This window comes from Pristiophorus japonicus, chromosome 6, assembly GCF_044704955.1.
Source record: "Pristiophorus japonicus isolate sPriJap1 chromosome 6, sPriJap1.hap1, whole genome shotgun sequence".
Classification (NCBI taxonomy): Eukaryota; Metazoa; Chordata; class Chondrichthyes; family Pristiophoridae; genus Pristiophorus; species Pristiophorus japonicus.
In genome coordinates, this window is record NC_091982.1 from 128,221,727 (window position 1) to 128,293,815 (window position 72,089).

Genomic DNA, 72,089 nt, shown 5'->3' on the forward strand with positions numbered 1-72,089 from the left:
CCTCTATATAATAACACCCAGTGTCACATCACACAGCCTTCATATAACACACAGTGTCACATCACACAGTCTCTATATAATAACACCCAGTGTCACATCACACAGCCTCTATATAATAACACCCAGTGTCACATCACACAGCCTTCATATAACACACAGTGTCACATCACACAGCCTCGATATAATAACAACCAGTGTCACATCACACAGCCTCAATACAATAACAACCAGTGTCACATCAAACGGACTCTATACAATAACACCCAGTGTCACATCACACAGCCTCTATATAACACCCAGTATCAAGTCAGACAGACTCCTTATAACACCCAGGGTCACATCACACAGCCTCTATATAACACCAAGTGTCACTTCACACAGCCTCTATATAATAACACCCTGTGTCACATCACGCAGCCTCTATATAACACCCAGTGTCACATCACACAGCCTCTATATAACCCCCGCTGTCACATCAAACAGCCTCGAAATAACACCTAGTGTTACATCACACAGCCTCTATATAATAACACCCAGTGTCACAAACACAGACTCTATATTGTAACACCCAGTGTCACATCACACAGACTCTAGATAAGACCCTGTTTCACATCTAACAGCTTCTACATAACACTCAATGTCACTTCACACAGCCTCTATATAACACCCAGTTTCACATCACGCAGCCTCTATATAACACCCAGTGTCACATCACACAGCCTCTATATAACCCCCGCTGTCACATCACACAGCCTCGAGACAAGACCCTGTTTCATATCAAACAGCCTCGAAATAACACCCAGTGTCGCATCACACAACCTCTATATAACACCCAATGTCACATCACACAGCCTCTATATAATAACACCCAGTGCCACATCACACAGCCTCTATACAATAAAATCGAGTGTCACATCACACATACTCGAAATAACACGCAGTGTCACATCACAAGGCCTCTGTACCATTATACCCAGTGCCAAATCACAGAGCCTCAATACAAAAACACCCAGTGTCACATCAAACAGCCTCCATCCAATAACACCCAGTGTCACATCACACAGCCTCTATATAACACCCAGTGTCAAGTCAGACAGACTCTATATAACACCCAGTGTCACATCACACAGCCTCTATATAATAACACCCATTGTCACATCACGCAGCCTCGAAATAATAACACCCAGTGTCACAGCCCACAGCCACTATATAACACCCAGTTTCACATCACACAGCATCTATATAACACCCAGTGTCACATCACACATCCTCTATATAACAACCAGTCACACAAAACACAGCCGCAATATAATAACACCCAGTGTCACATCACACAGACTCTAGATAAGACCCTGTTTCACATCTAGCAGCCTCTACATAACACCCAGTGTCACATCACACAACCTCTATATAACACCCAATGTCACATCACACAGCCTCTATATAATAACAGCCAGGGTCACATCACAGAGCCTCCAAACATTAACACCCAGTATCACATCACACAGCCTCTGTGTAACACACAGTGTCACATCACACAGCCTCTATATAATAACACCCAGTGCCACATCACACAGCCGCGATACAATAAAATCCAGTGTCACATCTCACATGCTCTATATAACACCCAGTGTCACATCACACAGCCTCGATATCACACCCAGTGTCACATCATACAGCCTCTATATAACAGCCAGTGTCACATCACACAGCCTCTATATAATCACACCCAGTGTCACATCACACAGCCTCTATACTGTAACACCCAGTGTCACATCACACAGACTATGTATAACACGCTGTGTCACATCACACAGCCTCTATTTAACACTCAGTGTCACATCACACAGCCTCTAAATAACACCCAGTGTCACATCACGAAGCCTCTATATAACAATTCGTTTCACATCACGCAGCCTCTATATAACACCCAGTGTCACATCACACAACCTCTATATAAATCCCCTGTCACATCACACAGCCTCTAGATAAGACACTGTTTCACATCTAACAGCCTCTATAGAACACTCAATGTCACGTCACACAGCCTCTATATAATAACACCCAGTGTCACATCACACAGCCTCTATATAATAACACGCAGTGTTACTTCACACAGCCTCTGTATAACACGCAGTGTCACATCACACAGCCTCTATTTAACACTCAGTGTCACATCACACAGCCTCTATATAATAACACCCAGTGTCACATCACACAGCCTCTACATAATAACACCCAGCGTTACGTCACAAAGCATCTAAATAATAACATGCAGTGTTACATCACACAGCCTCTGTATTACACGCAGTGTGACATCACACAGCCTCTATTTAATACTCAGTTTCACATCACACTGCCTCTATATAATAACACCCAGTGTCACATCACACAGCCTCTGTATAATAACACCCATTATTACATCACACAGCCTCTATATGATAACACCCAGTGTCACAGCACACAACCTCTATATAACACCCAGTTTCACATCACACAGCCTCTATATAACACCCAGTGTCACATCACACATCCTCTAGTAAACAACCAGTCACACAACACAGAACCGCAATATAATAACACCCAGTGTCTCACCACACAACCTCAATATAATAACACCAAGTGTCACATCCCAAAGCCTCTATTTCACACTCCGTGTCACATCACACAGTCTCTATATAACAACACGCAGTGTCACATCACACAGCCTCAATATAATAACACCCAGTATCACAACACACAGTCTCTATATTATAACACACATTGTCACATCACACAGCCTCTATATAATAACACCCAGCTTCATGTCACACAGCTTCTATATAACACCCAGTGTCACATCACAAAGCCTCTATTTAATACTCAGTTTCACATCACACAGCCTCAATACAATAACAACCAGTGTCACATCACACAGCCTCGATATAACACCAAGTATCAAGTCAGACAGACTCCATATAACATCCAGGGTCACATCACACAGCCTCTATTTAATACTCAGTTTCACATCATACAGCCTCTATATAATAAAACCCAGTGTCACATCACACAGCCTCTGTATAATAACACCCACTGTCACATCACACAGCCTCTGTATAATAACACCCATTGTTACATCACGCAGCCTCTATATAATAACACTCAGTGTCACAGCACACAGCCTCAATATAACACCCAGTGTCACATCACACATCCTCTAAATAACAACCAGTCACACAACACAGAACCACAATATAATAACACCCAGTGTCTCACCACACAACCTCTATATAATAACACCAAGTATCACATCAAATAGCCTCTATTTCACACTCAGTGTCACATCACACAGTCTCTATGTAATAACACGCAGTGTCACATCACACAGCCTCAATATAATAACACCCAGTATCACAACACACAGCCTCTATATGATAAAACCCAGTGTCACATCACACAGCCTCTATATAACACTCAATGTCACATCACAAAGCCTCTATATAACACCCAGTTTTACATCACTCAGACTCTATATAGCACCCAGTTTCACATCACACAGTCTCTATATTATAACACACATTGTCACATCACACAGCCTCTGTATAATAACACCCAGCATCACGTCACACAGCTTCTATATAACACCCATTGTCACATCACGCAGCTTCTATATAATAACAACCAGCGTCACATCACATACCCTGTATATAACACCCAGTGTCAAATCTCACAGCCTCAATGTAACATCCAGTGTCACATCACACAGCCTCTATTTAATACTCAGTTTCACATCACACAGCCTCTCTATAATAAAACCCAGTGTCACATCACACAGCCTCTATATAATAACACCCAGTGTCACAGCACACAGCCTCTATATAACACCCAGTTTCACATCACACAGCATCTATATAACACCCAGTGTCACATCACACATCCTATATATAACAACCAGTCACACAAAACACAGCCGCAATATAATAACACCCAGTGTCACATTACACAGCCTCTATATAATACCCAGTAGAATATCACACAGCCTCTATTTAACACTCAGTGTCACATCACACAGTCTCTATATAATAACACCCAGTGTCACATCACACAGCCTCTATATAATAACACCCAGTGTCACATCACACAGCCTTCATATAACACACAGTGTCACATCACACAGTCTCTATATAATAACACCCAGTGTCACATCACACAGCCTCTATATAATAACACCCAGTGTCACATCACACAGCCTTCATATAACACACAGTGTCACATCACACAGCCTCGATATAATAACAACCAGTGTCACATCACACAGCCTCAATACAATAACAACCAGTGTCACATCAAACGGACTCTATACAATAACACCCAGTGTCACATCACACAGCCTCTATATAACACCCAGTATCAAGTCAGACAGACTCCTTATAACACCCAGGGTCACATCACACAGCCTCTATATAACACCAAGTGTCACTTCACACAGCCTCTATATAATAACACCCAGTGTCACATCACGCAGCCTCTGTATAACACCCAGTGTCACATCACACAGCCTCCATATAATAACACCCAGTGTCACAAACACAGACTCTATATTGTAACACCCAGTGTCACATCACACAGACTCTAGATAAGACCCTGTTTCACATCTAACAGCTTCTACATAACACTCAATGTCACATCACACAGCCTCTATATAACACCCAGTTTCACATCACGCAGCCTCTATATAACACCCAGTGTCACATCACACAGCCTCTATATAACCCCCGCTGTCACATCACACAGCCTCGAGACAAGACCCTGTTTCACATCAAACAGCCTTGAAATAACACCCAGTGTCGCATCACACAACCTCTATATAACACCCAATGTCACATCACACAGCCTCTATATAATAACACCCAGTGCCACATCACACAGCCTCTATACAATAAAATCGAGTGTCACATCACACATACTCTATATAACACGCAGTGTCACATCACAAGGCGTCTGTACCATTATACCCAGTGCCAAATCACAGAGCCTCAATACAAAAACACCCAGTGTCACATCAAACAGCCTCCATCCAATAACACCCAGTGTCACATCACACAGCCTCTATATAACACCCAGTATCAAGTCAGACAGACTATATATAACACCCAGGGTCACATCACACAGCCTCTACAAAATAACGCCCAGTGTCACATCACACAGCCTCTATATAACACCAAAGTGTCACATCACACAGCCTCTATACAATTATACCCAATGCCACATCACACAGCCTCGAAACAATAACACCCAGTGTCACATCACACAGCCTTTATATAACACCCAGTATCAAGTCAGACAGACTCTGTATAACACCCAGTGTCACATCACACAGCCTATATATAACACCCAGTGTCACATCACACAGACTCTCTATAACACACAGTGACACATCACACAGCTTGAGTACAATAACACCCAGTGTCACATCACACAGCCTCTATATAACACCCAGTATCAAGTCAGACAGACTCTATATAACACCCAGGGTAACATCACACAGCCTCTATATAAAACCCAGTGTCACATCACACAACCTCTATATAACACCCAGTCTCACATCAAACAGCCTCCATCCAATAATACCCAGTGTCACATCACACAGCCTCGATATAACAGACAGTATCAAGTTAGACAGACTCTATATAACACCCAGGGTCACATCACAAAGCCTCGAAATAACACCCAGTGTCAAATCACACAACCTCTATATAACACCCAGTGTCAGATCACACAGACTCGATCTCATAACAGCCAGTGTCACATCACAGAGCCTCCATACAGTAACAGCCAGTGTCACATCACACAGCCTCTGTACTACACACTGTGTCACATCACACAGCCTCTACATAATAAAACCCAGTGTCACATCACACAGCCTCTATATAATAACACCCAGTGCCACATCACACAGCCTCTATACAATAAAATCCAGTGTCCCATCACACATACTCCATACAACACCCAGTGTCACACCACACAGCCACTGTACAATTATACCCAGTGCCACATCACACAGCTTGAGTACAATAACACCCAGTGTCACATCACACAGCCTCTATATAACACCCAGTGTCACATCACACAGCGTCAATACAACACCCAGTGTCACATCATACAGCCTCTATACAACACCCAGTGTCACATCACACAGCGTCTATATAACACCAAAGTGTCACATCACACAGCCTCTATACAATTATACCCAATGCCACATCACACAGCCTCGAAACAATAATACCCAATGTCACATCACACAGCCTTTATATAACACCCAGTATCAAGTCAGACAGACTCTGTATAACACCCAGTGTCACATCACACAGCCTAAATATAACACCCAGTGTCACATCACACAGACTCTCTATAACACACAGTGACACATCACACAGCTTGAGTACAATAACACCCAGTGTCACATCACACAGCCTCTATATAACACCCAGTATCAAGTCAGACAGACTCTATATAACACCCAGGGTAACATCACACAGCCTCTAGACAACACCCAGTGTCACATCACACAGCCTCTACATAATAACGCCCAGTGTCACATCACACAGCCTCTATAAAGCCCCCCCGTGTCACATCACACAGCCTCGAGATAAGACCCTGTTTCACATCTAACAGCCTCTATATAACACTCAATGTCACATCACACAGCCTCTATATAAGACCCAGTTTCACATCATGCAGCCTCTATATAGCACACAGTGTCACATCACACAGACTCCATATAACACCCAGTGTCACATCACACAGCCTCTAGCTAAGACCCTGTTTCAATTATAACAGCCTCTATATAACACTCAATGTCACATCACACAGCCTCTATATAAGACCCACTTTCACATCACGCAGCCTCTATATAGCACCCAGTGTCACATCACACAGCCTCTACACACTGATACCCAGTGCCACATCACACAGCCTCTATACAATAAAATTCAGTGTCACATCACACATACTCTATATAACACCCAGTGTCACATCACACAGCCTCTGTACAATTATACCCAGTGCCACATCACAGAGCCTCAATACAAAAACATCCAGTGTCACATCAAACAGCCTCCATCCAATAACACCCAGTGTCACATCACACAGCCTCTATATAACACCCAGTATCAAGTCAGACAGACTCTATATAACACCCAGGGTCACATCACACAGCCTCGAAATAACACCCAGTGTCACATCATACAGCCTCTATTTAACACCCAGTGTCACATCACACAGCCTCTATATAATAACACTCAGTGTCACATCACACAGCCTTTATATAACACCCAGTATCAAGTCAGACAGACTCTATATAACACCCAGTGTCACATCACACAGCCTCTATATAAAACCCAGTGTCACAGCCTCTGTACAGTCACACCAGTGTCACATCACACAACCTCTATATGACACCCAGTATCACATCACACAGCCTCTATATCACACCCAGTGTCACATCACACAGCCTCTATACAGTAACACCAGGTGTCACATCACACGGCCTCCATATATCACACAGTGTCAGATCACACAGGCTCTATACAATAACACCCAGTGTCACATCACACAGTCTCTATATAACACCCAGTGTCACATCACACAGCCTCCATATCACACCCAGTTTCACATCACACAGCCTCTATATAACACCCAGTGTCACATCACACAGCCTCTACATAACACCCAGTGTCACATCACACAGCCTCTACAAAATAACACCCAGTGACACCTCACACAACCTCGAAATAATACCAAATTTCATATCACACAGCCTCGATATAACACCGAGTGTCACATCACACAGCCTCAATATAACAGCCAGTGTCACATCACACAGCCTCAATATAATAACACCCAGTGTCACATCACACAGACTCTGTATAACACGCTGTGTCACATCACACAGCCTCTATTTAACACTCAGTGTCACATCACACAGCCTCTATAAAATAACACCCAGTGTCACATCACACAGCCTCTATATAACACCCAGTACCAAGTTTGACAGACTCTATATAACACCCAGTGTCACATCACACAGCCTCTAAATAACACCCAGTGTCACATCACACAGCCTCTAGATAAGACCCTGTTTCACATCTAACAGCCTCTACATAACACTCAATGTCACATCACACAGCTTCTCCATAACACCCAGTTTCACATCACGCAGCCTCTATTTTACACCCAGTATCACATCACACAGCCTCTATAAAGCCCCCCCGTGTCACATCACACAGCCTCTATATAACACCCAGTATCAAGTCAGACAGACTCTATATAACACCCAGGGTCACATCACACAGCCTTGAAATAACACCCAGTGTCACATCATACAGCTTCTATATAACACCCAGTATCAAGTCAGACAGACTCTATATAACACCCAGGGTCACATCACACAGCCTCGATATAACACCCAGTGTCACATCACACAGACTCTGTACAACACGCTGTGTCACATCACACATCCTCTATTTAACACTCAGTGTCACATCACACAGCCTCCATATAATAACACCCAGTGTCACATCACAAAGCGTCTGTATAACAACACCCAGTGTCACATCACACAGCCTCTATATAACATGCAGTGTCACATCATGCATCCTCAATATAATAACAGCCAGTTTCACATCACACAGCCTCTATTTAACACCAGTCACACCAGTGTCACATCACACAACCTCTATATGACACCCAGTATCACATCACACAGCCTCTATATCACACCCAGTGTCACATCACACAGCCTCTATACAGTAACACCAGGTGTCACATCACACGGCCTCCATATATCACACAGTGTCAGATCACACAGGCTCTATACAATAACACCCAGTGTCACATCACACAGTCTCTATATAACACCCAGTGTCACATCACACAGCCTCCATATCACACCCAGTTTCACATCACACAGCCTCTATATAACACCCAGTGTCACATCACACAGCCTCTACATAACACCCAGTGTCACATCACACAGCCTCTACAAAATAACACCCAGTGACACCTCACACAACCTCGAAATAATACCAAATTTCATATCACACAGCCTCGATATAACACCGAGTGTCACATCACACAGCCTCAATATAACAGCCAGTGTCACATCACACAGCCTCAATATAATAACACCCAGTGTCACATCACACAGACTCTGTATAACACGCTGTGTCACATCACACAGCCTCTATTTAACACTCAGTGTCACATCACACAGCCTCTAAATAACACCCAGTGTCACATCACACAGCCTCTAGATAAGACCCTGTTTCACATCACACAGCCTCTACATAACACTCAATGTCACATCACACAGCTTCTCCATAACACCCAGTTTCACATCACGCAGCCTCTATTTTACACCCAGTATCACATCACACAGCCTCTATAAAGCCCCCCCGTGTCACATCACACAGCCTCTACATAACACCCAGTATCAAGTCAGACAGACTCTATATAACACCCAGGGTCACATCACACAGCCTTGAAATAACACCCAGTGTCACATCATACAGCTTCTATATAACACCCAGTATCAAGTCAGACAGACTCTATATAACACCCAGGGTCACATCACACAGCCTCGATATAACACCCAGTGTCACATCACACAGACTCTGTACAACACGCTGTGTCACATCACACATCCTCTATTTAACACTCAGTGTCACATCACACAGCCTCTATAAAATAACACCCAGTGTCACATCACACAGCCTCTATATAACACCCAGTATCAAGTTTGACAGACTCTATATAACACCCAGGGTCACATCACACAGCCTCTATATAACACCCAGTGTCACATCACACAGCGTCAATACAACACCCAGTGTCACATCATACAGCCTCTATACAACACCCAGTGTCACATCACACAGCGTCTATATAACACCAAAGTGTCACATCACACAGCCTCTATACAATTATACCCAATGCCACATCACACAGCCTCGAAACAATAATACCCAATGTCACATCACACAGCCTTTATATAACACCCAGTATCAAGTCAGACAGACTCTGTATAACACCCAGTGTCACATCACACAGCCTATATATAAAACCCAGTGTCACATCACACAGACTCTCTATAACACACAGTGACACATCACACAGCTTGAGTACAATAACACCCAGTGTCACATCACACAGCCTCTATATAACACCCAGTATCAAGTCAGACAGACTCTATATAACACCCAGGGTAACATCACACAGCCTCTAGACAACACCCAGTGTCACATCACACAGCCTCTACATAATAACGCCCAGTGTCACATCACACAGCCTCTATAAAGCCCCCCCGTGTCACATCACACAGCCTCGAGATAAGACCCTGTTTCACATCTAACAGCCTCTATATAACACTCAATGTCACATCACACAGCCTCTATATAAGACCCAGTTTCACATCATGCAGCCTCTATATAGCACACAGTGTCACATCACACAGACTCCATATAACACCCAGTGTCACATCACACAGCCTCTAGCTAAGACCCTGTTTCAATTATAACAGCCTCTATATAACACTCAATGTCACATCACACAGCCTCTATATAAGACCCACTTTCACATCACGCAGCCTCTATATAGCACCCAGTGTCACATCACACAGCCTCTACACACTGATACCCAGTGCCACATCACACAGCCTCTATACAATAAAATTCAGTGTCACATCACACATACTCTATATAACACCCAGTGTCACATCACACAGCCTCTGTACAATTATACCCAGTGCCACATCACAGAGCCTCAATACAAAAACATCCAGTGTCACATCAAACAGCCTCCATCCAATAACACCCAGTGTCACATCACACAGCCTCTATATAACACCCAGTATCAAGTCAGACAGACTCTATATAACACCCAGGGTCACATCACACAGCCTCGAAATAACACCCAGTGTCACATCATACAGCCTCTATTTAACACCCAGTGTCACATCACACAGCCTCTATATAATAACACTCAGTGTCACATCACACAGCCTTTATATAACACCCAGTATCAAGTCAGACAGACTCTATATAACACCCAGTGTCACATCACACAGCCTCTATATAAAACCCAGTGTCACAGCCTCTGTACAGTCACACCAGTGTCACATCACACAACCTCTATATGACACCCAGTATCACATCACACAGCCTCTATATCACACCCAGTGTCACATCACACAGCCTCTATACAGTAACACCAGGTGTCACATCACACGGCCTCCATATATCACACAGTGTCAGATCACACAGGCTCTATACAATAACACCCAGTGTCACATCACACAGTCTCTATATAACACCCAGTGTCACATCACACAGCCTCCATATCACACCCAGTTTCACATCACACAGCCTCTATATAACACCCAGTGTCACATCACACAGCCTCTACATAACACCCAGTGTCACATCACACAGCCTCTACAAAATAACACCCAGTGACACCTCACACAACCTCGAAATAATACCAAATTTCATATCACACAGCCTCGATATAACACCGAGTGTCACATCACACAGCCTCAATATAACAGCCAGTGTCACATCACACAGCCTCAATATAATAACACCCAGTGTCACATCACACAGACTCTGTATAACACGCTGTGTCACATCACACAGCCTCTATTTAACACTCAGTGTCACATCACACAGCCTCTATAAAATAACACCCAGTGTCACATCACACAGCCTCTATATAACACCCAGTACCAAGTTTGACAGACTCTATATAACACCCAGTGTCACATCACACAGCCTCTAAATAACACCCAGTGTCACATCACACAGCCTCTAGATAAGACCCTGTTTCACATCTAACAGCCTCTACATAACACTCAATGTCACATCACACAGCTTCTCCATAACACCCAGTTTCACATCACGCAGCCTCTATTTTACACCCAGTATCACATCACACAGCCTCTATAAAGCCCCCCCGTGTCACATCACACAGCCTCTATATAACACCCAGTATCAAGTCAGACAGACTCTATATAACACCCAGGGTCACATCACACAGCCTTGAAATAACACCCAGTGTCACATCATACAGCTTCTATATAACACCCAGTATCAAGTCAGACAGACTCTATATAACACCCAGGGTCACATCACACAGCCTCGATATAACACCCAGTGTCACATCACACAGACTCTGTACAACACGCTGTGTCACATCACACATCCTCTATTTAACACTCAGTGTCACATCACACAGCCTCCATATAATAACACCCAGTGTCACATCACAAAGCGTCTGTATAACAACACCCAGTGTCACATCACACAGCCTCTATATAACATGCAGTGTCACATCATGCATCCTCAATATAATAACAGCCAGTTTCACATCACACAGCCTCTATTTAACACCAGTCACACCAGTGTCACATCACACAACCTCTATATGACACCCAGTATCACATCACACAGCCTCTATATCACACCCAGTGTCACATCACACAGCCTCTATACAGTAACACCAGGTGTCACATCACACGGCCTCCATATATCACACAGTGTCAGATCACACAGGCTCTATACAATAACACCCAGTGTCACATCACACAGTCTCTATATAACACCCAGTGTCACATCACACAGCCTCCATATCACACCCAGTTTCACATCACACAGCCTCTATATAACACCCAGTGTCACATCACACAGCCTCTACATAACACCCAGTGTCACATCACACAGCCTCTACAAAATAACACCCAGTGACACCTCACACAACCTCGAAATAATACCAAATTTCATATCACACAGCCTCGATATAACACCGAGTGTCACATCACACAGCCTCAATATAACAGCCAGTGTCACATCACACAGCCTCAATATAATAACACCCAGTGTCACATCACACAGACTCTGTATAACACGCTGTGTCACATCACACAGCCTCTATTTAACACTCAGTGTCACATCACACAGCCTCTAAATAACACCCAGTGTCACATCACACAGCCTCTAGATAAGACCCTGTTTCACATCACACAGCCTCTACATAACACTCAATGTCACATCACACAGCTTCTCCATAACACCCAGTTTCACATCACGCAGCGTCTATTTTACACCCAGTATCACATCACACAGCCTCTATAAAGCCCCCCCGTGTCACATCACACAGCCTCTACATAACACCCAGTATCAAGTCAGACAGACTCTATATAACACCCAGGGTCACATCACACAGCCTTGAAATAACACCCAGTGTCACATCATACAGCTTCTATATAACACCCAGTATCAAGTCAGACAGACTCTATATAACACCCAGGGTCACATCACACAGCCTCGATATAACACCCAGTGTCACATCACACAGACTCTGTACAACACGCTGTGTCACATCACACATCCTCTATTTAACACTCAGTGTCACATCACACAGCCTCTATAAAATAACACCCAGTGTCACATCACACAGCCTCTATATAACACCCAGTATCAAGTTTGACAGACTCTATATAACACCCAGGGTCACATCACACAGCCTCTATATAACACCCAGTGTCACATCACACAGCGTCAATACAACACCCAGTGTCAAATCACACAGCCTCGATATAATAACACCCAGTGTCACATCACACAGCCTCTATATAACACCCAGTATCAAGTTTGACAGACTCTATATAACACCCAGTGTCACATCACACAGCGTCAATACAACACCCAGTGTCAAATCACACAGCCTCGATATAATAACACCCAGTATCAAGTCAGACAGACTCAATATAACACCCAGGGTCACATCAAACAGCCTCTGTACAACACCCAGTGTCACATCACACAGCCTCTACATAATAACGCCCAGTGTCACATCACACAGACTCCATATAACACCCAGTGTCACATCACACAGCCTCTAGCTAAGACCCTGTTTCAATTATAACAGCCTCTATATAACACTCAATGTCACATCACACAGCCTCTATATAAGACCCACTTTCACATCACGCAGCCTCTATATAGCACCCAGTGTCACATCACACAGCCTCTACACACTGATACCCAGTGCCACATCACACAGCCTCTATACAATAAAATTCAGTGTCACATCACACATACTCTATATAACACCCAGTGTCACATCACACAGCCTCTGTACAATTATACCCAGTGCCACATCACAGAGCCTCAATACAAAAACATCCAGTGTCACATCAAACAGCCTCCATCCAATAACACCCAGTGTCACATCACACAGCCTCTATATAACACCCAGTATCAAGTCAGACAGACTCTATATAACACCCAGGGTCACATCACACAGCCTCGAAATAACACCCAGTGTCACATCATACAGCCTCTATTTAACACCCAGTGTCACATCACACAGCCTCTATATAATAACACTCAGTGTCACATCACACAGCCTTTATATAACACCCAGTATCAAGTCAGACAGACTCTATATAACACCCAGTGTCACATCACACAGCCTCTATATAAAACCCAGTGTCACAGCCTCTGTACAGTCACACCAGTGTCACATCACACAACCTCTATATGACACCCAGTATCACATCACACAGCCTCTATATCACACCCAGTGTCACATCACACAGCCTCTATACAGTAACACCAGGTGTCACATCACACGGCCTCCATATATCACACAGTGTCAGATCACACAGGCTCTATACAATAACACCCAGTGTCACATCACACAGTCTCTATATAACACCCAGTGTCACATCACACAGCCTCCATATCACACCCAGTTTCACATCACACAGCCTCTATATAACACCCAGTGTCACATCACACAGCCTCTACATAACACCCAGTGTCACATCACACAGCCTCTACAAAATAACACCCAGTGACACCTCACACAACCTCGAAATAATACCAAATTTCATATCACACAGCCTCGATATAACACCGAGTGTCACATCACACAGCCTCAATATAACAGCCAGTGTCACATCACACAGCCTCAATATAATAACACCCAGTGTCACATCACACAGACTCTGTATAACACGCTGTGTCACATCACACAGCCTCTATTTAACACTCAGTGTCACATCACACAGCCTCTATAAAATAACACCCAGTGTCACATCACACAGCCTCTATATAACACCCAGTATCAAGTTTGACAGACTCTATATAACACCCAGTGTCACATCACACAGCCTCTAAATAACACCCAGTGTCACATCACACAGCCTCTAGATAAGACCCTGTTTCACATCTAACAGCCTCTACATAACACTCAATGTCACATCACACAGCTTCTCCATAACACCCAGTTTCACATCACGCAGCCTCTATTTTACACCCAGTATCACATCACACAGCCTCTATAAAGCCCCCCCGTGTCACATCACACAGCCTCTATATAACACCCAGTATCAAGTCAGACAGACTCTATATAACACCCAGGGTCACATCACACAGCCTTGAAATAACACCCAGTGTCACATCATACAGCTTCTATATAACACCCAGTATCAAGTCAGACAGACTCTATATAACACCCAGGGTCACATCACACAGCCTCGATATAACACCCAGTGTCACATCACACAGACTCTGTACAACACGCTGTGTCACATCACACATCCTCTATTTAACACTCAGTGTCACATCACACAGCCTCCATATAATAACACCCAGTGTCACATCACAAAGCGTCTGTATAACAACACCCAGTGTCACATCACACAGCCTCTATATAACATGCAGTGTCACATCATGCATCCTCAATATAATAACAGCCAGTTTCACATCACACAGCCTCTATTTAACACCAGTCACACCAGTGTCACATCACACAACCTCTACATGACACCCAGTATCACATCACACAGCCTCTATATCACACCCAGTGTCACATCACACAGCCTCTATACAGTAACACCAGGTGTCACATCACACGGCCTCCATATATCACACAGTGTCAGATCACACAGGCTCTATACAATAACACCCAGTGTCACATCACACAGTCTCTATATAACACCCAGTGTCACATCACACAGCCTCCATATCACACCCAGTTTCACATCACACAGCCTCTATATAACACCCAGTGTCACATCACACAGCCTCTACATAACACCCAGTGTCACATCACACAGCCTCTACAAAATAACACCCAGTGACACCTCACACAACCTCGAAATAATACCAAATTTCATATCACACAGCCTCGATATAACACCGAGTGTCACATCACACAGCCTCAATATAACAGCCAGTGTCACATCACACAGCCTCAATATAATAACACCCAGTGTCACATCACACAGACTCTGTATAACACGCTGTGTCACATCACACAGCCTCTATTTAACACTCAGTGTCACATCACACAGCCTCTAAATAACACCCAGTGTCACATCACACAGCCTCTAGATAAGACCCTGTTTCACATCTAACAGCCTCTACATAACACTCAATGTCACATCACACAGCTTCTCCATAACACCCAGTTTCACATCACGCAGCCTCTATTTTACACCCAGTATCACATCACACAGCCTCTATAAAGCCCCCCCGTGTCACATCACACAGCCTCTACATAACACCCAGTATCAAGTCAGACAGACTCTATATAACACCCAGGGTCACATCACACAGCCTTGAAATAACACCCAGTGTCACATCATACAGCTTCTATATAACACCCAGTATCAAGTCAGACAGACTCTATATAACACCCAGGGTCACATCACACAGCCTCGATATAACACCCAGTGTCACATCACACAGACTCTGTACAACACGCTGTGTCACATCACACATCCTCTATTTAACACTCAGTGTCACATCACACAGCCTCTATAAAATAACACCCAGTGTCACATCACACAGCCTCTATATAACACCCAGTATCAAGTTTGACAGACTCTATATAACACCCAGGGTCACATCACACAGCCTCTATATAACACCCAGTGTCACATCACACAGCGTCAATACAACACCCAGTGTCAAATCACACAGCCTCGATATAATAACACCCAGTGTCACATCACACAGCCTCTATATAACACCCAGTATCAAGTTTGACAGACTCTATATAACACCCAGTGTCACATCACACAGCGTCAATACAACACCCAGTGTCAAATCACACAGCCTCGATATAATAACACCCAGTATCAAGTCAGACAGACTCAATATAACACCCAGGGTCACATCAAACAGCCTCTGTACAACACCCAGTGTCACATCACACAGCCTCTACATAATAACGCCCAGTGTCACATCACACAGCCTCTATATGACACCCAGTGTCACATCACACAGCCTCTATACAATAACACCAGGTGTCACATCACACGGCCTCCATATATCACACAGTGTCACATCACACAGCCTCTATATAATAACACCCAGTGTCACATCTCACAGCCTCTATATAACACCCCGTGTCACATCACACAGCCTCTAGATAAGACCCTGTTTCACATCTAACAGCCTCTATATAACACTCAATGTCACATCACACAGCCTCTATATAAGACCCATTTCACATCATGCAGCCTCTATATAGCACCCAGTGTCACATCACACAGCCTCTACACACTTATACCCAGTGCCACATCACACAGCCTCTATACAATAAAATCCAGTGTCACATCACACATACTCTATATAACACCCAGTGTCACATCACACAGCCTCTGTACAATTATACCCAGTGCCACATCACAGAGCCTCAATACAAAAACATCCAGTGTCACATCAAACAGCCTCCATCCAATAACACCCAGTGTCACATCACACAGCCTCGAGATAACAGGCAGTATCAAGTCAGACAGACTCAAAATAACACCCAGGGTCACATCACACAGCCTCGAAATAACACCCATTTTCACATCATACAGCCTCTATATAACACCCAGTGTCAGATCACACAGCCTCTGTACAATTATACCCAGTGACACATCACACAGCTTGAGTAAAATAACGCCCAGTGTCACATCACACAGCCTTAATATAACACCCAGTATCAAGTCAGACAGACTCTATATAACACCCAGGGTCACATCACACAGCCTCTATACAACACCCAGTGTCACATCACACAGCCTCTACATAATAACGCCCAGTGTCACATCACACAGCCTCTATACAATTATACCCAATGCCACATCACACAGCCTCGAAACAATAACACCCAGTGTCACATCACACAGCCTCTATATAAAACCCAGTGTCACATCACACAACCTCTATATAACACCCAGTCTCACATCAAACAGCCTCCATCCGATAACACCCAGTGTCACATCACACAGCCTCCATCCAATAACACCCAGTGTCACATCACACAGCCTCGATATAACAGGCAGTATCAAGTCAGACAGACTCTATATAACACCCAGAGTCACATACACAGCCTCTATATAACACCCAGTGTCACATCACACAGCCTCGATATAATAACACCCAGTGTCACATCACACAGCCTCTATATAACACCCAGTGTCACATCACACAGCCTCTATATAACACCCAGTGTCAGATCACACAGCCTCTATATAATAACAGCCAATGTCACATCTCAGAGCCTCCATACAGTAACACCCAGTGTCACATCACACAGCCTCTATATAACACCCAGTGTCAGATCACACAGCCTCTATATAATAACAGCCAATGTCACATCTCAGAGCCCCCATACAGTAACAGCCAGTGTCACATCACACAGCCTCTATATAACAGGCAGTATCAAGTCAGACAGACTCCATATAACACCCAGGGCACATCACACAGCCTCTATATAACACCCAGTGTCACATCATACAGCCTCTATATAACACCCAGTGTCACATCACACAGCCTCTATATAATAACACCCAGTGTCACATCACACAGCCTCTATACTGTAACACCCAGTGTCACATCACACAGACTCTGTATAACACGCTGTGTCACATCACACATCCTCTATTTAACACCCAGTGTCACATCTCACAGCCTCGATATAACACCCAGTGTCACATCACACAGCCTCTATATAACAGGCAGTATCAAGTCAGACAGACTCCATATAACACCCAGGGCACATCACACAGCCTCTATATAACACCCAGTGTCACATCATACAGCCTCTATATAACACCCAGTGTCACATCACACAGCCTCTATATAATAACACCCAGTGTCACATCACACAGCCTCTATACTGTAACACCCAGTGTCACATCACACAGACTCTGTATAACACGCTGTGTCACATCACACATCCTCTATTTAACACCCAGTGTCACATCTCACAGCCTCGATATAACACCCAGTGTCACATCACACAGCCTGCAAATAACACCCAGTGTCACATCACACAGCCTCTAGATAAGACTCTGTTTCACATCTAACAGCCTCTACATAACACTCAATGTCACATCACACAGCCTCTGCATAACACCCAGTTTCACATCTAACAGCCTCTATATAACACCCAGTGTCACATCACACAGCCTCGATAAAGCCGCCCCGTGTCACATCACACAGCCTCTAGATACGACCCTGTTTCACAACTAACAGCCTCTACATAACACTCAATATCACATCACACAGCATCGACATAACACCCAGTTTCACATCACGCAGCCTCTATATAACACCCAGTGTCACATCACACAGCCTCTCGAAAGCCCCCCCACCGTGTCACATCACACAGCCTCTAGATAAGACCTTGTTTCACATCTAACAGCCTCTACATAACACTCAATGTCACATCACACAGCCTCTGCATAACACCCAGTTTCACATCTAACAGCCTCTATATAACACCCAGTGTCACATCACACAGCCTCGATAAAGCCGCCCCGTGTCACATCACACAGCCTCTAGATACGACCCTGTTTCACAACTAACAGCCTCTACATAACACTCAATATCACATCACACAGCATCGACATAACACCCAGTTTCACATCACGCAGCATCTATATCGCACCCAGGGTCACATCACACAGCCTCGAAATAACACCCAGTGTCACATCACACAATCTCTATATAACACCCAGTGTCAGATCACACAGCCTCTATATAATAACACCCAGTGCCACATCACACATCCTCTATACAATAAAATCCAGTGTCACATCACACATACTCTATATAACACCCAGTGTCACATCACACAGCCTCTGTACAATTATACCCAGTGCCATATCACAGAACCTCAATATAAAAACACCCAGTGTCACATCAAACAGCCTCCATCCAATAACACCCAGTGTCACATCACACAGCCTCTATATAACAGGCAGTATCAAGTCAGACAGACTCTATATAACACCCAGGGTCACATCACACAGCCTCTATATAACACCCAGGGTCACATCACACAGCCTCTATATAACACCCAGGGTCACATCACACAGCCCCTATATAACACCCAGGGTCACATCACACAACCTCTATATAACACCCAGTGTCACATCACACAGCCTCTATATAATAACACACAGTGTCACATCACACAGCCTCTATATAACACCCAGTTTCACATCACACAGCCTCTATATAACACACAGTATCAAGTCAGACAGACTCTTATATAACACCCAGTGTCACATCATACAGCCTCTATATAACACCCAGTGTCACATCAAACGACCTCTATATAACACCCAGTATCACATCACACAGCCTCTAGATACGACCCTCTTTCACATCTAACAGCCTCTATATAACACTCAATGTCACAGCACACAGCCTCTATATAATAACACACAGTGTCACATCACACAGCCTCTAGATAAGACCCTGTTTCACATCGAACAGCCTCTATATAACATACAATGTCACATCACGCACACTCTATATAACACCCAGTGTCACATCACACAGCCTCTGTACAATTATACCCAGTGCCACATCACAGAGCCTCAATATAAAAACACCCAGTGTCACATCAAACAGCCTCCATCCAATAACACCCAGTGTCACATCACACAGCCTCTGTGCAATTATACCCAGTGCCACATCACAGAGCCTCAATATAAAAACACCCAGTGTCACATCAAACAGCCTCCATCCAATAACACCCAGTGTCACATCACACAGCCTCGATATAACAGGCAGTATCAAGTCAGACAGACTCTATATAACACCCAGGGTCACATCACACAGCCTCTATACAACACCCAGTGTCACATCACACAGCTTGAGTACAATAACACCCAGTGTCACATCACACAGCCTCTATATAACACACAGTATCAAATCAGACAGACTCTATATAACACCCAGGGTCACATCACACAGCCTCTATACAACACCCAGTGTCACATCACACAGCCTCTAAAAATAACGCCCAGTGTCACATCACACAGACTCTATATAACACCCAGAGTCACATCAAACAGCCTCCATACAGTAACAGCCAGTTTCACATCACACAGCCTCTGTATTACACACTGTGTCACATCACACAGCCTATATTTAACACCCAGTGTCACATCACACAGCCTCTATATAAAAACACCCAGTGTCACATCACACATACTCTATATAACATCCAGTGCCACATCACACAGCCTCTACACAATAACAATCAGTGTCACATCAAACAGATTGTATACAATAACACCCAGTGTCACATCACACAGCCTCTATATAAAAACCTGTATCAAGTCAGACAGACTCTATATAACACCCAGGGTCACATCACACAGCCTCGAAATAACACCCAGTGTCACATCACACAACCTCTATATAACACCCAGTGTCACATCACACAGCCTCTATATAATAACAGCCAGTGTCACATCACAGAACCTCCATACAGTAACCCCAGTGTCACATCACACAGCCTCTGTATTACACCCAGTGTCACATCACACAGCCTTGATATAATAACACCCAGTGCCACATCACACAGCCTCTCTACAGTAAAATCGGGTGTCACATCTCACATACTCTAAAAAGCACCCACTGTCACATCACACAGCCTCTGTACAATTATACCCAGTGCCACATCACAGAGCCTCAATACAAAAACACCCAGTGTCACATCACACATACTCTATATAACACCCAGTGTCACATCACACAGCCTCTGTACCATTATACCCAGTGCCAAATCACAGAGCCTCAATACAAAAACACCCAGTGTCACATCACACATACTCTATATAACACCCAGTATCACATCACACAGCCTCTGTACCATTATACCCAGTGCCAAATCACAGAGCCTCAATACAAAAACACCCAGTGTCACATCAAACAGCCTCCATCCAATAACACCCAGTGTCACAACACACAGTCTCTATATAACACCCAGTATCAGGTCAGACAGACTCTATATAACACCCAGGGTCACATCACACAGCCTCGAAATAACACCCAGTGTCACATCACACAGCCTCGATATAATAACACCCAGTGTCACATCACCAAGCCTCTATACAGGAACACCCAGTGTCACATCACACAGCCTCTGTATAACACCCAGTGTCACATCACACAGCCTCTAGATAACACCCAGTTTCACATCACACAGCCTCGATATAATAACACCCAGTGTCACATCACACAGCCTCTATATAACACCCAGTTTCACAGCACACAGCCTCTACATAACACCCAGTGTCACATCGCACAGCCTCGATATAATAACACCCAGCGACACGACACACAGACTCTATATAATAACACCCAGAGTCACGCTACACAGACTTTATATAACACGCAGTGTCACATCATACAGCCTCTATATAATAACACCCAGTGTCACATCACACAGCCTCAATACAATAACAGTGTCACATCAAACAACCTCAATACAATAACACCCAGTTTCACATCACACAGCCTCTATATAACACCCAGTATCAAGTCACACAGCCTCTATATAATAATACACAGTGTTACTTCACACAGCCTCTGTATAACACTCAGTGTCACATCACAAAGCCTCTATATATCACCCAGTGTCAGATCACAAAGCCTGTATATAACTCCCAGTGTCACATCACACAGCCTCTATATAATACCACACAGCGTCATGTCACACAGCCTGTATATAACACCCAGTGTCACATCACACAGCCTCAATACAATATCAACCAGTGTCACATCAAACAGCCTCTATACAATATCACCCAGTGTCACATCACACAGCCTCTATATAACACCCAGTATCAAGTCAGACAGACTCTATATAATAACACCCAGTGTCACATCACACAGCCTCTACACTGTAAAACCCAGTGTTACATCACACAGAATCTATATAATAACACCAAGCGTTACGTCACACAGCCTCTATATAATAATACGCAGTGTTACTTCACACAGCCTCTGTATAACACTCAGTGTCACATCACAAAGCCTCTATATATCACCCAGTGTCACATCACAAAGCCTGTATAATACTCCCAGTGTCACATCACACAGCCTCTATATAATAACACCCAGTGTCACATCACGCAGCCTCTATATAATAACAACCAGCGTCACATCACACATCCTCTATATAACAACCAGGCATACATCACACAGCTGCAATATAATAACACCCAGTATCACATCACACAGCCTATATATAACATGCAGTGTCACATCATGCAGCCTCAATATAATAACACCCAGTTTCACATCACACAGCCTCTCGATAACAACCAGTCACACATCACACAGCCTCTATATAATAACACCCAGTGTCACATCACACAGCCTCGATATGACACCCAGTGTCACATCACACAGCCTCTATATAACACCCAGTTTCACATCACACAGCCTCTTTATAATAACATTCAATGTCAGATCACACAGCATCTATATAATAACACCCAGTCTCATGTCACACAGACTTTATATAACACCCAGTGTCACATCACACAGCCTCTATATAACACCCAGTGTCACGTCACACAGCCTCTAAAAACACCCAGTGTCACATCACACAGCGTCTGTGTAATAACACTCAGTGTCATATCTCACAGCCTGTATATAACACCCAGTGTCACATCTCACAGCCACTATATAACACCCAGTGTCACATCTCACAGCCTCTATATACCACCCAGTGTCACATCTCACAGCCACTATATAATACCCAGTGTCACATCACACAGCCTCTATATAATAACAATCAGCGTCACATCACACAGCCTCTATATAATAACACCCAGCCTTACGTCACACAGCCTCTGTGTAACACGCAGTGTCACATCACACAGCCTCTATTTAACATTCAGTGTCACATCACACAGCCTCTATATAATAACACAGTGTCATATCATGCAGCCTTTAAATAACACCCAGTGTCACATCACACAGCCTCTATATAATAACACACAGTGTCACATCACACAGCCTCTATATAACACCCAGTTTCACATCACACAGCCTCTATATAACACACAGTATCAAGTCAGACAGACTCTTATATAACACCCAGTGTCACATCATACAGCCTCTATATAACACCCAGTGTCACATCAAACGACCTCTATATAACACCCAGTATCACATCACACAGCCTCTAGATACGACCCTCTTTCACATCTAACAGCCTCTATATAACACTCAATGTCACAGCACACAGCCTCTATATAATAACACACAGTGTCACATCACACAGCCTCTAGATAAGACCCTGTTTCACATCGAACAGCCTCTATATAACATACAATGTCACATCACGCACACTCTATATAACACCCAGTGTCACATCACACAGCCTCTGTACAATTATACCCAGTGCCACATCACAGAGCCTCAATATAAAAACACCCAGTGTCACATCAAACAGCCTCCATCCAATAACACCCAGTGTCACATCACACAGCCTCTGTGCAATTATACCCAGTGCCACATCACAGAGCCTCAATATAAAAACACCCAGTGTCACATCAAACAGCCTCCATCCAATAACACCCAGTGTCACATCACACAGCCTCGATATAACAGGCAGTATCAAGTCAGACAGACTCTATATAACACCCAGGGTCACATCACACAGCCTCTATACAACACCCAGTGTCACATCACACAGCTTGAGTACAATAACACCCAGTGTCACATCACACAGCCTCTATATAACACACAGTATCAAATCAGACAGACTCTATATAACACCCAGGGTCACATCACACAGCCTCTATACAACACCCAGTGTCACATCACACAGCCTCTAAAAATAACGCCCAGTGTCACATCACACAGACTCTATATAACACCCAGAGTCACATCAAACAGCCTCCATACAGTAACAGCCAGTTTCACATCACACAGCCTCTGTATTACACACTGTGTCACATCACACAGCCTATATTTAACACCCAGTGTCACATCACACAGCCTCTATATAAAAACACCCAGTGTCACATCACACATACTCTATATAACATCCAGTGCCACATCACACAGCCTCTACACAATAACAATCAGTGTCACATCAAACAGATTGTATACAATAACACCCAGTGTCACATCACACAGCCTCTATATAAAAACCTGTATCAAGTCAGACAGACTCTATATAACACCCAGGGTCACATCACACAGCCTCGAAATAACACCCAGTGTCACATCACACAACCTCTATATAACACCCAGTGTCACATCACACAGCCTCTATATAATAACAGCCAGTGTCACATCACAGAACCTCCATACAGTAACCCCAGTGTCACATCACACAGCCTCTGTATTACACCCAGTGTCACATCACACAGCCTTGATATAATAACACCCAGTGCCACATCACACAGCCTCTCTACAGTAAAATCGGGTGTCACATCTCACATACTCTAAAAAGCACCCACTGTCACATCACACAGCCTCTGTACAATTATACCCAGTGCCACATCACAGAGCCTCAATACAAAAACACCCAGTGTCACATCACACATACTCTATATAACACCCAGTGTCACATCACACAGCCTCTGTACCATTATACCCAGTGCCAAATCACAGAGCCTCAATACAAAAACACCCAGTGTCACATCACACATACTCTATATAACACCCAGTATCACATCACACAGCCTCTGTACCATTATACCCAGTGCCAAATCACAGAGCCTCAATACAAAAACACCCAGTGTCACATCAAACAGCCTCCATCCAATAACACCCAGTGTCACAACACACAGTCTCTATATAACACCCAGTATCAGGTCAGACAGACTCTATATAACACCCAGGGTCACATCACACAGCCTCGAAATAACACCCAGTGTCACATCACACAGCCTCGATATAATAACACCCAGTGTCACATCACCAAGCCTCTATACAGGAACACCCAGTGTCACATCACACAGCCTCTGTATAACACCCAGTGTCACATCACACAGCCTCTAGATAACACCCAGTTTCACATCACACAGCCTCGATATAATAACACCCAGTGTCACATCACACAGCCTCTATATAACACCCAGTTTCACAGCACACAGCCTCTACATAACACCCAGTGTCACATCGCACAGCCTCGATATAATAACACCCAGCGACACGACACACAGACTTTATATAACACGCAGTGTCACATCATACAGCCTCTATATAATAACACCCAGTGTCACATCACACAGCCTCAATACAATAACAGTGTCACATCAAACAACCTCAATACAATAACACCCAGTTTCACATCACACAGCCTCTATATAACACCCAGTATCAAGTCACACAGCCTCTATATAATAATACACAGTGTTACTTCACACAGCCTCTGTATAACACTCAGTGTCACATCACAAAGCCTCTATATATCACCCAGTGTCAGATCACAAAGCCTGTATATAACTCCCAGTGTCACATCACACAGCCTCTATATAATACCACACAGCGTCATGTCACACAGCCTGTATATAACACCCAGTGTCACATCACACAGCCTCAATACAATATCAACCAGTGTCACATCAAACAGCCTCTATACAATATCACCCAGTGTCACATCACACAGCCTCTATATAACACCCAGTATCAAGTCAGACAGACTCTATATAATAACACCCAGTGTCACATCACACAGCCTCTACACTGTAAAACCCAGTGTTACATCACACAGAATCTATATAATAACACCAAGCGTTACGTCACACAGCCTCTATATAATAATACGCAGTGTTACTTCACACAGCCTCTGTATAACACTCAGTGTCACATCACAAAGCCTCTATATATCACCCAGTGTCACATCACAAAGCCTGTATAATACTCCCAGTGTCACATCACACAGCCTCTATATAATAACACCCAGTGTCACATCACGCAGCCTCTATATAATAACAACCAGCGTCACATCACACATCCTCTATATAACAACCAGGCATACATCACACAGCTGCAATATAATAACACCCAGTATCACATCACACAGCCTATATATAACATGCAGTGTCACATCATGCAGCCTCAATATAATAACACCCAGTTTCACATCACACAGCCTCTCGATAACAACCAGTCACACATCACACAGCCTCTATATAATAACACCCAGTGTCACATCACACAGCCTCGATATGACACCCAGTGTCACATCACACAGCCTCTATATAACACCCAGTTTCACATCACACAGCCTCTTTATAATAACATTCAATGTCAGATCACACAGCATCTATATAATAACACCCAGTCTCATGTCACACAGACTTTATATAACACCCAGTGTCACATCACACAGCCTCTATATAACACCCAGTGTCACGTCACACAGCCTCTAAAAACACCCAGTGTCACATCACACAGCGTCTGTGTAATAACACTCAGTGTCATATCTCACAGCCTGTATATAACACCCAGTGTCACATCTCACAGCCACTATATAACACCCAGTGTCACATCTCACAGCCTCTATATACCACCCAGTGTCACATCTCACAGCCACTATATAATACCCAGTGTCACATCACACAGCCTCTATATAATAACAATCAGCGTCACATCACACAGCCTCTATATAATAACACCCAGCCTTACGTCACACAGCCTCTGTGTAACACGCAGTGTCACATCACACAGCCTCTATTTAACATTCAGTGTCACATCACACAGCCTCTATATAATAACACAGTGTCATATCATGCAGCCTTTAAATAACACCCAGTGTCACATCACACAGCCTCGATATAATAACATCCAGCGACACGAGACACAGCTTCTATATAACACCCATTCTCACATCACGCAGCCTCTAGATAATAACAACCAGTGTCACATCGCACATCCTCTATATCACAACCAGTCATATATCACACAGCCCCAATATAATAACACCCAGTATCACCTCACACAGCCTCTATACAAAAACACCCAGTGTCACATCACACAGCCTCTATTTAACACCCAGTGTCACATCTCACAGCCACAAAATAACACCCAGTGTCACATCACACAGACTCGATATAAAACCCGGTGTCACATCACACAGCCTCTATATAACATCAAGTGTCACATCACACAGCCTCTATATAATTATACCAAGTGCCACATCACACAGCCTCGATACAAAGCACCCAGTGTCACATCACACAGCCTCTATATAACACCCAGTATCAAGTCAGACAGACTCTATATAACACCCAGGGTCACATCACACAGCCTCAAGATAATAACACACAGTGTCACATCACACAGCCTCTATATAATAACACCCAGTGTCACATCACACAGCCTCGATACAATAACACCCAGCGTTACGTCACACAGCCTCTGTATAACACGCAGTGTCACATCACACAGCCTCTATTTAATACTCAGTTTCACATCACACAGCCTCGATATAATGACACCCAGTGTCACATCACCCAGCCTCTATATGTCACCCAGTGTCACATCACATATCCTCTATACAACATCCAGTCACACAACATGCAGCCGCAATATAGTGTGAAATCGAGACAATAATACCCAGTGTCACATCTCAGAGCCACTATATAACATCCAGTGTCACAACACTCTCTCTATATAACACCCAGTTTCACATCACACAGCCTCTATATAACATGCAGCGTCACATCACGCAGCCTCGATATAAGACCCTGTTTCACATCTAACAGCCTCTATATAACACTCAATTTCACATCACACAGCCTCTACATAACGCCCAGTTTCACATCACAGCAGCCTGTATTTAACACCGAGTTTCACATCACACAGCCTCTGTATTATAACACCCAGTGTCACATCACACAGCCTCGACATAACACCCAGCGTTACGTCACACAGACTCTGTATAACACCCAGTTTCACATCACACAATCTCTATATATTAACACCCAGTGTCACGTTACACAGACTTTATATAACACCCAGTGTCACATCTCACAGCCTGTATATAACACCCATTGTCACATCACACAACCTCTGTATAATAACACAGTGTCAAATCACACAGCCTCCATATAATAACACCCAGCATCACGTCACACAGCTTCTATATAACAAACATTGTCACATCACACAGCATCTATATAATAACACCCAGTCTCATGTCACACAGACTTTATATAACACCCAGTGTCACATCACACAGCCTCTAAAAACACCCAGTGTCACATCACACAGCGTCTGTATTAGCCGGGAAATTGTGTTGGGGAAATTGATGGGATTGAAGGCCGATAAATCCCCAGGGCCTGATGGACTGCATCCCAGAGTACTTAAGGAGGTGGCCTTGGAAATAGTGGATGCGTTGACAGTCATTTTCCAACATTCCATTGACTCTGGATCAGTTCCTATGGAGTGGAGGGTAGCCAATGTAACCCCACTTTTTAAAAAAGGAGGGAGAGAGAAAACAGGGAATTATAGACCGGTCAGCCTGACATCGGTAGTGGGTAAAATGATGGAATCAATTATTAAGGATGTCATAGCAGTGCATTTGGAAAGAGGTGACATGATAGGTCCAAGTCAGCATGGATTTGTGAAAGGGAAATCATGCTTGACAAATCTTCTGGAATTTTTTGAGGATGTTTCCAGTAGAGTGGACAAGGGAGAACCAGTTGATGTGGTATATTTGGACTTTCAGAAGGCGTTCGACAAGGTCCCACACAAGAGATTGATGTGCAAAGTTAGAGCACATGGGATTGGGGGTAGTGTACTGACATGGATTGAGAACTGGTTGTCAGACAGGAAGCAAAGAGTAGGAGTAAATGGGTACTTTTCAGAATGGCAGGCAGTGACTAGTGGGGTACCGCAAGGTTCTGTGCTGGGGCCCCAGCTGTTTACACTGTACATTAATGATTTAGATGAGGGGATTAAATGTAGTATCTCCAAATTTGCGGATGACACTAAGTTGGGTGGCAGTGTGAGCTGCGAGGAGGATGCTGTGAGGCTGCAGAGCGACTTGGATAGGTTAGGTGAGTGGGCAAATGCATGGTAGATGAAGTATAATGTGGATAAATGTGAGGTTATCCACTTTGGTGGTAAAAACAGAGAGACAGACTATTATCTGAATGGTGACAGATTAGGAAAAGGGGAGGTGCAAAGAGACCTGGGTGTCATGGTACATCAGTCATTGAAGGTTGGCATGCAGGTACAGCAGGCGGTTAAGAAAGCAAATGGCATGTTGGCCTTCATAGCAAGGGGATTTGAGTACAGGGGCAGGGAGGTGTTACTACAATTGTACAGGGCCTTGGTGAGGCCACACCTGGAGTATTGTGCACAGTTTTGGTCTCCTAACCTGAGGAAGGACATTCTTGCTATTGAGGGAGTGCAGCGAAGGTTCACCAGACTGATTCCCGGGATGGCGGGACTGACCTATCAAGAAAGACTGGATCAACTGGGCTTGTATTCACTGGAGTTCAGAAGAATGAGAGGGGACCTCATAGAAACATATAAAATTCTGACGGGGTTAGACAGGTTAGATGCAGGAAGAATGTTCCCAATGTTGGGGAAGTCCAGAACCAGGGGTCACAGTCTAAGGATAAGGGGTAAGCCATTTAGGACCGAGATGCGGAGGAACTTCTTCACCCAGAGAGTGGTGAACCTGTGGAATTCTCTACCACAGAAAGTTGTTGAGGCCAATTCACTAAATATATTCAAAAAGGAGTTAGATGAGGTCCTTACTGCTAGGGGGATCAAGGGGTATGGCGAGAAAGCAGGAATGGGGTACTGAAGTTGAATGTTCAGCCATGAACTCATTGAATGGCGGTGCAGGCTAGAAGGGCCGAATGGCCTACTCCTGCACCTATTTTCTATGTTTCTATGTTTCTAACACCCAGTGTCACATCTCACAGCCACTTTATAACACCCAGTGTCACATCACACAGCCTCGATATACCACCCAGTATCACATCACACAGCGTCCAGATAAGACCCTGTTTCACATCTAACAACCTCGATATAACACTCAATGTCACATCACACAGCCTCTACATAACACCCAGTTCCACATCACACAGCCTCGATATAACACCCAGTTTCACATCACACAGCCTCTACATAACACCCAGTGTCACGTCACACCGCCTCTATATAATAACACACAGCGTCACGTCACACATCCTCTATATAACACCCAGTATCACATCACACAGCCTCTATATAACACCCAATGTCACATCACACAGCCTCTATGTAACACCCAGTGTCACATCACACAGACTCTATATAAAACCCAGTGTAACATCACACAGCCTGGAAATAACACGCAGTGTCACTTCACACAGCCTCTATATAACATGCAGTGTCACATCACACAGCCTCTATATAACATTCAGTTTCACATCACACAGCCTCTATATAACATGCAGTGTCACATCATGCAGCCTCAATATAATAACACCCAGTCTCACGACACACAGCCTCTATTTAACACCTATTTTCACATCACACAGCCTCTATATAACACCCAGTTTCACATCACACAACCTCTTTATAATAACACCCAGTGTCACATCACACAGCCTCTAAAAACACCCAGTGTCACATCACACAGCGACTGTGTAATAACACTCAGTGTCACATCTCACAGCCTGTATATAACACCCAGTGTCACATCTCACTGCTTCTATATAACACCCAGTGTCACATCACACAGCTTCGATATAACATCCAGTGTAACATCACACAGCCTCGAAATAACACGCAGTGTCACTTCACACAGCCTCGATATAACACTCAGTGTCACATCACACAGCCTCTAGATAAGACCCTGTTTCACATCGAACAGCCTCGACATAACACTCAATGCCACATCACACTGCCTCTATATAATAACACCCAGTGTCACATCACACAGCGTCTGTATAATAACACCCAGTGTCACATCACACAGCCTCTATATAACATGCAGTGTCACATCATGCAGCCTCTATATAATAACACTCAGCATCACTTCACACAGCCTCTACATAACACCCAGTTTCACATCACACAGCCTCTAAATAACACCCAGTGTCACATCACACAGCCTCGATATAACAACATCCAGCGACACGAGACACAGCTTCTATATAACACCCATTCTCACATCACGCAGCCTCTAGATAATAACAACCAGTGTCACATCGCACATCCTCTATATCACAACCAGTCATACATCACACAGCCCCTATATAATAACACCCAGTATCACCTCACACAGCCTCTATACAAAAACACCCAGTGTCACATCACACAGCCTCTATTTAACACCCAGTGTCACATCTCACAGCCACAAAATAACACCCAGTGTCACATCACACAGACTCGATATAAAACCCGGTGTCACATCACACAGCCTCTATATAACATCAAGTGTCACATCACACAGCCTCTATATAATTATACCAAGTGCCACATCACACAGCCTCTATACAAAGCACCCAGTGTCACATCTCACAGCTTCTATATAACACCCAGTTTCACATCACACAGCTTCTATATAACACCCAGTGTAACATCACACAGCCTGGAAATAACATGCAGTGTCACTTCACACAGCCTCTATATAACATTCAGTTTCACATCACACAGCCTCTATATAACATGCAGTGTCACATCATGCAGCCTCAATATAATAACACCCAGTCTCACGACACACAGCCTCTATTAAACACCTATTTTCACATCACACAGCCTCTATATAATAACACCCAGTGTCACATCACACAGCCTCGATTTAACACCCAGTGTCACATCACACAGCCTCGATATAACACCCAGTTTCACATCACACAACCTCTTTATAATAACATTCAATGTTACATCACACAGCATCTATATAATAACACCCAGTCTCATGTCACACAGACTTTATATAACACCCAGTGTCACATCACACAGCCTCTATATAACACCCAGTGTCACGTCACACAGCCTCAAAAAACACCAAGTGTCACATCACACAGCGACTGTGTAATAACACTCAGTGTCACATCTCACAGCCTGTATATAACACCCAGTGTCACATCTCACTGCTCCTATATAACACCCAGTGTCACATCACACAGCTTCTATATAACATCCAGTGTAACATCACACAGCCTCGAAATAACTCGCAGTGTCACTTCACACAGCCTCGATATAACACCCAGTGTCACATCACTCAGCTTCTATATAACACCCAGTGTCACATCACACAGCCTCTAGATAAGACCCTGTTTCACATCGAACAGCCTCTATATAACACTCAATGGCACATCACACTGCCTCTATATAATAACACCCAGTGTCACATCACACAGCGTCTGCATAATAACACTCCGTGTCACATCACACAGCCTCTATATAACATGCAGTGTCACATCATGCAGCCTCAATATAATAACACCCAGTCTCACGTCACACAGCCTCTATTTAACACCCATTTTCACATCACACAGCCTCTTTTTAATAACACCCAGTGTCACATCACACAGCCTCGATTTAACACCCATTTTCACATCACACAGCCTCTTTTTAATAACACCCAGTTTCACATCACACAACCTCTTTATAATAACATTCAATGTCACATCACACAGCATCTATATAATAACACCCAGTCTCATGTCACACAGACTTTATATAACACCCAGTGTCACATCACACAGCCTCTATATAACACCCAGTGTCACGTCACACAGCCTCTAAAAACACCCAGTGTCACATCACACAGCATCTATATAAGACCCTGTTTCACATCTAACAGCCTCTATATAACACTCAGTTTCACATCACACAGCCTCTACATAACACCCAGTGTCACATCACACCGCCTCTATATAATTACACCCAGCGTCACGTCACACATCCTCGATATAACAACCAGTCACACATCACACAGCTGCAATATAATAACACCCAGGATCACATCACACAGCCTATATATAACATGCAGTGTCACATCATGCAGCCTCAATATAATAACACCCAGTTTCACATCACACAGCCTCTCTATAACAACCAGTCACACATCACACAGCCTCTATATAATAACACCCAGTGTCACATCACACAGCCTCGATATAACACCCAGTGTCACATCACACAGCCTCTGTATAACACCCAGTTTCACATCACACAACCTCTTTATAATAACATTCAATGTCAGATCACACAGCATCTATATAATAACACCCAGTCTCATGTCACACAGACTTTATATAACACCCAGTGTCACATCACACAGCCTCTATATAACACCCAGTGTCACATCACACAGCGTCTGTGTAATAACACTCAGTGTCATATCTCACAGCATGTATATTACACCCAGTGTCACATCTCACAGCCACTATATAACACCCAGTGTCACATCACACAGCCTCTATATACCACCCAGTGTCACATCTCACAGCCACTATATAACACCCAGTGTCACATCACACAGCCACTATATAACACCCAGTTACACATCACACAGCCTCTATATAACACCCATTTTCACATTACACAGCCGCTATATAATAACACCCAGTGTCACATCACACAGCCTCTCTATAACAACCAGTCACACATCACACAGCTGCAATATAATAACACCCAGTATCACATCACACAGCCTCTATACAATAACACCCAATGTCACATCACACAGCCTCTATGTAACACCCATTGTCACATCACACAGACTCTATATAAAACCCAGTGTCACATCACACAGCCTCAATATAACACCCAGTATCATATCAAACAGACTCTGTATAACACCCAGTGTCACATCACACAGCCTCGATATAACACCCAGTGTCACATCTCACAGCTTCTATATAACACCCAGTGTCACATCACACAGCTTCGATATAACACCCAGTGTAACATCACACATCCTCAAAATAACACGCAGTGTCACTTCACACAGCCTCTATATAACACCCAGTTTCATATCACTCAGCCTCTATATAACACCCAGTGTCACATCACTCAACCTCTATATAACACCCAGTGTCACATCACACAGCCTCTGTATAACATGCAGTGTCACATCACACAGCCTCCATATAATAACACCCAGTGTCACATCACAAAGCGTCTGTATAACAACACCCAGTGTCACATCACACAGCCTCTATATAACATGCAGTGTCACATCATGCAGCCTCAATACAATAACACCCAGTTTCACATCACACAGCCTCTATTTAACACCCATTTTCATATCACACAGCCTCTATATAATAACACCCAGTGTCACATCACACAGCCTCTATATAACACCCAGTGTCATATCTCACAGCTTCTATATCACACCAAGTGTCACATTACACAGCTTCTATATAACACCCAGTGTAACATCACACAGCCTCGAAATAACACGCAGTGTCACTTCCCACAGCCTCTATATAACACCCAGTTTCACATCACTCAGCCTCTATATAACACCCAGTGTCACATCACTCAGCCTCTATATAACACCCAGTGTCACATCACACAGCCTCTGTATAACACCCAGTGTCACATCACACAGCCTCCATATAATAACACCCAGTGTCACATCACAAAGCGTCTGTATAACAACACCCAGTGTCACATCACACAGCCTCTATATAACATGCAGTGTCACATCATGCATCCTCAATATAATAACAGCCAGTTTCACATCACACAGCCTCTATTTAACACCCATTTTCAAATCACACATCCTCGATATAATAACACCCAGTGTCACATCACACAGCCTTTATATAACACCCAGCTTCACATCACACAGCTTCTATATAATAACATTCAATGTCACATCACACAGCATCTATATAATAACACCCAGTCTCACGTCACACAGACTTTATATCACACCCAGTTTCACATCACACAGCCTCAAAACAATTATACTCAGTGCCACATCACCCAGCCTCTATACAATAAAATCCAGTGTCACAGCACACAGCCTCTATATAACACCAAGTTTCACATCACACAGCCTCAATATAACACCCAGTGTCACATCACCCAGCCTCTATATAATAACACCCAGTGTCACATCACACATCCTCTATATAACAACCAGTCACACAACTCACAGCCGCAATATAATAACACCCAGTGTGACATCACACAGCCTCTATATAACACCGAGTGGCACATCTCACAGCCACTATATAACAACCAGTGTCACATCACACATCCTCAAAATAATAACACCCAGTGCCACAAAACTCTCTCTATATAACACCCAGTGTCACATCATACAGCCTCTGTATAACATGCAGTGTCACATCATACAGCCTCTTTATAATAACACCCAGTGTCATATCACACAGCGTCTGTATAACAACACCCAGTGTCACATCACACAGCCTCGATATAATAACACCCAGTGTCACATCACACAGCGTCTGTATAATAACACCCAGTGTCACATCACACAGCCTCTATATACCACCCAGTGTCACATCACACATCCTCAAAATAATAACACCCAGTGCCACAAAACTCTCTCTATATAACACCCAGTGTCACATCACACAGCCTCTATATAATAACACCCGGTGTCACATCACACAGCCTCGATATAATAACACCCAGCGTCACTTCACACAGCCTCTATATAACACCGAGTTTCACATCACGCAGCCTCGAGATAATAACAACCAGTGTCACATCACACATCCTCTATAACACAACCAGTCATACATCACACAGCCCCAATATAATAACACTCAGTATCACCTCACACATCCTCGAGATAACACCCAGTGTCACATCTCACAGCCACAAAATAACACCCATTGTCACATCACACAGACTCAATATAAAACCCGGTGTCACATCACACAGCCTCTATATACCACCAAGTGTCACGTCTCACAGCCTCTATAATACACCCAGTGTCACATCACACAGCTTCTATATAACACCCAGTGTCACGTCTCACAGCGTCAAAAAACACCCAGTGTAACATCACACAGCCTCCATATAACACGGAGTGTCACTTCACACATCCTGCATATAAAACCCAGTATCACATTACTCAACCTCTATATAACACCCAGTGTCACATCACACAGCCTCTAGATAAGACCCAGTTTCACATCACTCAGCCTCTATATAATTATATCAAGTGCCACATCACACAGCCTCTATACAATAAAATCCAGTGTCACATCACGCAGCCTCTATATAACACCCAGTGTCACAGCACACAGCCTCTATATAACCAGCCACACAACACGCAGCCGCAATATAATAACATCCAGTGTGACATCACACAGCCTCTATATAATACCCAGTGTCACATCACACATTCTCAAAATAATAACACCAAGTGCCACAACACTCTCTCTATATAACATGCAGTGTCACATCACACAGCCTCTATATAATAACACCCAGTGTCACATCACAAAGTGTCTGTATAACAACACCCAGTGTCACATCACACAGCCTTTATATAACATGCAGTGTCACATCATGCAGCCTCTATATAATAACACCCAGTGTCACATCACACAGCCTCAATATAACACCCAGTTTCACATCACACATCCTGTATTTACCACCTAGTTTCACATCACACAGCCTCTGTACAATAACACCCAGTGTCACATCACACAGCCTCTATATAACACCCAGTTTCACATCACATAGCCTCTACATAACACCCAGCGTGACGTCACACAGATTCTATATAACACCCAGTTTCACATCACACAGCCTCGATAGAACACAGTGTGTCACATCACACAACCTCTATATAATAATACCCAGTGTCACATCACACAGCCTCTATATAATAACACCCAGCGTCACGTCACACAGACTCCATATAACACCCAGTTTCACATCACACAATCTCTAAATAATAACACCCAGTGTCCCGTCACACAGACTTTATATAACACCCAGTGTCACATCACATTGCGTCTGTATAATAACACTCAGTGTCACATCTCACAGCCTGTATATAACACCCACTGTCACATCACACAGCCTCTATATAATAACACACAGTGCCACATCACACAGCCACTATATAATAACACCCAGCGTCACGTCACACAGCCTCTATATAACACCCAGTTTCACAGCACACAGTCTCTATATAATAACACACAGTGTCACAGCACGCAGCCTCTATATAATAACACCCAGTGTCACATCACACATCCGCTATATAACAACCAGTCATACATCACACAGCCGCAATATAATAACACCCAGTATAACATCACACAGCCTCTACACAATAACACCCAGTGTCACATCACACAGCCTCTATTTCACACCCACTGTCACATCTCACAGCCTCTATATAACACCCAGTATCACGTCAAACAGACTCTATATAACACCGAGTGGCACATCTCACAGCCACTATATAACACCAAGTGTCACATCACACAACCTCCATATAACACCCAGTGTCACATCACACATCCTCAAAATAATAATACCCAGTGCCACAACACTCTCTCTATCAACAACCAGTGTCACATCATACAGCCTCTGTATAACATGCAGTGTCACATCACACAGCCTCTATATAATAACACCCAGTGTCACATCACACAGCATCTGTATAACAACACCCAGTGTCACATCACACAGCCTCTATATAATGACAACCGGTGTCACATCACACAGCGTCTGTATAATAACACCCAGTGTCACATCACACAGCCTCTAGATAACACCCAGTTTCACATCACACAGCCTCGAAATAATAACACCCAGTGTCACATCACACAGCCTCCATATAACACCCAGTTTCACAGCACACAGCCTCTACATAACACCCAGTGTCACATCTCACAGCCTCGATATAATAACACCCAGCGACACGACACACAGACTCTATATAATAACACCCAGAGTCACGCTACACAGACTTTATATAGCACCCAGTGTCACATCACGCAGCCTCTATATAACACCCAGTGTCACATCACACAGCCTCTATATAATTATACCAAGTGCCACATCAGATAGCCTCAATACAATTACACCCAGTGTCACATCAAACAGCCTCTATATAACACCCAGTGTCACATCACACAGGCTCTATCTAACACCCAGTGTCACATCACACAGCCTCGATATAATAACAGCCAGTGTCACATCACAAAGCCTCTATACAGGAACACCCAGTGTCACATCACACAGCCTCTGTATAACACGCTGTGTCACATCACATAGCCTCTATTTAACACTCAGTTTCACATCAAACAGCCTCTATACAATAACAGCCAGTGTCACATCACACAGCCTCTATATAACACCCAGTGTCACATCACACAGCCTCTATGTAATAACACCCAGTGTCACATCACACAGCCTTGATATAATAACAGCCAGTGTCACATCATACAGCCTCTATATAATAACACCCAGTGTCACATCACACAGCCTCTATCTAATAACACCCAGTGTCACATCACACAGCCTCGATACAATAACACCCAGCGTTACATCACACAGCCTCTGTATAACACGCAGTGTCACATCACACAGCCTCTATCTAATTACACCCAGTGTCACATCACACAGCCTCTATATAACAACCAGTCACACAACACGCAGCCCGCAATATAATAACATCCAGTGTGAAATCACACAGCCTCTATATAATACCCAGTGTCACATCACAAAGCCTCTATATATCACCCAGTGTCACATCACAAAGCCTGTATATAACTCCCAGTGTCACATCACACAGCCTCTATATAATAACACACAGCGTCACGTCACACAGCCTCTATATAACACCCAGTGTCACATCACACAGCCTCAATACAATATCAACCAGTGTCACATCAAACAGCCTCTATACAATAACACCCAGTGTCACATCACACAGCCTCTATATAACACCCAGTATCAAGTCAGACAGACTCTATATAATAACACCCAGTGTCACATCACACAGCCTCTACACTGTAACACCCAGTGTCACATCAGACAGCCTGTATATAACACCCAGTTTCACATTACTCAGACTCGATATAACACCCAGGGTCACATCTCACAGCCTCTATATAACACCGAGTGTCACATCACACAGCCTCTAGATAACACCCAATATCAAGTCAGACAGACTCTATAGAACACCCAGGGTCATATCACACAGCCTCTATATAATACCCAGTTTCACATCACACATCCTCTATATGACACCCAGTGTCACATCACACAGCCTCTATCTAATAACACCCAGTGTCACATCACACAGCCTCTATACAATAACAACCAGTGTCACATCAAACAGCCTCTATACAATAACACCCAATTGCACATCATACAGCCTCTACATAACACCCAGTGTCACATCACACAGCCTCTATATAACACACAGTGTCACATCACACAGCCTCTATATAATAACACCCAGTGTCACAACTCACAGCCTCAATGTAACACCCAGTGTCACATCACACAGACTCTATATAAAACCCAGTGTCACATCCCACAGCCTCTATATAACACCTAGTATCAAGTCAGACAGACTCTATATAACACCCAGGGTCACATCACACAGCCTCTATATAACACCCAGTGTCACATCACACATCATCTATATAACACCCAGTGTCACATCACACAGCATCTATATAACACCCAGTGTCACATCACAAAGCCTCTATATAATAACACCCAGTGTCAAATCACACAGCCTCAATACAATAACAACCAGTGTCACATCAAACAGCCTCTTTACAATAACACCCAGTGTCACATCACACAGCCTCTATATAACACCCAGTATCAAGTCAGACAGACTCTATATAACACCCAGGGATACATCACACAGCCTCTATATAACACCCAGTGTCACATCACACAGCCTTTATATAACACCCAGTGTCACATCACACAGCCTCTATACTGTAACACCCAGTGTCACATCACACAGCCTCTATATAATAACACCCAGCGTTACGTCACACAGCCTCTATATAATAATACGCAGTGTTACTTCACACAGCTGCAATATAATAACACCCAGTGTCACATCACACAGCCTCTATACAATAACACCCAGTGTCACATCACACAGCCTCTATCTAATAACACCCAGGGTCACATCACACAACCTCTATTTAAAACTCAGTGTCACATTACACAGTCTCGAAATAATAACACCCAGTGTCACATCACACAGTCTCTATATAATAACACCCAGCATTACGTCACACAGCCTCTATAAATAACACGCAGTGTTACTTCACACAGCCTCTGTATAACACGCAGTGTCACATCACACAGCCTCTTTTTAATACTCAGTTTCACATCACACAGCATCTATATAATAACACCCAGTATCTCATCACACATCCTCGAAATAACACCCAGTGTCACATCACACAGCCTCTATATAAAAACACCCAGGGTCACATCACACAGCCTCGATATAACACCCAGTGTCACATCACACATCATCTATATAACACCCAGTGTCACATCACACAGCATCTATATAACACCCAGTGTCACATCACAAAGCCTCTATATAATAACACCCAGTGTCAAATCACACAGCCTCAATACAATAACAACCAGTGTCACATCAAACAGTCTCTTTACAATAACACCCAGTGTCACATCACACAGCCTCTATATAACACCCAGTATCAAGTCAGACAGACTCTATATAACACCCAGGGACACATCACACAGCCTCTATATAACACCCAGTGTCACATCACACAGCCTTTATATAACACCCAGTGTCACATCACACAGCCTCTATACTGTAACACCCAGTGTCACATCACACAGCCTCTATATAATAACACCCAGCGTTACGTCACACAGCCTCTATATAATAATACGCAGTGTTACTTCACACAGCTGCAATATAATAACACCCAGTGTCACATCACACAGCCTCTATACAATAACACCCAGTGTCACATCACACAGCCTCTATCTAATAACACCCAGGGTCACATCACACAACCTCTATTTAAAACTCAGTGTCACATTACACAGTCTCGAAATAATAACACCCAGTGTCACATCACACAGTCTCTATATAATAACACCCAGCATTACGTCACACAGCCTCTATAAATAACACGCAGTGTTACTTCACACAGCCTCTGTATAACACGCAGTGTCACATCACACAGCCTCTTTTTAATACTCAGTTTCACATCACACAGCCTCTATATAATAACACCCAGTATCTCATCACACATCCTCGAAATAACACCCAGTGTCACATCACACAGCCTCTATATAAAAACACCCAGGGTCACATCACACAGCCTCTATATAACACCCAGTGTCACATCACACAGCCTATATAGAATAACACCCACTGTCACATCACACAGCCTCTGTATAACACGCTGTGTCACATCACACAGCCTCTATTTAACACACAGTGTCACACCACACAACCTCTAGATAATAACACCCAGCGTCACGTCACACAGCCTCTATATATCACCCAGTGCCACATCACACAGCCTCTATATAATAACACACAGTGTCACACCACACAACCTCTATATACAACCCAGTGTCACATCACACATGCTCAAAATAATAACACCCAGTGCCACAACATTCTCTCTAAGTAACACCCAGTGTCACATCACACAGCCTCTATATAATAACACCCAGTGTCACATCACACAGCGTCTGTCTAACAACAGCGAGTGTCACATCACACAACCTCTATGTAATAACACCCAGTGTCACATCACACAGCGTCTGTATAATAACACCCAGTGTCACATCACACAGCCTCTATATAACACCCAGTGTCACATTACACAGCCTCTATATAACACGCAGTGTCACATCACACAGCCGCTATATAACATCCAGTTTTACATCACTCAGCCTCTATATAACACCAAGTGTCACATCACACAGCCTCTATATAATAACAGCCAGCGTCACATCACACAGCCTCTATATAACACCCAGTTTCACATCACACAGCCTCTATATAATAACACAGTGTCACATCACACAGCTTCGATATAATAACACCCAGCGTCACGTCACACATCTATGTAACATCCATTGTCACATCACGCAGCCTCAATATAATAACACCCAGTATCACATCACACAGCCTCGATATAATAACACCCAGTGTTACATCACATAGCCTCTATATACCACCCAGTGTCACATCACACATCCTGAAAATAATAACACCCAGTGCCACAACACTCTCTCTCTATAACACCCAGTGTCACATCACACAGCCTCTATATAACACCCAGTTTCACATCACTCAGCCTCTATATAATAACACCCAGCCTTACGTCACACAGCCTCTGTGCAACACCCAGTATCACATCACATAGCCTCTATACAATAACACCCAGTGTCACATCACACAGCCTCTATAAAACATCCAGTGTCACATCTCACAGCCTCAATGTAACACTCAGTGTCACATCACACAGCCTCTATATAATAACACCCAGTGTCACATCACACAGCCTCTATAAAACATCCAGTGTCACATCTCACAGCCTCTATGTCACACCCAGGGTCACATCACACAGCCTCTATATAACACCCAGTGCCACATCATACAGCCTCTATACAGGAACACCCAGTGTTACATCAGACATCCTCTGTATTACACGCTGTGTCACATCACACAGCCTCTATGTAACAACACCCAGTGTCACATCACACAGCCTCCATCCAGGAACACCCAGTGTCACATCACACAGCCTCTGTATAACACGCTGTGTCACATCAACAGCCTCTATTTAACACCCAGTGATACATCATGCAGCCTCTATATTATAACACCCATTGTCACATCACGCAGCCTCTATATAATAACAACCAGTGTCACAGCACACAGCCTCTATATAACACGCAGTGTCACATCACACTGCTTCAATACAATAACACCCAGAGTCACATCAAACAGCCTCAATACAATAACACCCAGTGTCACATCACACAGCCTCTGTATAACACGCTGTGTCACATCACACAGCCTCTATTTAACACTCAGTATCGATTCACACTGCCTCTATATAATAACACCCAGTGTCGCATCACACAGCCTCTATATAACACTCAGTGTCACATCACACAACCTCTATCTAATAATACCCAGCGTTACGTCACACAGCCTCTATATAAAACCCAGTGTGACAACACACATCCTCTATGCAATTATACCCAATGCCACATCACACAGCCTCTAGACAATAACAGCCAGTGTCACATCACACAGCGTCTATATAATAACACACAGTGTCACATCACACAGCCTCTATATAATAACACCCAGCGTCACTTCACACAGCCTCTAAATAACACCCAGTGTCACAGCACACAGCCTCGTGATAAGACCCTGTTTCACATCACACAGCCTCTATTTAACACTCAGTGTCACCTCACACAGCCTCTATATAATAAAACCCAGTGTCACATCACACAGCCTCTATATAACACCCAGTGTCACATCACACAACCTCTATCTAATAATACCCAGCGTTACGTCACACAGCCTCTATATAAAACCCAGTGTGACAACACACATCCTCTATGCAATTATACCCAATGCCACATCACACAGCCTCGAGACAATAACAGCCAGTGTCACATCACACAGCCTTTAGATAACACCCAGCATTACGTCACACAGCCTCTGTATAACACGCAGTGTCACATCACACAGCCTCTATTTAATACTCAGTTTCACATCACACAGCCTCTATATAATAACACCCAGTGTCACATCATACAGCCTCTATATTATAACACCCATTGTCACATCACGCAGCCTCTATTTCATAACACCCAGTGTCACAGCACACAGCCTCTATATACCACCCAGTGTCACATCACAGATCCTCAAAATAATAACACCCAGTGCCACAACACTCTCTCCATATAACACCCATTGTCACATCACGCAGCCTCTATTTCATAACACCCAGTGTCACATCACACAGCCTCTATATAACACCCAGTGTCACATCACAGAGCCTCTAGATAAGACTCTGTTTCAACTCTAACAGCCTCTATATAACACTCAATGTCACCTCACACAGCCTCTATATAATAACACCCAGTGTCACATCACATAGCCTCTATATAATAACACCCAGTGTCACATCACACAGCCTCTATACAATAACTCCCAGTGTCACATCACACAGCCTCTATTTAATACTCAGTTTCACATCACACAGCCTCTATATAATAACACCCATTGTCACATCTCACAGACACTATATAACACCCAGTGTCACATCACATAGCCTCGATCGAACACCCAGTGTCACATCACACAGCCTCTATATAATAAAACCCAGTGTCACATCACACAGCCCCTATACAGTAACACCCAGTGTCACATCACACAGCCTCTGTATAACACGCTGTGTCACATCACACAGCCTCTATTTAACACCCTGTATCAAGTCAGACAGACTCTATATAACACCCAGGGTCACATCACACAGCCTCTATCTAATAACACCCAGTGTCACAACACACAGCCTCTATGCAATTATACCCAATGCCACGTCACACAGCCTCTAGACAATAACAGCCAATGTCACATCACACAGCCTTTAGATAACACCCAGTATCAAGTCAGACAGACTCTATATAACACCCAGTGTCACATCACACAGCCTCTATATAATAACACACAGTGTCACACCACACAACCTCTAGATAATAACACCCAGCGTCACGTCACACAGCCTCTATATATCACCCAGTGCCACATCACACAGCCTCTATATAATAACACACAGTGTCACACCACACATGCTCAAAATAATAACACCCAGTGCCACAACATTCTCTCTAAGTAACACCCAGTGTCACATCACACAGCCTCTATATAATAACACCCAGTGTCACATCACACAGCGTCTGTCTAACAACAGCGAGTGTCACATCACACAACCTCTATGTAATAACACCCAGTGTCACATCACACAGCGTCTGTATAATAACACCCAGTGTCACATCACACAGCCTCTATATAACACCCAGTGTCACATTACACAGCCTCTATATAACACGCAGTGTCACATCACACAGCCGCTATATAACATCCAGTTTTACATCACTCAGCCTCTATATAACACCAAGTGTCACATCACACAGCCTCTATATAATAACAGCCAGCGTCACATCACACAGCCTCTATATAACACCCAGTTTCACATCACACAGCCTCTATATAATAACACAGTGTCACATCACACAGCTTCGATATAATAACACCCAGCGTCACGTCACACATCTATGTAACATCCATTGTCACATCACGCAGCCTCAATATAATAACACCCAGTATCACATCACACAGCCTCGATATAATAACACCCAGTGTTACATCACATAGCCTCTATATACCACCCAGTGTCACATCACACATCCTGAAAATAATAACACCCAGTGCCACAACACTCTCTCTCTATAACACCCAGTGTCACATCACACAGCCTCTATATAACACCCAGTTTCACATCACTCAGCCTCTATATAATAACACCCAGCCTTACGTCACACAGCCTCTGTGCAACACCCAGTATCACATCACATAGCCTCTATACAATAACACCCAGTGTCACATCACACAGCCTCTATAAAACATCCAGTGTCACATCTCACAGCCTCAATGTAACACTCAGTGTCACATCACACAGCCTCTATATAATAACACCCAGTGTCACATCACACAGCCTCTATAAAACATCCAGTGTCACATCTCACAGCCTCTATGTCACACCCAGGGTCACATCACACAGCCTCTATGTAACAACACCCAGTGTCACATCACACAGCCTCCATCCAGGAACACCCAGTGTCACATCACACAGCCTCTGTATAACACGCTGTGTCACATCAACAGCCTCTATTTAACACCCAGTGATACATCATGCAGCCTCTATATTATAACACCCATTGTCACATCACGCAGCCTCTATATAATAACAACCAGTGTCACAGCACACAGCCTCTATATAACACGCAGTGTCACATCACACTGCTTCAATACAATAACACCCAGAGTCACATCAAACAGCCTCAATACAATAACACCCAGTGTCACATCACACAGCCTCTGTATAACACGCTGTGTCACATCACACAGCCTCTATTTAACACTCAGTATCGATTCAAACTGCCTCTATATAATAACACCCAGTGTCGCATCACACAGCCTCTATATAACACTCAGTGTCACATCACACAACCTCTATCTAATAATACCCAGCGTTACGTCACACAGCCTCTATATAAAACCCAGTGTGACAACACACATCCTCTATTCAATTATACCCAATGCCACATCACACAGCCTCTAGACAATAACAGCCAGTGTCACATCACACAGCGTCTATATAATAACACACAGTGTCACATCACACAGCCTCTATATAATAACACCCAGCGTCACTTCACACAGCCTCTATATAACACCCAGTTTCACATCACACAGCCTCTAAATAACACCCAGTGTCACAGCACACAGCCTCGTGATAAGACCCTGTTTCACATCACACAGCCTCTATTTAACACTCAGTGTCACCTCACACAGCCTCTATATAATAAAACCCAGTGTCACATCACACAGCCTCTATATAACACCCAGTGTCACATCACACAACCTCTATCTAATAATACCCAGCGTTACGTCACACAGCCTCTATATAAAACCCAGTGTGACAACACACATCCTCTATGCAATTATACCCAATGCCACATCACACAGCCTCGAGACAATAACAGCCAGTGTCACATCACACAGCCTTTAGATAACACCCAGCATTACGTCACACAGCCTCTGTATAACACGCAGTGTCACATCACACAGCCTCTATTTAATACTCAGTTTCACATCACACAGCCTCTATATAATAACACCCAGTGTCACATCATACAGCCTCTATATTATAACACCCATTGTCACATCACGCAGCCTCTATTTCATAACACCCAGTGTCACAGCACACAGCCTCTATATACCACCCAGTGTCACATCACAGATCCTCAAAATAATAACACCCAGTGCCACAACACTCTCTCCATATAACACCCATTGTCACATCACGCAGCCTCTATTTCATAACACCCAGTGTCACATCACACAGCCTCTATATAACACCCAGTGTCACATCACAGAGCCTCTAGATAAGACCCTGTTTCAACTCTAACAGCCTCTATATAACACTCAATGTCACCTCACACAGCCTCTATATAATAACACCCAGTGTCACATCACATAGCCTCTATATAATAACACCCAGTGTCACATCACACAGCCTCTATACAATAACTCCCAGTGTCACATCACACAGCCTCTATTTAATACTCAGTTTCACATCACACAGCCTCTATATAATAACACCCATTGTCACATCTCACAGACACTATATAACACCCAGTGTCACATCACATAGCCTCGATCGAACACCCAGTGTCACATCACACAGCCTCTATATAATAAAACCCAGTGTCACATCACACAGCCCCTATACAGTAACACCCAGTGTCACATCACACAGCCTCTGTATAACACGCTGTGTCACATCACACAGCCTCTATTTAACACCCTGTATCAAGTCAGACAGACTCTATATAACACCCAGGGTCACATCACACAGCCTCTATCTAATAACACCCAGTGTCACAACACACAGCCTCTATGCAATTATACCCAATGCCACGTCACACAGCCTCTAGACAATAACAGCCAATGTCACATCACACAGCCTTTAGATAACACCCAGTATCAAGTCAGACAGACTCTATATAACACCCAGTGTCACATCACACAGCCTCTATGTAATAACACCCAGTGTCACATCACACAGCCTCTGTATAACACGCTGTGTCACATCACACAGCCTCTATATGATAACACCTATTGTCACATCACGCAGCCTCTATATAATAACACCCAGTGCCACATCACACAGCATCGATATAACACCCAGTATCACTTCAAACAGCCTCGATATCTCACCCAGTGTCACATCACATAGCCTCCATATAACAGCCAGTGTCACATCACACAGCCTCTATATAACACCCAGTTTCACATCTAACAGCCTCTATATGACATTCAGTGTCAAATCACAGCCTCGATATAACAGCCAGTGTCACATTCACAGCCTCTATATAACACCCAGTTTCACATCCAACAGCCTCTATATAACAGCCAGTGTCACATCACACAGCCTCCATATAACACTTAGTGTCATATCACATACCCTCTAGATAACACCCGGTGTCACATCACACTGCCTCGAGACAATAACACCCAGTGTCACCACACACATCCTCTGTTCAATAACACCCAGTGTCACATCACACTGCCTCTACGTAACACCCAGTATCACGTCAGACAGACTCTATATCACACCAAGTGTCATATTATACAGCCTCTATATAAAACCCAGTATCACATCAGACAGACTCTATATAACACCCATTGTCACATTATACAGCCTCTATATAAAACCCAGTGTCACATCACACATCCTCTGTACAATAACACCCAGTATCATATCAGACAGCCTCGATATAATAACATCCAGTTTCACATCACACAGCCTCTATATAAAATCCATTGTCACATCACACAGCCTCTATATAATAACACACAGTGTCACACCACACAACCTCTAGATAATAACACCCAGCGTCACGTCACACAGCCTCTATATATCACCCAGTGCCACATCACACAGCCTCTATATAATAACACACAGTGTCACACCACACAACCTCTATATACCACCCAGTGTCACATCACACATGCTCAAAATAATAACACCCAGTGCCACAACATTCTCTCTAAGTAACACCCAGTGTCACATCACACAGCCTCTATATAATAACACCCAGTGTCACATCACACAGCGTCTGTCTAACAACAGCGAGTGTCACATCACACAACCTCTATGTAATAACACCCAGTGTCACATCACACAGCGTCTGTATAATAACACCCAGTGTCACATCACACAGCCTCTATATAACACCCAGTGTCACATTACACAGCCTCTATATAACACGCAGTGTCACATCACACAGCCGCTATATAACATCCAGTTTTACATCACTCAGCCTCTATATAACACCAAGTGTCACATCACACAGCCTCTATATAATAACAGCCAGCATCACATCACACAGCCTCTATATAACACCCAGTTTCACATCACACAGCCTCTATATAATAACACAGTGTCACATCACACAGCTTCGATATAATAACACCCAGCATCACGTCACACATCTATGTAACATCCATTGTCACATCACGCAGCCTCAATATAATAACACCCAGTATTACATCACACAGCCTCGATATAATAACACCCAGTGTTACATCACATAGCCTCTATATACCACCCAGTGTCACATCACACATCCTGAAAATAATAACACCCAGTGCCACAACACTCTCTCTCTATAACACCCAGTGTCACATCACACAGCCTCTATATAACACCCAGTTTCACATCACTCAGCCTCTATATAATAACACCCAGCCTTACGTCACACAGCCTCTGTGCAACACCCAGTATCACATCACATAGCCTCTATACAATAACACCCACTGTCACATCACACAGCCTCTATAAAACATCCAGTGTCACATCTCACAGCCTCAATGTAACACTCAGTGTCACATCACACAGCCTCTATATAATAACACCCAGTGTCACATCACACAGCCTCGAAATAATAACACCCAGTGTCACAGCACACATCCTCTATATAATAACACCCAGCCTTACGTCACACAGCCTCTGTGCAACACGCAGTGTCACATCACACAGCCTCTATTTAACACTCAGTGTCACATCACACAGCCTCTATATAATAACACCCAGCGTCACATCACACAGACTCTATATAACACCCAGTGTCACATCAAACAGTCTCGATAGAATTATACCCAGTGTCACATCACACAGCCTCTGTACAATAACACCCAGTGTCATTTCAGATAGCCTCGATATAATAACATCCAGTTTCACATCACACAGCCTCTATATAAAACCCATTGTCACATCACACAGCCTCTATATAATAACACACAGTGTCACACCACACAGCCTCTATATAATAACACCCAACGTCACATCACACAGCCTCGATATAACACCCAGTGTCAACATCACACAGCCTGTATATAACACCCAGTGTCAAATCACACAGCCTCGAGATAACACCCAGTGTCACATCTCACAGCCTCTATGTCACACCCAGGGTCACATCACACAGCCTCTATATAACACCCAGTGCCACATCATACAGCCTCTATACAGGAACACCCAGTGTTACATCAGACATCCTCTGTATTACACGCTGTGTCACATCACACAGCCTCTATGTAACAACACCCAGTGTCACATCACACAGCCTCCATACAGGAACACCCAGTGTCACATCACACAGCCTCTGTATAACACGCTGTGTCACATCAACAGCCTCTATTTAACACCCAGTGATACATCATGCAGCCTCTATATAATAACAACCAGTGTCACAGCACACAGCCTCTATCTAACACGCAGTGTCACATCACACAGCCTCTCTATAACAGCCAGTGCCACATCACACTGCTTCAATACAATAACACCCAGAGTCACATCAAACAGCCTCAATACAATAACACCCAGTGTCACATCACACAGCCTCTGTATAACACGCTGTGTCACATCACACAGCCTCTATTTAACACTCAGTATCGATTCACACTGCCTCTATATAATAACACCCAGTGTCGCATCACACAGCCTCTGTATAACACGCTGTGTCACATCACACAGCCTCTATATAATAACACCTATTGTCACATCACGCAGCCTCTATATAATAACACCCAGTGCCACATCACACAGTATCTATATAACACGCTGTGTCACATCACACAGCCTCTATATAACACCGACTGTCACATCACACAGCCTCGAAAAACACCCAGTGTCACATCACATAGCCTCTAAACAATAACATCGAGTGTCACATCACACAGCCTCTACAGAAAACACAGTATCACGTCAAACAGCCTCGATATATCACCCAGTGTCACATCACATCGCCTCTATATAACAGCCAGTGTCACATCACACAGCCCCTATATAACACCCAGTGTCACATCACACAGTCTCTAGATCAGACCCAGTTTCACATCCAACAGTCTCTATATGAAACTTAGTGTCAAATCACACAGCCTCGATATAACACCCAGTATCACATCACGCAGCCTCTATCAAACACCCAGTATCACATCAGACAGACTCTATATAACACCCATTGTCACATTATACAGCCTCTATATAAAACCCAGTGTCACATCACACAGCCTCTGTACAATAACACCCAGTATCATATCAGCCAGCCTCGATATAATAACATCCAGTTTCACATCACACAGCCTCTATATAAAACCCATTGTCACATCACACAGCCTCTATATAATAACACAGTGTCACACCACACAACCTCTAGATAATAACACCCAGCGTCACGTCACACAGCCTCTATATATCACCCAGTGCCACATCACACAACCTCTATATAATAACACACAGTGTCACACCACACATGCTCAAAATAATAACACCCAGTGCCACAACATTCTCTCTAAGTAACACCCAGTGTCACATCACACAGCCTCTATATAATAACACCCAGTGTCACATCACACAGCGTCTGTCTAACAACAACGAGTGTCACATCACACAACCTCTATGTAATAACACCCAGTGTCACATCACACAGCGTCTGTATAATAACACCCAGTGTCACATCACACAGCCTCTATATAACACGCAGTGTCACATCACACAGCCTCTATATAACATCCAGTTTTACATCACTCAGCCTCTATATAACACCAAGTGTCACATCACACAGCCTCTATATAATAACAGCCAGCGTCACGTCACACAGCCTCTATATAACACCCAGTTTCACATCACACAGCCTCTATATAATAACAGTGTCACATCACACAGCTTCTATATAATAACACCCAGCGTCACGTCACACATCTATGTAACATCCATTGTCACATCACGCAGCCTCAATATAATAACACCCAGTATCACATCACACAGCCTCGATATAATAACACCCAGTGTTACATCACATAGCCTCTATATACCACCCAGTGTCACATCACACATCCTGAAAATAATAACACCCAGTGCCACAACACTCTCTCTCTATAACACCCAGTGTCACATCACACAGCCTCTATATAACACCCAGTTTCACATCACTCAGCCTCTATATAATAACACCCAGCCTTACGTCACACAGCCTCTGTGCAACACCCAGTATCACATCACACAGCCTCTATACAATAACACCCAGTGTCACATCACACTGCCTCTATAAAACATCCAGTGTCACATCTCACAGCCGCTATGTAACACTCAGTGTCACATCACACAGCCTCTATATAATAACACCCAGTGTCACATCACACAGCCTCGAAATAATAACACCCAGCGTCACATCACACAGCCTCTGTGTAATAACACCCAGTGTCACATCATGCAGCCTCTATATTATTACACCCATTGTCACATCACGCAGCCTCTATATAATAACACCCAATGTCACAGCACACAGCCTCTATATAATAACACCCAGCCTTACGTCACACAGCGTCTGTGCAACACCCAGTATCACATCAAACAGCCTCTATACAATAACACCCAGTGTCACATCACACAGCCTCTATAAAACATCCAGTGTCACATCTCACAGCCTCTATGTAACACTCAGTGTCACATCACACAGCCTCTGTGTAATAACACCCAGTGTCACATCATGCAGCCTCTATATTATAACACCCATTGTCACATCACGCAGCCTCTATATAATAACACCCAGTATCACGTCACACGCCTCTATATAATAACACACAGTGTCACATCATGCAGCCTCTGTATTATAACACCCATTGTCACATCACGCAACCTCTATATAATAACAACCAGTGTCACAGCACACAGCCTCTATATAACAACCAGTGTCACAGCACACAGCCTCTATATAACAGCCAGTGTCACATCACCCAGCTTCTATATAACACCCAGAGTCACATCACACAGCCTCTATATAATAACACTCAGTGTCACATGACACATCCTCTGTATAACAACTAGTCACACAACACACAGCCGCAATATTATAACACCCAGTGTCACATCACACAGATCTCTATATAACAGCCAGTGTCACATCACCCAGCTTCTATATAACAGCCAGTGTCACATCACACAGCCTCTATATAGTAACACCCAGTGTCACGTCACACGCCTCTATATAATAACACACAGTGTCACATCATGCAGCCTCTGTATTATAACACCCATTGTCACATCACGCAACCTCTATACAATAACAACCAGTGTCACAGCACACAGCCTCTATATAACAGCCAGTGTCACATCACACAGCTTCTATATAACACCCAGAGTCACATCACACAGCCTCTATATAGTAACACCCAGTGTCACGTCACACGCCTCTATATAATAACACACAGTGTCACATCATGCAGCCTCTGTATTATAACACCCATTGTCACATCACGCAACCTCTATATAATAACAACCAGTGTCACAGCACACAGCCTCTATATAACAACCAGTGTCACAGCACACAGCCTCTATATAACAGCCAGTGTCACATCACCCAGCTTCTATATAACACCCAGAGTCACATCACACAGCCTCTATATAATAACACTCAGTGTCACATGACACATCCTCTGTATAACAACTAGTCACACAACACACAGCCGCAATATTATAACACCCAGTGTCACATCACACAGATCTCTATACAATAACACCCAGTGTGACATCACACAGCCTCTATATAACACCCAGTGTCACATCTCACAGCCTCTATATAACACCAGTGTCACATCTCACAGCCTCTATATAACACCAGTGTCACATCACAAAGCCTGTAAATACATCCCAGTGTCACATCATTAATCCTCAAAATAATAACACCCAGTGCCACAACACTCTCTCGAGAAACACCCAGTGTCACATCACACATCCTCTATATTATAACACCCATTGTCACATCACGCAGCCTCTTTCTAATTACACACAGTTTCACATCACACAGCCTCTATTTCACACCCAGTGTCACATCACCCAGCCTCTATATAACACCAAGTGTCACATCACACATCCTCTATATAACACCCAGTTTCACATCACACAGCCTCTTTATAACACCCAGTGTCACATCACACAGCCTCTATATAACACCCAGTGTCACATCACACAGCCTCTATATAACACCCAGTATCAAGTCAGACAGACTCTATATAACACCCAGGGTCACATCACGCAGCCTCTATATAACACCCAGTGTCACATCATACAGCCTCTATATAATTATACCAAGTGCCACATCACACAGCCTCGATACAAAGCACCCAGTGTCACATCACACAGCCTCTATATAATAATACGCAGTGTCACATCACACAGCCTTGATATAATAACACCCAGCGACACGGCACACAGACTCTATATAACACCCAGTGTCACGTCACACGGCCTCTAAAAACACCCAGTGTCACATCACACAGCGTCTATATAATAACACACAGTGTCACATCACACAGCCTCTATATAATAACACCCAGCGTCACTTCACACAGCCTCTATATAACACCCAGTTTCACATCACACAGCCTCTAAATAACACCCAGTGTCACATCACACAGCCTCGATATAATAACATCCAGCGACACGAGACACAGCTTCTATATAACACACATTCTCACATCACGCAGCCTCTAGATAATAACAACCAGTGTCACATCGCACATCCTCTATGTCACAACCAGTCATACATCACACAGCCCCAATATAATAACACCCAGTATCACCTCACACAGCCTCTATACAAAAACACCCAGTGTCACATCACACAGCCTCTATTTAACACCCAGTGTCACATCTCACAGCCACAAAATAACACCCAGTGTCACATCACACAGACTCGATATAAAACCCGGTGTCACATCACACAGCCTCGATATAACACCAAGTGTCACATCACACAGCCTCTATATAATTATACCAAGTGCCACATCACACAGCCTCTATACAAAGCACCCAGTGTCACATCACACAGCCTCTATTTAACACCCAGTGTCACATCTCACAGCCACAAAATAACACCCAGGGTCACATCACACAGCATCTATATAACACCAAGTGTCACATCACACAGCCTCTATATAATTATACCAAGTGCCACATCACACAGCCTCTATATAATAACACCCAGTGTCACATCACACAGCCTCGATACAATAACACCCAGCGTTACGTCACACAGCCTCTGTATAACACGCAGTGTCACATCACACAGCCTCTATTTAATACTCAGTTTCACATCACACAGCCTCGATATAATGACACCCAGTGTCACATCACCCAGCCTCTATATGTCACCCAGTGTCACATCACACATCCTCTATACAACATCCAGTCATACAACATGCAGCCGCAATATAGTGTGAAATCGATACAATAATACCCAGTGTCACATCTCAGAGTCACTATATAACATCCAGTGTCACAACACTCTCTCTATATAACACCCAGTTTCACATCACACAGCCTCTATATAATAACACCCAATGTCACATCACACAGCCTCTATATAACATGCAGCGTCACATCACGCAGCCTCAATATAAGACCCTGTTTCACATCTAACAGCCTCTATATAACACTCAATTTCACATCACACAGCCTCTACATAACACCCAGTTTCACATCACACAGCCTGTATTTAACACCTAGTTTCACATCACACAGCCTCTATATAATAACACTCAGTGTCACATCACACAGCCTCTGTATTATAACACCCAGTGTCACATCACACAGCCTCGACATAACACCCAGCGTTACTTCACACAGACTCTGTATAACACCCAGTTTCACATCACACAATCTCTATATATTAACACCCAGTGTCACATCACACAGCGTCTATATAATAACACCCAGTGTCACATCAAAAAGACTTGATATAACTCACAGTGTCACATCACATAGCGTCTGTATAATAACACTCAGTGTCATATCTCACAGCCTGTATATAACACCCATTGTCACATCACACAACCTCTATATAATAACAGTGTCAAATCACACAGCCTCCATATAATAACACCCAGCATCACGTCACACAGCTTCTATATGACAAACATTGTCACAGCACGCAGCCTCTATATAATAACACCCAGGGTCACATCTCACAGCCTGTATATAACACCCAGTGTCACATCACACAACCTCTTTATAATAACACTCAATGTCACATCACACAGCATCTATATAATAACACCCAGTCTCATGTCACACAGACTTTATATAACACCCAGTGTCACATCACACAGCCTCTAAAAACACCCAGTGTCACATCACACAGCGTCTGTATAATAACACCCAATGTCACATCTCACAGCCACTTTATAACACCCAGTGTCACATCACACAGCCTCTATATACCACCCAGTGTCACATCACACAGCGTCTAGATAAGACCCTGTTTCACATCTAACACCCTCTATATAACATTCAGTGTCACATCACACAGCCTCTACATAACACCCAGTTCCACATCACACAGCCTCGATATAACACCCAGTTTCACATCACACAGCCACTACATAACACCCAGTGTCACATCACACCGCCTCTATATAATAACACACAGCGTCACGTCACACATCGTCTATATAACACCCAGTGTCACATCACACAGTCTCGATATAACACCCAGTGTCACATCTCACAGCTTCTATATAACACCCAGTTTCACATCACACAGCTTCTATATAACACCCAGTGTAACATCACACAGCCTGGAAATAACACGCAGTGTCACTTCACACAGCCTCGATATAACACTCAGTTTCACATCACTCAGCCTCGATATAACACCCAGTGTCACATCACTCAGCTTCTATATAACACCCAGTGTCACATCACACAGCCTCTAGATAAGACCCTGTTTCACATCGAACAGCCTCTATATAACACTCAATGGCACATCACACTGCCCCTATATAATAACACCCAGTGTCACATCACACAGCCTCTATATAACATGCAATGTCACATCATGCAGCCTCAATATAATAACACCCAGTCTCACGTCACACAGCATCTATTTAACACCCATTTTCACATCACACATCCTCTATATAACACCCAGTTTCACATCACACAACCTCTTTATAATAACATTCAATGTCACATCACAGAGCATCTATATAATAACACCCAGTCTCATGTCACACAGACTTTATATAACACCCAGTGTCACATCACACAGCCTCTATATAACACCCAGTGTCACGTCACACAGCCTCTAAAAACACCCAGTGTCACATCACACAGCGTCTGTGTAATAACACTCAGTGTCACATCTCACAGCCTGTATATAACACCCAGTGTCACATCTCACAGCCACTATATAACACCCAGTGTCATATCACACAGCCACTATATACCACCCAGTGTCACATCACACAGCGTCTATATAAGACCCTGTTTCACATCTAACAGCCTCTATATAACACTCAATGTCACATCACACAGCCTCTACATAACACCCAGTTCCACATCACACAGCCTCTATATAACACTCAGTTTCTCATCACACAGCCTCTACATAACACCCAGTGTCACATCACACCGCCTCTATATAATTACACCCAGCGTCACATCACACATCCTCGATATAACAACCAGTCACACATCACACAGCTGCAATATAATAACACCCAGTATCACATCACACAGCCTATATATAACATGCAGTGTCACATCATGCAGCCTCAATATAATAACACCCAGTTCCACATCACACAGCCTCCATTTAACACCCATTTTCACATCACACAGCCTCTATATAATAACACCCAGTGTCACATCACACAGCCTCGATATAACACCCAGTGTCACATCACACAGCCTCTATATAACACCCAGTTTCACATCACACAACCTCTTTATAATAACATTCAATGTCACATCACACAGCATCTATATAATAACACCCAGTCTCATGTCACACAGACTTTATATAACACCCAGTGTCACATCACACAGCCTCTATATAACACCCAGTGTCACATCACACAGCCTCGATATAACACCCAGTGTCATATCTCACAGCCTGTATATAACACCCAGTGTCACATCTCACAGCCACTATATAACACCCAGTGTCACATCACACAGCCTCTATATACCACCCAGTGTCACATCTCACAACCACTATATAACACCCAGTGTCACATCACACAGCCACTATATAACACCCAGTTACACATCACACAGCCTCTATATAACACCCATTTTCACATCACACAGCCGCTCGAAAATAACACCCAGTGTCACATTACACAGCCTCTCTATAACAACCAGTCACACATCACACAGCTGCAATATAATAACACCCAGTATCACATCACACAGCCTCTATACAATAACACCCAATGTCACATCACACAGCCTCTATGTAACACCCAGTGTCACATCACACAGACTCTATATAAAACCCAGTGTCACATCACACAGCCTCTATATAACACCCAGTATCATATCAAACAGACTCTATATAACACCCAGTATCACATCACACAGCCTCGATATAACACCCAGTGTCACATCTCACAGCTTCTATATAACACCCAGTGTCACATCACACAGCTTCTATATAACACACAGTGTAACATCACACAGCCTCGAAATAACGCGCAGTGTCACTTCACACAGCCTCTATATAACACCCAGTTTCACATCACTCAGCCTCTATATAACACCCAGTGTCACATCACTCAACCTCTATATAACATCCAGTGTCACATCACACAGCCTCTAGATAAGACCCTGTTTCACATCTAACAGCCTCTAGAAACACTCAATGGCACATCACACAGCCTCTGTATAAAATGCAGTGTCACATCACACAGCCTCCATATAATAACACCCAGTGTCACATCACAAAGCGTCTGTATAACAACACCCAGTGTCACATCACACAGCCTCTATATAATAACACCCAGTGTCACATCACACAGCGTCTGTATAATAACACCCAGTGTCACATCACACAGCCTCTATATAACATGCAGTGTCACATCATGCAGCCTCAATATAATAACACCCAGTTTCACATCACACAGCCTCTATTTAACCCCCATTTTCATATCACACAGCCTCTATATAATAACACCCAGTGTCACATCACACAGCCTCTATATAACACCCAGTGTCATATCTCACAGCTTCTATATCACACCAATTGTCACATTACACAGCTTCTATATAACACCCAGTGTAACATCACACAGCCTCGAAATAACACGCAGTGTCACTTCCCACAGCCTCTATATAACACCCAGTTTCACATCACTCAGCCTCTATATAACACCCAGTGTCACATCACTCAGCCTCTATATAACACCCAGTGTCACATCACACAGCCTCTGTATAACACCCAGTGTCACATCACACAGCCTCCATATAATAACACCCATTGTCACATCACAAAGCGTCTGTATAACAACACCCAGTGTCACATCACACAGCCTCAATATAATAACACCCAGTGGCACATCTCACAGCCACTATATAACACCCAGTGTCACATCACACAGCCTCTATATACCACCCAGTGTCACATCACACATCCTCAAAATAATAACACCCAGTGCCACAAAACTCTCTCTATATAACACCCAGTGTCACATCATACAGCCTCTGTATAACATGCAGTGTCACATCATACAGCCTCTTTATAATAACACCCAGTGTCACATCACACAGCCTATATATACCACCCAGTGTCACATCACACATCCTCAAAATAATAACACCCAGTGCCACAAAACTCTCTCTATATAACACCCAGTGTCACATCACACAGACTTTATATCACACCCAGTGTCACATCACACAGCCTCTATATAATAACACCCGGTGTCACATCACACAGCCTCGATATAATAACACCCAGCGTCACTTCACACAGCCTCTATATAACACCGAGTTTCACATCACGCAGCCTCGAGATAATAACAACCAGTGTCACATCACACATCCTCTATAACACAACCAGTCATACATCACACAGCCCCAATATAATAACACTCAGTATCACCTCACACAGCCTCGAGATAACACCCAGTGTCACATCTCACAGCCACAAAATAACACCCATTGTCACTTCACACAGACTCCATATAACACCCAGTTTCACATCACACAATCTCTAAATAATAACACCCAGTGTCCCGTCACACAGACTTTATATAACACACAGTGTCACATCACATTGCGTCTGTATAATAACACTCAGTGTCACATCTCACAGCCTGTATATAACACCCACTGTCACATCACACAGCCTCTATATAATAACACACAGTGTCACATCACACAGCCACTATATAATAACACCCAGCGTCACATCACACAGCCTCTATATAACACCCAGTTTCACATTACACAGTCTCTATATAATAACACAGTGTCACAGCACGCAGCCTCTATATAATAACACCCAGTGTCACATCACACACCCGCTATATAACAACCAGTCATACATCACACAGCCGCAATATAATAACACCCAGTATAACATCACACAGCCTCTACACAATAACACCCAGTGTCACATCACACAGCCTCTATTTCACACCCACTGTCACATCTCACAGCCTCGATATAACACCCAGTATCACGTCAAACAGACTCTATATAACACCAAGTTTCACATCACACAATCTCCATATAACACCCAGTGTCACATCACACATCCTCAAAATAATAATACCCAGTGCCACAACACTCTCTCTATAAACAACCAGTGTCACATCATACAGCCTCTGTATAACATGCAGTGTCACATCACACAGCCTCTATATAATAACACCCAGTGTCACATCACACAGCATCTGTATAACAACACCCAGTGTCACATCACACAGCCTCTATATAATGACAACCGGTGTCACATCACACAGCGTCTGTATAATAACACCCAGTGTCACATCACACAGCCTCTATATAACATGCAGTGTCACATCATGCAGCCTCTATATAATAACACACAGTGTCACATCACACAGCCTCTAGATAACACCCAGTTTCACATCACACAGCCTCGATATAATAACACCCAGTGTCACATCACACAGCCTCTATATAACAGACAGTTTCACAGCACACAGCCTCTACATAACACCCAGTGTCACATCTCACAGCCTCGATATAATAACACCCAGCGACACGACACACAGACTCTATATAATAACACCCAGAGTCACGCTACACAGACTTTATATCACACGCAGTGTCACATCACACAGCCTCTATATAATAACACCCAGTGTTACGTCACACAGCCTCTAATAACACGCAGTGTCACATCACACAGCCTCTATATAATAAAACCCAGCGTCACTTCACACAGCCTCTATATAACACCCAGTTTCACATCACATAGCCTCAAAATAACACCCAGTTTCACATCACTAAGCCTCTATATAGCACCGAGTGTCACATCACGCAGCCTCTATATAACACCCAGTGTCACATCACACAGCCTCTATATAATTATACCAAGTGCCACATCGCACAGCCTCGATACAATAAAATCCAGTGTCACATCACACATATCGACATAACACCCAGTGTCACATCACACAGCCTCTATACAATTATACCCAGTGCCACATCAGATAGCCTCAATACAATTACACCCAGTGTCACATCAAACAGCCTCTATACAATAACAGCCAGTGTCACATCACACAGATTCTATATAACACCCAGTGTCACATCACACAGGCTCTATCTAACACCCAGTGTCACATCACACAGCCTCGATATAATAACAGCCAGTGTCACATCACAAAGCCTCTATACAGGAACACCCAATGTCACATCACACAACCTCTGTATAACACGCTGTGTCACATCACATAGCCTCTATTTAACACCCATTTTCACATCACACAGCCTCTATATAATAACACCCAGTGTCACATCACACAGCCTCGATTTAACACCCAGTGTCACATCACACAGCCTCTATATAACACCCAGTTTCATATCACACAACCTCTTTATAATAACATTCAATGTCACATCACACAGCATCTATATAATAACACCCAGTCTCATGTCACACAGACTTTATATAACACCCAGTGTCACATCACACAGCCTCTATATAACACCCAGTGTCACGTCACACAGCCTCTAAAAACACCCAGTGTCACATCACACAGCGTCTGTGTAATAACACTCAGTGTCACATCTCACAGCCTGTATATAACACCCAGTGGCACATCTCACAGCCACTAGAAAACACCCAGTGTCACATCACACAGCCTCTATATACCACCCAGTGTCACATCACACAGCGTCTATATAAGACCCTGTTTCACATCTAACAGCCTCTATATAACACTCAATGTCACATCACACAGCCTCTACATAACACCCAGTTCCACATCACACAGCCTCTATATAACACTCAGTTTCACATCACACAGCCTCTACATAACACCCAGTGTCACATCACACCGCCTCTATATAATTACACCCAGCGTCACGTCACACATCCTCGATATAACAACCAGTCACACATCACACAGCTGCAATATAACAACACCCAATATCACATCACACAGCCTATATATAACATGCAGTGTCACATCATGCAGCCTCAATATAATAACACCCAGTTTCACATCACACAGCCTCGATATAACATGCAGTGTCACATCGTGCAGCCTCAATATAATAACACCCAGTTCCACATCACACAGCCTCTATATAACACCCATTTTCACATCACACAGCCTCTACATAATAACACCCAGTGTCACAGTACACAGCCTCGATATAACACCCAGTGTCATATCACACAGCCTCTATATAACACCCAGTTTCACATCACACAACCTCTTTATAATAACATTCAATGTTAGATCACACAGCATCTATATAATAACACCCAGTCTCATGTCACACAGCCTCTATATAACACCCAGTGTCACGTCACACAGCCTCTAAAAACACCCAGTGTCACATCACACAGCTTCTGTGTAATAACACTCAGTGTCATATCTCACAGCCTGTATATAACACCCAGTGTCACATCTCACAGCCACTATATAACACCCAGTGTCACATCACACAGCCTCTATATACCACCCAGTGTCACATCTCACAGCCACTATATAACACCCAGTGTCACATCACACAGCCACTATATAACACCCAGTTCCACATCACACAGCCTCTATATAACACCCATTTTCACATCACACAGCCGCTATATAATTACACCCAGTGTCACATCACACAGCCTCTCTATAACAACCAGTCACACATCACAAAGCTGCACTATAATAACACCCAGTATCACATCACACAGCCTCTATACAATAACACCCAATGTCACATCACACAGCCTCTATGTAACACCCAGTGTCACATCACACAGCCTCTATGTACCACCCAGTTTCACATCACTCAGCCTCTATATAATACCCAGTGTCACATCACACAGCCTCTATATAATAACAATCAGCGTCACATCACACAGCCTCTATATAACACCCAGTTACACATCACACAGCCTCTATATAATAACACCCAGTATCACATCACACAGCCTCTATACAAAAACACCCAGTGTCACATCACACAGCCTCTATTTAACACCCAGTGTCACATCTCACAGCCACAAAATAACACCCAGTGTCACATCACTCAGCCTCTATATAATACCCAGTATCACATCACACAGCCTCTATACAATAACACCCAATGTCACATCACACAGCCTCTATGTAACACCCAGTGTCACATCACACAGCCTCTATGTACCACCCAGTTTCACATCACTCAGCCTCTATATAATACCCAGTGTCACATCACACAGCCTCTATATAATAACAATCAGCGTCACATCACACAGCCTCTATATAACACCCAGTTACACATCACACAGCCTCTATATAATAACACCCAGTGTCACATCACACAGCCTCTGTGTAACACGCAGTGTCACATCACATAGCCTCTATTTAACACTCAGTATCACATCACACAGCCTCTATATAATAACACCCAGTGTCACAGCACACAGCCTCTATTTAACACTCAGTGTCACATCACACAGCCTCTATATAATAACACCCAGTGTCACAGCACACAGCCTCCATATAACACCCAGTTTCACATCACACAGCCTCTATATAACATCCAGTGTCACGTCACACAGCCTCTAAAAACACCCAGTGTCACATCACACAGCGTCTGTGTAATCACACTCAGTGTCATATCTCACAGCCTGTATATAACACCCAGTGTCACATCTCACAGCCACTATCTAACACCCAGTGTCACATCACACAGCCTCTATATACCACCCAGTGTCACATCTCACAGCCACTATGTAACACCCAGTGTCACATCACACAGCCTCTATATACCACCCAGTGTCACATCTCACAGCCACTATGTAACACCCAGTGTCACATCACACAGCCTCTATATAATAACAATCAGCGTCACATCACACAGCCTCTATATAACACCCAGTTACACATCACACAGCCTCTATATAATAACACCCAGTATCACATCACACAGCCTCTATATAACACCCAGTGTCACAGCACACAGCCTCTATTTAACACTCAGTGTCACATCACACAGCCTCTATATATAAACACCCAGTGTCACATCACTCAGCTTCTATATAACACCCAGTGTCACATCACACAGCCTCTAGATAAGACCCTGTTTCACATCGAACAGCCTCTATATAACACTCAATGGCACATCACACTGCCTCTATATAATAACACCCAGTGTCATATCACACAGCGTCTGTATAATAACACCCAGTGTCACATCACACAGCCTCTATATAACATGCAGTGTCACATCATGCAGCCTCAATATAATAACACCCAGTGTCACATCACACAGCCTCAATATAATAACACCCAGTGGCACATCTCACAGCCACTATATAACACCCAGTGTCACATCACACAGCCTCTATATACCACCCAGTGTCACATCACACATCCTCAAAATAATAACACCCAGTGCCACAAAACTCTCTCTATATAACACCCAGTGTCACATCATACAGCCTCTGTATAACATGCAGTGTCACATCATACAGCCTCTTTATAATAACACCCAGTGTCACATCACACAGCCTATATATACCACCCAGTGTCACATCACACATCCTCAAAATAATAACACCCAGTGCCACAAAACTCTCTCTATATAACACCCAGTGTCACATCACACAGACTTTATATCACACCCAGTGTCACATCACACAGCCTCTATATAATAACACCCGGTGTCACATCACACAGCCTCGATATAATAACACCCAGCGTCACTTCACACAGCCTCTATATAACACCGAGTTTCACATCACGCAGCCTCGAGATAATAACAACCAGTGTCACATCACACATCCTCTATAACACAACCAGTCATACATCACACAGCCCCAATATAATAACACTCAGTATCACCTCACACAGCCTCGAGATAACACCCAGTGTCACATCTCACAGCCACAAAATAACACCCATTGTCACTTCACACAGACTCCATATAACACCCAGTTTCACATCACACAATCTCTAAATAATAACACCCAGTGTCCCGTCACACAGACTTTATATAACACACAGTGTCACATCACATTGCGTCTGTATAATAACACTCAGTGTCACATCTCACAGCCTGTATATAACACCCACTGTCACATCACACAGCCTCTATATAATAACACACAGTGTCACATCACACAGCCACTATATAATAACACCCAGCGTCACATCACACAGCCTCTATATAACACCCAGTTTCACATTACACAGTCTCTATATAATAACACAGTGTCACAGCACGCAGCCTCTATATAATAACACCCAGTGTCACATCACACACCCGCTATATAACAACCAGTCATACATCACACAGCCGCAATATAATAACACCCAGTATAACATCACACAGCCTCTACACAATAACACCCAGTGTCACATCACACAGCCTCTATTTCACACCCACTGTCACATCTCACAGCCTCGATATAACACCCAGTATCACGTCAAACAGACTCTATATAACACCAAGTTTCACATCACACAATCTCCATATAACACCCAGTGTCACATCACACATCCTCAAAATAATAATACCCAGTGCCACAACACTCTCTCTATAAACAACCAGTGTCACATCATACAGCCTCTGTATAACATGCAGTGTCACATCACACAGCCTCTATATAATAACACCCAGTGTCACATCACACAGCATCTGTATAACAACACCCAGTGTCACATCACACAGCCTCTATATAATGACAACCGGTGTCACATCACACAGCGTCTGTATAATAACACCCAGTGTCACATCACACAGCCTCTATATAACATGCAGTGTCACATCATGCAGCCTCTATATAATAACACACAGTGTCACATCACACAGCCTCTAGATAACACCCAGTTTCACATCACACAGCCTCGATATAATAACACCCAGTGTCACATCACACAGCCTCTATATAACAGACAGTTTCACAGCACACAGCCTCTACATAACACCCAGTGTCACATCTCACAGCCTCGATATAATAACACCCAGCGACACGACACACAGACTCTATATAATAACACCCAGAGTCACGCTACACAGACTTTATATCACACGCAGTGTCACATCACACAGCCTCTATATAATAACACCCAGTGTTACGTCACACAGCCTCTAATAACACGCAGTGTCACATCACACAGCCTCTATATAATAAAACCCAGCGTCACTTCACACAGCCTCTATATAACACCCAGTTTCACATCACATAGCCTCAAAATAACACCCAGTTTCACATCACTAAGCCTCTATATAGCACCGAGTGTCACATCACGCAGCCTCTATATAACACCCAGTGTCACATCACACAGCCTCTATATAATTATACCAAGTGCCACATCGCACAGCCTCGATACAATAAAATCCAGTGTCACATCACACATATCGACATAACACCCAGTGTCACATCACACAGCCTCTATACAATTATACCCAGTGCCACATCAGATAGCCTCAATACAATTACACCCAGTGTCACATCAAACAGCCTCTATACAATAACAGCCAGTGTCACATCACACAGATTCTATATAACACCCAGTGTCACATCACACAGGCTCTATCTAACACCCAGTGTCACATCACACAGCCTCGATATAATAACAGCCAGTGTCACATCACAAAGCCTCTATACAGGAACACCCAATGTCACATCACACAACCTCTGTATAACACGCTGTGTCACATCACATAGCCTCTATTTAACACCCATTTTCACATCACACAGCCTCTATATAATAACACCCAGTGTCACATCACACAGCCTCGATTTAACACCCAGTGTCACATCACACAGCCTCTATATAACACCCAGTTTCATATCACACAACCTCTTTATAATAACATTCAATGTCACATCACACAGCATCTATATAATAACACCCAGTCTCATGTCACACAGACTTTATATAACACCCAGTGTCACATCACACAGCCTCTATATAACACCCAGTGTCACGTCACACAGCCTCTAAAAACACCCAGTGTCACATCACACAGCGTCTGTGTAATAACACTCAGTGTCACATCTCACAGCCTGTATATAACACCCAGTGGCACATCTCACAGCCACTAGAAAACACCCAGTGTCACATCACACAGCCTCTATATACCACCCAGTGTCACATCACACAGCGTCTATATAAGACCCTGTTTCACATCTAACAGCCTCTATATAACACTCAATGTCACATCACACAGCCTCTACATAACACCCAGTTCCACATCACACAGCCTCTATATAACACTCAGTTTCACATCACACAGCCTCTACATAACACCCAGTGTCACATCACACCGCCTCTATATAATTACACCCAGCGTCACGTCACACATCCTCGATATAACAACCAGTCACACATCACACAGCTGCAATATAACAACACCCAATATCACATCACACAGCCTATATATAACATGCAGTGTCACATCATGCAGCCTCAATATAATAACACCCAGTTTCACATCACACAGCCTCGATATAACATGCAGTGTCACATCGTGCAGCCTCAATATAATAACACCCAGTTCCACATCACACAGCCTCTATATAACACCCATTTTCACATCACACAGCCTCTACATAATAACACCCAGTGTCACAGTACACAGCCTCGATATAACACCCAGTGTCATATCACACAGCCTCTATATAACACCCAGTTTCACATCACACAACCTCTTTATAATAACATTCAATGTTAGATCACACAGCATCTATATAATAACACCCAGTCTCATGTCACACAGCCTCTATATAACACCCAGTGTCACGTCACACAGCCTCTAAAAACACCCAGTGTCACATCACACAGCTTCTGTGTAATAACACTCAGTGTCATATCTCACAGCCTGTATATAACACCCAGTGTCACATCTCACAGCCACTATATAACACCCAGTGTCACATCACACAGCCTCTATATACCACCCAGTGTCACATCTCACAGCCACTATATAACACCCAGTGTCACATCACACAGCCACTATATAACACCCAGTTCCACATCACACAGCCTCTATATAACACCCATTTTCACATCACACAGCCGCTATATAATTACACCCAGTGTCACATCACACAGCCTCTCTATAACAACCAGTCACACATCACAAAGCTGCACTATAATAACACCCAGTATCACATCACACAGCCTCTATACAATAACACCCAATGTCACATCACACAGCCTCTATGTAACACCCAGTGTCACATCACACAGCCTCTATGTACCACCCAGTTTCACATCACTCAGCCTCTATATAATACCCAGTGTCACATCACACAGCCTCTATATAATAACAATCAGCGTCACATCACACAGCCTCTATATAACACCCAGTTACACATCACACAGCCTCTATATAATAACACCCAGTATCACATCACACAGCCTCTATACAAAAACACCCAGTGTCACATCACACAGCCTCTATTTAACACCCAGTGTCACATCTCACAGCCACAAAATAACACCCAGTGTCACATCACTCAGCCTCTATATAATACCCAGTATCACATCACACAGCCTCTATACAATAACACCCAATGTCACATCACACAGCCTCTATGTAACACCCAGTGTCACATCACACAGCCTCTATGTACCACCCAGTTTCACATCACTCAGCCTCTATATAATACCCAGTGTCACATCACACAGCCTCTATATAATAACAATCAGCGTCACATCACACAGCCTCTATATAACACCCAGTTACACATCACACAGCCTCTATATAATAACACCCAGTGTCACATCACACAGCCTCTGTGTAACACGCAGTGTCACATCACATAGCCTCTATTTAACACTCAGTATCACATCACACAGCCTCTATATAATAACACCCAGTGTCACAGCACACAGCCTCTATTTAACACTCAGTGTCACATCACACAGCCTCTATATAATAACACCCAGTGTCACAGCACACAGCCTCCATATAACACCCAGTTTCACATCACACAGCCTCTATATAACATCCAGTGTCACGTCACACAGCCTCTAAAAACACCCAGTGTCACATCACACAGCGTCTGTGTAATCACACTCAGTGTCATATCTCACAGCCTGTATATAACACCCAGTGTCACATCTCACAGCCACTATCTAACACCCAGTGTCACATCACACAGCCTCTATATACCACCCAGTGTCACATCTCACAGCCACTATGTAACACCCAGTGTCACATCACACAGCCTCTATATACCACCCAGTGTCACATCTCACAGCCACTATGTAACACCCAGTGTCACATCACACAGCCTCTATATAATAACAATCAGCGTCACATCACACAGCCTCTATATAACACCCAGTTACACATCACACAGCCTCTATATAATAACACCCAGTATCACATCACACAGCCTCTATATAACACCCAGTGTCACAGCACACAGCCTCTATTTAACACTCAGTGTCACATCACACAGCCTCTATATATAAACACCCAGTGTCACATCACTCAGCTTCTATATAACACCCAGTGTCACATCACACAGCCTCTAGATAAGACCCTGTTTCACATCGAACAGCCTCTATATAACACTCAATGGCACATCACACTGCCTCTATATAATAACACCCAGTGTCATATCACACAGCGTCTGTATAATAACACCCAGTGTCACATCACACAGCCTCTATATAACATGCAGTGTCACATCATGCAGCCTCAATATAATAACACCCAGTCTCACGTCACACAGCCTCTATTTAACACCCATTTTCACATCACACAGCCTCTATATAATAACACCCAGTGTCACATCACACAGCCTCGATTTAACACCCAGTGTCACATCACACAGCCTCTATATAACACCCAGTTTCACATCACACAACCTCTTTATAATAACATTCCATGTCACATCACACAGCATCTATATAATAACACCCAGTCTCATGTCACACAGACTTTATATAACACCCAGTGTCACATCACA